The sequence below is a fragment of the Gastrolobium bilobum genome, unplaced genomic scaffold, assembly GCF_033153095.1.
Source record: "Gastrolobium bilobum isolate Gb01-03AN ecotype WA unplaced genomic scaffold, APGP_CSIRO_Gbil_v1 utg8088, whole genome shotgun sequence".
NCBI lineage: Eukaryota > Viridiplantae > Streptophyta > Magnoliopsida > Fabales > Fabaceae > Gastrolobium > Gastrolobium bilobum.
The window spans coordinates 504,327-573,313 of NW_026898843.1; the positions used below are offsets into that span (position 1 = coordinate 504,327).

The 68,987-nt window shown below is 36.1% G+C and overlaps 4 protein-coding genes and 1 non-coding gene across 5 annotated transcripts; 2 read left to right on the plus strand and 3 right to left on the minus strand.

The window, feature by feature from the left end:
- Window positions 1–13,533: 13,533 nt before the first annotated feature.
- On the plus strand, window positions 13,534–15,007 carry LOC133284669 (uncharacterized). Its single transcript, XM_061481736.1, has one exon. The coding sequence runs from the start codon at window positions 13,534–13,536 to the stop codon at window positions 14,944–14,946; it is 1,413 nt and encodes a 470-aa protein (XP_061337720.1). The 3' UTR covers window positions 14,947–15,007.
- Window positions 15,008–16,179: 1,172 nt separating this feature from the next.
- TRNAR-UCU (transfer RNA arginine (anticodon UCU)) lies at window positions 16,180–16,252 on the minus strand. Its single transcript has one exon. It is a non-coding gene; the product is annotated as a tRNA-Arg (tRNA).
- A 1,053-nt stretch (window positions 16,253–17,305) lies between these two features.
- On the minus strand, window positions 17,306–24,993 carry LOC133284635 (pyruvate kinase 1, cytosolic). Its single transcript, XM_061481698.1, has 16 exons — window positions 24,775–24,993; window positions 24,579–24,675; window positions 24,315–24,412; window positions 23,835–23,990; window positions 23,316–23,393; window positions 22,877–23,008; window positions 22,662–22,742; window positions 22,459–22,530; window positions 22,261–22,350; window positions 21,625–21,769; window positions 21,187–21,275; window positions 19,408–19,503; window positions 19,133–19,200; window positions 18,843–18,942; window positions 18,236–18,295; window positions 17,306–17,842 (listed from the first exon to the last, which is right to left on the minus strand). Exons 1-16 carry the CDS (start codon window positions 24,841–24,843, stop codon window positions 17,690–17,692), a joined length of 1,584 nt encoding a protein of 527 aa, XP_061337682.1. The 5' UTR covers window positions 24,844–24,993; the 3' UTR covers window positions 17,306–17,689.
- Window positions 24,994–33,606: 8,613 nt separating this feature from the next.
- LOC133284649 (uridylate kinase PUMPKIN, chloroplastic) lies at window positions 33,607–38,491 on the plus strand. The gene is made up of 7 exons (XM_061481716.1): window positions 33,607–34,422; window positions 35,035–35,179; window positions 35,368–35,421; window positions 35,514–35,605; window positions 37,210–37,445; window positions 37,605–37,775; window positions 38,043–38,491. Exons 1-7 carry the CDS (start codon window positions 33,731–33,733, stop codon window positions 38,138–38,140), a joined length of 1,488 nt encoding a protein of 495 aa, XP_061337700.1. The 5' UTR covers window positions 33,607–33,730; the 3' UTR covers window positions 38,141–38,491.
- Window positions 38,492–39,533: 1,042 nt separating this feature from the next.
- Window positions 39,534–42,212, minus strand: LOC133284664 (leucine-rich repeat receptor-like protein kinase PXC1). The gene is made up of 2 exons (XM_061481732.1): window positions 40,829–42,212; window positions 39,534–40,210 (listed from the first exon to the last, which is right to left on the minus strand). The coding sequence occupies exons 1-2, from the start codon at window positions 42,210–42,212 to the stop codon at window positions 39,534–39,536; spliced, it is 2,061 nt and encodes a 686-aa protein (XP_061337716.1).
- Window positions 42,213–68,987: the final 26,775 nt, after the last annotated feature.

Genomic DNA, 68,987 nt, shown 5'->3' on the forward strand with positions numbered 1-68,987 from the left:
TTCCTAACAGCAGTGTTAGACATTCTCTTGGCAATCTTCTCATTTAGGCCTCTCTGAAATTTAGCAGACAAGAATTCCGGGGTAGGCAGAACACCCCTATAATTTGCGAACTTGACCAATTCATTATATTTGGCCAGATAAGTATCAATAGACATGGTATCCTGTATCAATTTCTCAAATTCACCCTGTTTAGCTTCCCGGACATCCCTGAGAAAATACTCCTCATGAAATAATCTCTCAAATAAAGCCCATGTCAATTCCTCTCCCTGAGATGCGTTGTACCACCACTCGTGGGCATCTCCCTCAAGCATATAGACAGAGTACATCAGTCTATGGGGATCCTGGCACCTCATAACCTGAAATATTTTCTCCATCCCAATCAACCAGGTAGTCACTACCTTCGGGTCCCTTGACCCCTGAAATGCTGGCGGTTTGTGTTTTCTAAAAGATACGAGCCTCTGCTCATCAAAACCAGCAAATACTTGTCCAGCAGCCCCAGAGGACTGAGCAACAACAATATGATCCACAGAAGGCTATGGGATATAAGTAGGATCAGTAGTGTGGTGACTAGCCTTGCTAGAATGACGACTAGCTCCACTCCTCTCCTGATGAGGTGTAACAGATGGCGTACGAGTAGGAGTCACCGTAGCCGTATGTGGAGGAGAATCATCTCTCCTGTGTCGAGTTCTATCTTCCCTCATCTCATTCATGAAGGCATGCATCATATCCTGATTATTTTTCATCAAGTTCTCAGTCATGGTTCTATTGGCAGCAGTCTCTTCCTGCAGAGCATTCAGAACTGCAGTAATAGGATTTGGTGCTAAAGGACCTGCACCTCGAGCCCTACCCATGATATCTGTACATGTAACACAAAGGAATGAGCTGATCAGACCCACACTGAGGAATCACATATACATTAATCATAAATAGTTCACAGATAGCTATGCAACACAAGATACAATTATACATTATCAGAGTTCCCTAACAAAATTGCTCTGATACCATAAAATGTAAAAGCCCGTTGTACACCGGTATTGTTAACATTAATTATGATATTAAGCGCAGTTACAATCACAGCGATTCATTTATAAAAATGCGAGTAAACTTTTTCCGTTTTATTACGCGAGCATTTAAAACAATAATAACGCGTAATAAATAAAAGCTGTGACCGTAACTGTAAACTCTTTTCGGAATATTTATTTAAACTACTTCTCTATCATATCTTACATCTCTCAAGTCACTAAGGGGTTCCCATAAACCCACTTAGTCTAAGTCTCATTCTATCCATGTTTCATACCAAATGCCTTCACCTTTTTATTTACTGGAAGGATTTTATACCTCACCAATGTTCCTCACTTCTTAATATGTTATTGATTTATTCGTTAGCTTCACATGGTTTCAAACCGCACTCAATTTGGAGCATCGTAACCCAAGATATGAATTTTCTAAGAAAAAGGATGCTAATTCCACAGGACCCCCGCGCTGACAGCGCCACTATCGCGCCAGAGGCAGATAGGACGGCGCTCACAGCGTCAGATTGGCGCTCATAGCGCCATGGTCACTGCCTCCCATTGATGGGTGGCGCTAATAGCGCCAACTTGGCGCCAAGAGCGCCACAGTTCTGAAGGAAGGCACAAAACAGGGAAAATTCAACATATCTTGGTGTTTTATCCATAACTTGAGTTATACCAGTCCTATGGACACAAACTTGGTGTTGTTGGCAAGGTAAAAGAAAGATCTATAACTTCCATGAAGGCCAAGGGGTCCAATTCTATCATATAGGGGCGAAAATTGGGTATCACTCTATTTATGTTTTGGAAATTTCGCCAGAGTCTCCTTTGTTTTTCCAATAAATCCCAAACTTGCAAAAGTGTTCTTTAACCTCAATTTGTACCTAATAATCATTGGGTGGCACACAAGGACCAGCAATGCCTTGGTGCGCTTACAACCCTTCATAGTTTATGTCCAATTTAATCAATATGCTCAATTCATGCTTACTTTCTCAAGTTAATCAATTTCAATCACAATATTCATTTGCGTGCTTCTTGCAACATAAAACATAAATCAATCCTAGAATAGGCCTATTGTCCTTTCATCATATTACATACTTCCATACTACATCAATTCTTCATGTACAATTTACAAAACCTCCAAATGACATATTACAATTTACAAATCATAACCTTCAAGTAAAACATGATAATCAAGACTAAACTTAGACAAAATATATCATGAACAAAATGATAACAACAATCCTAATCATATGCATTGTTCGTGACCTAAGTCTAGCCTAAGCCCAATGGCCACCAAAATGTAAAATACATAAAAATCCTCCAGCTCTGCCCACGAGCTTCTTGCCCGCCGCTCCAACGCCACTGCTACCTCCTGAAATAAAGTCCCCAAAGCGGGGTGAGATATACGAATATATCTCAGTAACCCAGAGGTTCTGAAGAATACTCCGCCCAATGGCTCACTTCGATGCATATAAATAACATAACATAACATCTGAAAATGGGATAAAGCAAGAGATTTAGTGAAATAGTGGAGCATAGGGATACAAAATACGACGAAGCTGGAATGGTCAATGCCAAAACCACGCAACGTCCAGCCTATTGGCTCGGCATATAAGCCTACGGGTTTCAAACCAAGGCGTGTTCCCGGAACATCAACCAAGACACTCTCCATCCATATCCACCCGAGACTTCCTAGTGTGCTCCTATTTGGATCACACACCACGACCCCAGGTCAACTGGAACTCCCTCACGGAGACCTATCCAGTGGAAGTCCGTAACGCCTGAAGGAAAACAGTCTACTGGCCAGACACACGATACATCCTATGTACCACCACACATACAATATGCATGAACATGTTATCCTATATTATTTACATACATTTCCTACCATTACCCTCAACGGGCATAGTGGAACACACAAGGGGATCAAACCTCATTACCAAGGGATTACCTGTATAATCCTCTCCCACAGCTCCAACGTAATATATTTCCCGAGCTAGGTACATAAACAGAAATGCCTACACAGAGAACATTTCCAATTAATTTTCCATTCACCAACACATGCAAATAATTAAGTACATATGCATGGTTCCAAAAGACTTACCTCAATCCCTTTTAGTCCAGTACCAAGGGCAACCAACCGAGCTCACGGTTCAAGGTTCAAATTCGCGTAAGGTAACCTACAACGACCATATACGGATCGTCAGAACACGGTAAACCATCGATTTCACGAAACGTCAATTTTTCTGCCCCCCACAAGTGAAGTTCGGCCAATCATGTGTTAAAACACAATTTATTTTTCTAAATTTTCTTTTCATTTTTCTCAAGCATCCTAAGGCTATCCCAATGTCATTTTAGGTGCTAATTTGCATCCTACATCATCCAGACATCATTTTGCCAATTAATTCGCTCTAGGCACAATTTCCATTTCTACATAATTCCACCATTTTTCCTTTGATTTCCAAGGCATCCAACCACCACACAACCCTTCTAATTACCATTTAACAACTCAACATATCAACCATACAATTTAACAACATCAAATCCTCATTTTACTCATTATGGCCGAATTGTACTTAAGCATACACTAAGGGATTTTCAATCCAATTCAACTACTCCACACCTCATATAATCCTATTATTAACTCATACAACCATACAAAAACTAAATTATACAATCCTAAAACAATTCAAAATCACAAAGTGTTGGATTTCTCATCAAAATTTCCTAAGTTGTGATCACATTTCCTCAATAAATTTTATTGCAATTATCACTCCAACACATCATTCTAAGACATATTTATCTAATACACATTTTCCATTTGAGCTCTCTAACCACATCAATCACACAAAATGCCTCTAGGGCTCATGAATTAAATCAACCAATCCAACCATTAAAATGTGATGAAACTTACTCAATAGCTTGGCTTAGGACTCTTCCACATCATATTAAACCATTGGAGCATCCAACAACTCCATGAGTACAAATCTACACCAAAGGGCCGCGGGTTTGGGGGGTTTTTCTCTCTCAATTTCTAGTGGGTTTCATGGCTCAAGACTACTACCAATGTGTTTGGGAGGTGATTTCCAACAATTTTCAAGACAAACTTTGCTTGATTTGGTTGAGTTTTGTGTGAGTTAGAAAAGGATAAAATTTCAAAGAAATTTGGCCATGGAGGGGGGGGGGGTAGGGCTCGGGTTTGGAGAGAGGAAGGGAGAGGGAGGTGATGATGAATAGTCACATGCACATGTGTCTTAAGTGACTTAAGTGAGGTGGGCTCCACCGCCACCTCACGCGATTTCAAACTAATTCGAATTTCCCTCTGATTCCATTAAACGTCCATAATTTAATAACCTATTTAGAAACTCTAATTTTTAACGTTAACCATTGTCCTTTAGTTACCCTTGATCAGATGAATCCAGATTTTTTCTGTCGTTCAGAGAAAATGCAGTTTTAAGCCGTTACGCGAGCTGTAGGCACGCTTCCCCAAACTTACTAATTTCTGTTAAATTTCATTAGAAATCATATTTCCTAGTCCTATACACCATTTACAACTTGTACCCAAACCTATAGCTCAAAATTCAATCGACACGCTTTACAGTGCAATTGTACCGCGATATTTTTACCGGGTAAAAATACTATTCACCAAATTTTCTGAAACTTGTCTAACCACTCAATTTTTTGTTCTGAATCCATTTCCAGGGTTATTTTTATCATCTGAGACCTCCTACTCAATTTTACATTCCTAGGGTTGCGTGTTTGGCTAATTACCGTTTTACCCTTTCTTTGTATTTTAACATAATTTCCAGGATTTTCAGCAACCCTTCCCTTTAATCCTCATTTAATATATTAATATATAATTTAGAAATGCGAGGTATTATACTAAGTGTTCAAATCAAAATATTTTGGTCTCACTAAAGTGTTGAATACCTATCTAGTAAGTTCAGGTGTTACCTGATTTAAAAGGGGATAGTTTTCATAACTGTCAACTCTAGGAACAAGTTAGTTGAACGAAGTTGCAGTATGCATAAATCAAACATTTCTAGACTTGGTGAAGTCCATGTTCAGTTATTCATCCTTAACTATAATATTTTGGAAGATGCCTAGCGGGAGATATCGCTCTCATGCAGTACCTTGCTCCAGGGTGCAAGCCCTCAGCATATCCTCCAACGTCTGAATGATCCTCTCATTCTGACCATCCGTCTGTGGGTGATAAGCAGCGCTCAGTCTCGACTGAGTGCCAAGAGCCTCCTGCAATGCTCCCCAGAAGCGAGAAGTGAACTTCGGGTCCCGATCACTAACAATGCTCTCAGGCACCCCATGAAGCCTCACAATCTCCTTCACATAGAGCCTAGCCAATCTCTAAGCAGAGAAATCTACCCGAACTGGCAAAAAGTGTGCGGATTTTGTCAATCTATCCACAATCACCAATATAGAATCATAACTAGCCTGAGTTCGCGGCAATCCCACTACGAAATCCATGGAGATACTCTCCCATTTCCATTCAGGAACATCCAGAGGTTGCAACATACCAGAAGGCTTTTGATGCTCAATCTTGACCTTCTGACAAATGAGACACTTAGAGACAAATTCGGCAATGTCTTTCTTCATACCAGGCCACCAGAAATTAATCTTTAGGTCCTGATACATCTTTGTAGCTCCCGGATGAACTGTAAAATGACCCTTATGGGCCTCTGTCATTACTTCCTCCGCCAACTGCCTAGGTACAACAACACGACCCTGATAAGGCAATGTACCTTCTTAACTTGATTCCATTCAAATCTATTATAGCGACACCTAAAGAATTATGGAAAGGGTGCAAGACCCGTTCAAACTATATTCGAATTTAGGGTACTCCGGCACACGTCCTACAAAAGTGGTCAAATTAAATGGAATCTTGTACGAAAGTGTGCATATCTTTTGGCTACCCTAAGAAAACAAAGGATGGTATCTTATTTAGTCCAAAGGATAAGATGATCTAAGTGAGCACTCACTTGATTTTTTTAGAAGGGGACTAGATGAGAAATTATAAGTCTTTAAGTAAGGTTATTCTTGACGAGACTTATCTCATATCAAGAATTTCTAGGATCTCTAGAAGCTTCATCCTCTTTTCCCTTGATTTTTCAAAGAGGGGAAATATATACCTCTAGGTGAACAAATAAGGGAACCATAATTAGAAATTCAACATGATAATATATAAATAAAACTAGTAGAAATATTAGTATAACACGTGGAAGAACAATATCAAGGAGTTGTTAAACACATAATATGTGGATCCTCAAGAAATTAAAGATCCACCATTTGACCCAATCGGATCTACCTGTAGATACACAAGGACTAGTGCGATACATTCATAGTGCGAGAGAACTTTGTTAACTTTCAAGTTATCTCTTGTTGAGTGACATTGATCCCACTAGTTACAATAATGCACTAGAAGATGGTGTTGATCAAGTGTGCTCAAACTATAAACCATGAGATGGAATACTTGTATTTCAACTCTGTTCGGTACCTAGTAAAGGCATCAAGATGGGTAAAACCCACTAGGTGCATGTGGACCTAAATTGCAAAGAGAGGATGGACAGAAAGGTGAAAACCTTCAAAGCTAGCTTGAAGGCATAGTTGGATGTCAGGATTTTAAGCAAATGGGCAAAAACGCACGGTATGCAAGTTGTGAAAGTCTATTTCATAGATTTTAAGCAAGCATCCAGGTCTTGAAATATCAGTTTTGATCAGATTATCAAAATTTTGATTTTGAGAGAACCTTGATGAATGATGTGTATTTGTATGTAAAGGATCCAACGAAAGGCAGTAGCTTTTCTGGTACTTTATGTAGATGATATGCTCTTTATTAGAAAACATGTGGAAGTAATATCAAGGATAAAGAGTTGGCTAGTAATATCAAGCATAAAGAGTTGGCTAAGTTAGTGTTTTAGTATGAAAGTATTGGGAAAACCAATTATATTCTTGGTATAAAACTCTTATGAGACCGAAAGAATAAGTTGTTAGCATCATCTTAGGCTACTTACATTGCCAAAAATTTTACATGGTAATTTCAAGAGGGGAATTATGTCTCTCAGACTTGAAATTCATCTTCCTAATGAGTAACCTCTAAAGACTCCTAAGAAAGAAGAATGCATAAGTAGAATACCTTATACTTTGATAATAAGTAGTCTCATGCATATCATGTTGGACATTAAACCAGACATCTGCCATACAGTGGGAGTAGTGAGACGGTACCATTATGGACCTAGAGGAACACTATATTATTGTTAAGCATGTACTCAAGTATCTTTGGAGAATAAGAGGTTATATGCTGGTATATTCTAGTAGGAGTCTTGAAAAGCTGAGTTTTCACAGATTTAGTTTTTCAAGTAGATATTGACTCAAGAAATCAACCTCGAGCTATGAGTTTTTCACTAAAACTTAAATAACATTAAAGGTAGATCTTGCAGACTCAGTTACTAAGAGTTTGCTTGAACTTGTGCTCGAAAGACATGTTACTTCTTTGGGTCTTAAGAGGATCCCAGACTGTAGTTATGTGATTGCTCTTAATCTTGAGTTCATTATAAATAGGTAATCAAATGGTTTTCATTCTTTGATTTACCACGGGTGAGGTTCGATCTATTAACGGCCAATAACTCTGTATCTTGGAAGCGAGATTATTTGATTATCAGTATTTATGAGATAAACAACATGGAATTTGTAGGATATATCCCTTTGATATGTTTCAGTACTTGGATATTGAAGACACTGGCCAGTGCATGTAATTCATTAGAGAAACTATCATAGTCAAGGGAATAAATAATTGATTGAGTTAAAGAAAACTTGTTAATCAATTATAGACATTCTACAAAGGGGCAGTGCATATTCGTGTTATAAGTGTTATTAATCTTGGAGTTCAAGTTCGAGCTTTTAATGGAGTAGCACCGAATTAGATAATCATTTGTTGATTATCAAGAGCCTTGATTAATAACATATAGTAGATCCCCAGGCTAGCTCGAGATAAGGAATGAGAAATTTCAGTTGATAACGACTAGTGGGATACACGGACTTGGGCTTTGGGCTCAAGTTTGTACTTAAGAGCAAGTGGGAGATAGTTGGATTTTGCACTTTTACTAAAACTCAATAGGCCTAGTGTGTAAAAAGAGCACAAGAAACCTAAAGCCCATTCAACTTAGGGCTAGGGTTTCTTGGAACCCATATATATTCTACATTATAGTCATCAGCCTATCTAGTCTTCACTTGGTAGATGTAGAGGTTGAGATAAGGTCATCTCCCTGAAAGTGAGAGAGTGTCCACACACTTCCTATTTTCCCTTGAGACATAGTCTGAAAGATCTGCCACTGTCCAGCTTCAAGGAGGTTGTTCGTGTTGCAGCGCTGAAGTGAGCAGCAGTTGTGAAGAGGAATCATACATGAAAAGATTCTGCACGAGATCTGCGCACCAAAAGGTAAATCAGTAAAACGATGATGATTTGTTTGCATCCCAAACCGCAATGGTCTAAAACGCTTCCGTTGATCCAATAATTCCTTCAGTTTTTCTCTTAAATGTATTAGAGTCGGTTTTTGTTTGGTACACTTAAAAAGTTAAGAGTTAGTTTGGTAAAGTAGCTTTGGATTTTCTTTAGGTGTGGGCAGCTCCATTTTTTAATTAAAGAAAGAGGGTGCACACTCATAAAATAGATTTGGTTGCACGCAATTTGAACCTATAGCAAAATTGGTTTTCTTATTTTAACCAAAATTACCTAACTACCCATCGCTGAAAATTTGGTTTTTTTAACACATTCAATTTTAGAAAATTATATGCATAGGGTAAAACTATGCTAATGGAGCAAAGGATCAACATTTAATGACAAAAATTAGGTGTTGAATGACAGATGTCTAACCCATGATGTTATAATCCCATGACTTCAAGTCTTTAGTAGTTCTTCAATTTGAGATCATATAATCCTCATAAAGTTTGTGGTAAATTATTAAAATTCTTCAACACTTATGAGGTCCTTCAAAAGTTACTTATTGATGCTCTAGTTGTTTGTAATTGCTTTTGGATAATTTTATAATATCATTTTTATTGATAGCGGAGAATTTATGTGTCTCAAAACTAGTCCTATGATTTTAATTCCTTAGATTGAGGGAATTTCACGGTGAAAATTTGTTTGTGTTGCTTTGTTTTAATTTAATTTTTGTATAATTTATTTATACTTTGCATTTGATTCTTGTTGACCAAATGAAGAGAAAGTTAACACGGTCTTGCTCCTTGATGAGCGGGTGATAGTCTGGGAAAGTTGTCCCAATGAGGGGTAAGGGGAGCGCCCCTGGAACTGCGAAGGCCTGGTATTATTGTGGGCCTTGAGCTTAATTTATTTATTTATTTTTTAGTAGTTTTGACTTTGACCCATGAATAACTAATGTTACTTAATGTTTTTAAGCGTATTTATATTTTTCTTGTAAATAGAATACTTTGTAACGAATGTTGTAAAGATAATATGATGAAATATTGTTGAATATAGGCCACATAGGGTAAACCAAGATAAATCTGCTTCTCCATTCTTTCTTTTCTTTCTTTTGTTTTGTTTTGCGATTGTATGTGTCCTTGTTGAATCCCAAAAGAATTATTATTAGAATATTTGTTTAGCTTTGAATTCAATCATTTATGACATGTTAAATTAAAAAGGAAAATTTGATTTGTCTTTACCAACACTTCAAAGACCACCGATGTCAAGAAAAAGTGGAGAACTGTTTACAAAAGTAGAAAAAGAGGAAGTGAAAGAAATAAAAGTTTAATTTTAATCGACGTATAATAAAACTGTCCTGTTTGGTTATTGTATATTAAATCATAAAACATGCTATTCACGATTTTGTTTTTTGGACTAAAATACGCATAACTTCTCCGGTTATAAGTCAATTATAAAAAATAAAAATAATAAAAAACTCGGCTTTCTAAATTTATCAACTTGTGTAAAGTATTGTAAATTTAACTTCTACGTTCAGCAAAACTCTCATTTGACAAGTTGGTAAATCTTTAAGCATAAAAAATTACGTGATTGATCTATAATTGAAATCGGTTCCTTTCGTTTAAACCTTTTCATATCGTTCACATTAGTTAAAGCACTTTAATATTGATTCTACTATTTTGGCTTTCCAACTTTAGTATAGTCAATGATAAGTTTAACTAGGATTGTTTATTCAATCAAATTGACATAATGAACCCAAAAAATCAACATTTAAAAAAAATCACTCCCCATAATTATAAAGGGATTATTTCCCAGGTTAAAAAAAAATAATCCTAAGAAAATTCTAGGATAATTTTTATATGTGATCTTACCTTTATATAATTATAAAGAGAATATTTTTTAGATTAAAAAACATGATCTTTCAGTTACAAAAGAAATTTCACTGCATGACATTCGACCAAGAGTGATTTTGTTTGGTTTGATTTGATTTGAGTTTAATAAAAAAAGTTACAAAAACTGAACCAAAGAAAATTAATTATTTTTTATTTAATTAAAATTATTTATATTTATTTTTTTTGGTAAAAGTATATATGAATATTTATATCTTTTAATCTAAGCCAAAATGAGCCTTTACACTTTTAAGTTTAATCATTTGTTCATTTCATGTTATTTCTTTTGTATTCTTCATATTTAAAAGTGAATTTCTTTATATGGAATAAAAAATTAATTTTTTTTAAATATAATTATTAACACAATTTATTTTGTCTGCGTTAATTCCTTTGAAGTTAACTCTGTAACTCTGTTAATAGTTTCTATCTTAAAATTAACTCAACTCAAATCTAATATAAATTTTTGCAAGTACATTGAACTTAGTATTGGGGGCTCTGCTGATACAGGAGAGCCTTTCAAATTCTTGCAGAGAAAATAAATGGTGGGATCCATTATTTTTTAAAAAACCAAAAACAAACAAAAACACGGTTTTCGGTTTATATCCAAGAGAGAAAAAAGCATAAGAGTCTATTTTCTAAAAAAAAGCATGAGTAAAGTGTGTGTCGTTTTAAAAGATGTAAAGTTGTGTCATTTTAAGAGAGAAAAAGAGATAAATAAAGAATGAAAGAGAGTTGACAAAAAAAATAAAGCTGTGGATCTCACCTCTTTGTGAGAATAAAATGATATAAGTTGTGTGATTTAAAAGGATAAATATTTTTTCAAAAAATATTCATAAAAGCAAAAGAGGAGGAAAAGTATTTATCAATGTAGAAAAACAAGGAGGGAGATGTAATATCTTTTAAATAATCTCAATTAAATTTGCTAAATAATATATCAACTTGTTATTAAAAGATATTGTAATACTTACAGAAAAAAGATTTGTAATTAAAATAATTTTTTAAAAAAGGAAAAAATAAAAAAGAAGAAGAAGAAAGAAAGAAAGTTAGATAGGAAGACAGAAGAGAAGAGAATCAATCCTTTCTCATGTTAAAATTTCAGTTTATAAAATTTCACGAGAAATTTTGTATCAACTTTTTCTATTCATAAATATTAAATTAGTGATAAGGGAAGGATATTGTAACAACTAAGATGTGTTACTACCATGTTACTACCAATCAATCTCACCGTTAGATCGATTATGTTGATCCAACGGTTATATTTATTTCCATCTTTGTATGATTATGATTCCTCATATTTAAAGTAAAAGCAGTAAATATGGAAGATCATAACCATACAAAGGTGAAAATAAATATAAAGTATTAAATTTGAAAAATCATGACCCTACAAAGATGGAAATAAATATAACTGTTGGGTCAACATAATCGATCTAACGATGAGATTGATTGGTAGTAACTTGATAGTAACACAACTTGATTGTTACAATATCCTTTCCCTTAGTGATAATCTATCAAAATCTATAAACATATATAAAGAAAGAAAAGAAACCATTTTTTTAAAGAAATCATGTAAAATTTTAATAAACACAAAATATTTTTGAGAAGATCTTGTTAAATTTCAATACAAGATAATCTATTCTATAATGGGGACAATGAGCACATTGCATACCCTTCTAAGCTCAAGATTATAAAAGAGAACATTTTCACTGCTACAACAATACCTATTCTCTTCCCAAAAAAGAAATATAAATAAAAACAACCATAAAGGTAAAAATAATATAAATAAATTACTTTTTATCATATTTGATCATATTGCATACCCTTCTAAGCTCAAAGTATCAAGTTTTTAACATATTTAATTTAAAGAAAAATATTTGTTATTTTAAAAGAATATAATTTTATATAATTTTAGATAAAATGATATCATTTTAATGCATATTTAGTGATTTTTTACATTCTTTCTCCTTTATAAAATTAGGAAGATAGAGAAAATAAAAAACCATCAATTATGTACCAAAACGATAACGTTTCATAAAAAGGACACAAAATTATGGGAGCGGATATATTTATCACAAAAAAAATTATCACTCTTACAACCAATTTAATCATTGTTGAGTTCTTTCAATCTAACTGTTATAATTTATTGAGAATTAATAATTAATTAATAAATGTGACCCAATAAATATTATTAATTCTTAATAAATTATAACTGTTAATATTGACGAAAATCAACAATAATTAAATTAGTTGTAAGAATAGTAAATTAATTTAGTGGTAAATAAATCTGTTACCCAAAATTATATCTTTTAAAATAATAAATATTTTTCCAATTTATACTTATCACACTAACTCGAAATTTGAGAAAATTGAACAATAAGTTAAAGGGAAAATATTTTCTCCACACATAAGATAAGTCTCTCTTCTTTACACTAACAAAATGGTGGGTTCTTTAGATTTTTTTTCTTTTCTTCTTTTTTTTTTTTATAAAAAAAAAGTCTCACATCATTTGTCTCAAGTAACATAAAATAAGTTGTCTTGTGTTGCATAAAAGTAATAAACCCTAGGTTAAAACATATACCAATTGATACCTCGTGCTTATGGTAGAAATTTGAGTTACTTGATCATAATCACGTATACAGGATCAATTGTCTTTGTTGGCTTTATGAAACAGCACTTTTTTAAGTCACCATATCAACCCAGTTTCACATGAAACCTGTGGGTTATCCTTCCAAAGGCAGATTTATAAACCCAAAACCATGGGCAGTTTTCTGTCAGCACCGACAAAACCGGTTGCTTCAATCAAACACATTCACTCTCTTCTATCTCTTACTCTATTATATACCCTTGTCTCCCTCCAACAACCCAATCTAACACCAATTTCAATGCAACCCACACCAACTTTTGACATTTTGCTTTCTATTCTTCACTTTTGTTCCTCCATTTCAATCCCTCAAAGCCAAACCAAGCGAGTTGGTGAACACTGAATGGTGTGATGCTACACTTCTGATCTCCCTCAATCATTCACAACATTGGTCCTTCTGCCAAATTATGAACACCCTTTTTCCACTGTTCAACTATTCGATTAACGGGTAAGTTCCTTTCCTTGAAAGTTTATAGCTTTTTAAAATAGGTTGTTTGTTTGTTTAGGTAGTTGAGGTTTGAACTTGTTTTGAAGTGTTTGATGGAACCAAATGGACTTGGTGGTGGAATGTTTTCTAGCATCAGTTCTGGATTGATAGGGATAGAAAACCCTTTGCAACATCAACAGCAAAATCCTCACCATTTGCACCATCCCCAAATGGTTCCCTATGCTGCACACCATGAGATGGAAACACACAATCCACAACTCCATCAATCAATCAAACATGGGTACCCTCTTCCCTTTTCAGCAAAGAACAAGCAACAACAAAGCACCCTCAGTGATGAAGATGAGCCAGGGTTCCCAGCAGATGAAAGCTCTGGGGACCCCAAGAGGAAGATTTCACCATGGCAGAGAATGAAGTGGACAGATACCATGGTTAAGCTATTGATAATGGCGGTTTATTACATTGGTGATGAAGGTGGTTCTGAAGGGAATGATCCCATTGGGAAGAAGAAGTCCACAGGTTTGCTGCAGAAGAAAGGGAAGTGGAAATCTGTGTCAAGGGCTATGATGGAAAAGGGGTTCTATGTGTCTCCACAGCAATGCGAGGACAAATTCAATGACTTGAACAAGAGGTACAAGAGAGTGAATGATATTCTAGGCAAGGGAACAGCTTGCAAGGTGGTGGAAAATCAGAACTTGTTGGATACAATGGACTTGTCCCCAAAGAGGAAAGAGGAAGTTAGGAAGTTACTCAATTCCAAACACTTGTTCTTCAGAGAAATGTGTGCTTACCATAATAGTTGTGGTCATGGAGCTTCTACTGTTCCACAGCAAGTAGAGGCTGGAATAGAGGTAACTCAGGCTCAACCACAACACCAACAACAACAAAGTTGTTTTCATTCATCAGAGAACGGGGTGGGGAATTTTGGTGGGTCAGGGGGAGAGGGTATGAGGATGTTGAAAGTGGCAAACTTGGAAGAGGATAATGATAATGATGACGATGAGGATGAGGATGATGAGTCAGAGGACTATTCTGATGTGGATGAAGATGAATCAGTAGAAGGTGGTTCAAAGGGTCAAGTTGGACATGGACATGGACATGAAAATGATGATGAGAATGATGGAAAGTTATCTAGGAAGAGGTCAAGGAAAGAAGCAGGGTTATCTATGTCATCATCATCTCATTTAATGCAACAACTAAGCAATGAGGTGAATGGTGTGTTCCAAGATGGGGGTAGGAGTCCTTGGGAGAAAAAGCAGTGGATGAGGAACAGGATACTGCAGTTGGAGGAGAAGCAAATAAGCTATCAAACTCAAGCATTTGAGTTGGAAAAGCAAAGGTTGAAATGGACAAGGTTTAGTAGCAAGAAGGAGAGGGAAATGGAGAGAGCCAAACTTGAAAATGAACGCAGGAGGCTAGAAAATGAGAGAATGGTTTTGCTTATTCGCCAGAAGGAGCTTGAATTGCTCAATCTTCAGCACCAACAACAGCAACATTCTTCCACCTAGACTTAGAAAAGATGGTTTTACTGGGATAGATTGTATGATAGATGAAATTATAGTAAGACAGAATGTATATTAATTAGACTAAATAGATGAAAGTGTTCGTTCTCTTTCTAGGATTATTCTTCAAGTTGTTTCTTGTTGAAAAAAGAATAAAAATGTAATGTCTGTATCTACCATCTAGATACCCTTTTGTTTTTTAAACTAAGCTTTGTGTTTTATTTAAAAATAAAAAACAAATCTTTACTAAATATGTGTCCTTCAATTTCAATTTTTTTTTTCCATTTACTTAGATGTGATTAATACAGGGGCGAACTGGAACAGTAAAGTTGTTTCTTCCTGAAAAGTTATAAGTTTGAACATAGGAAACAACTTCTTTACAATTTATGTAAGAGTAAAATTACGTACAAGAATTGTTTTCACCTCTCACACTCATTAGTCGGGTTTGACCGGCAAGTGATTTTTATTTTTATTTTAGATGTGACTAATTCCTTTTATGGAGCGGAACAGTGACCATTGTGCCACTGTTCACCAACTTTTTTACCTAAATGCCACGCGAACAGTGTTATTTTCCAATCTGCCACGGGGGCAAGTTCGTTTCTGACACAAGCGACCTCGGTTTGCTGATGTGTCAGCTTCCTGGTGGTGTCAGAGTTCGCTTCTGACACAGGCGACCTCGGTTTCAATAATATTTTAATCAAGTTCGCCTACATGGTAGGCGAACTTCATTTTTTTTGAATTTTTTTTTTTTAAATTTAATACTTGTTATCTACTAAAAATGTGACACGTCAGCAAACCGAGGTCGCTTGTGTCAGAAGCGAACTTGCCCCCGTGGCAGATTGGGAAATAACACTGTTCGCGTGACATTTAGGTAAAAAAGTTGGTGAACAGTGACATTTTGATCGGTATCCCAAATTTTTTTAACCATAACAGTTCACTTTTTGAACACAACTCTCTTATCAACTGTGCCACCCCAATTTCAAGTTGAAATTTTAAAACTAAAGCCAATTGACCCGGCATATCACATCGCATTCCGTGCGCTGCGGTTGTAGAATAAAACCAAAATATAAACACAGCAGTAATTTGTCTTGACATTGCTTTATGCACATTGTTTTACAGAGCTTCAATTGTGTTTATTTAAAAAAATTGTACTCCTCAAAATTTTCAAAATCATTTCAACTTTGGAGTAGTTTATTACAAGTGCAATAAGATTAACTGAAGGCAAAATGGTTTAAAACACACGCCCGGCGGGACTCGAACCCGCAATCGCCTGATTAGAAGTCAGGCGCCTTATCCATTAGGCCACAGGCGCAATTCGTATCAGTTGAGCTATGCAGTTTTAATCAATATTTATATTAGAATGGCATGCGTACCTCTATCTATATTGAAAATGAAAGATAACTTCGTACTATTACTTGAAAATCTAAGGAAAACTTAGGGCACGTTTGAATTGTGTTTTCGAAGAAATCATTTTTTTAAAAAAAGACTTGTTTAATAAGATATGTTTTGTAAAATTAATTCTATAAATAATAATAATTTTTTAATTTTTAGAATCAAATTTAGAAAATATGTTTCAGTTGTTTATGTTTTATGTTTTGACTTTTAACTTTCAAAACACATACAATACAGAAAATATTTATTTCATTAATTATTCTACAAAACAGTTTTAAGAAAGAAAAAAAAAATCAAACATATCCTTATTTTTTGTTATAAGGAACTTGATTATCTCAAGTCATGTGGCCGCCAAGATAACATCGAGTGGCACTCTTGCACTCTGACAAAATCATTAACATTTGAAATTGTAATTATTGTTATGCCACTTTGATCATTTAAATTTTTCTTTTTTCTTTTTCTTTCTTCTTTTCTTTTCTTTTCTTTTTCAGTGTAATGTGAAATCACTTGACTGCATCCATGTTACATCACATCGTAAAAAGAATTACATGTACTTTAATTTAATTTGATATATATACATATCATAATCTTAATTTTTTTTTTAAAAAAAAAATACATTTTTATTTGTGCATTTAAAAGACATGTTCATTTTAAAATAACACACCACAACATAACAAATGTCCGTTTCTTTTACTAATGCAAACAGGAAAAGGAAATATTTGTAACTTGTTGACATTCAATCCAAAACAAACAGGTCATGGACCATTTAAAACAAAAGCTAAAGGAAATTTAAGTTATTTATACTATCAAGTTATTAACTAGCGACTTGCAAAAGGAGTGAGAAGAGTGAAAGGAAGATGTTACCAACCTAGTTTACTAAAATTTCCTCCAACTAGTTTAAGGCTATAAATCCCAAACCTGAATGAATTATGGCACTTTAAGCACTTTTAAAGTAAACCATTTTGATCCCCACAAGTTGTTCATCATTAAACATGTACTACTCGTTCATGACCACAAAGAACAAAGAATAAAATATGCCTGTGCACAATTGGCGTTAGAAACACAAGCTATTAGCATTGCTAGTTTGGCAATAGTAGCCAATAAACACATTTTTCGAACCCAGTCCTAGTAAGAATATTAAACCCAAAAAATTGGCATCAAGGGTTCATTCCCCCTTTGATTTTATGTTTGACAGCCACTAATAATTTGCATCAAGGGGAACAAAATAGCCATCAAAACCAAGTGGAGATAACCTCAACTTCTGGCAGAATAATCTGCAACTTTCAAAATCTTGGGAAAGATCAAATAAAAAAAAGAAGAAAGAAGTAAAACTAAACTGCGATTGGATAAATGCACTTTAATCTTCAAGCTCAATAATCTTAACCACGGATGCATCACCAAGTTTCTGGCAAACAACAACTCGATCATGTGACTTTATAATTCCCAATGCTTTTCCATGATCAAGGGCAACCTTAAGAATAGACTCGTTTGTTGCACTTGTTGACTCAGCCTGCAGGCACAGAGTATATATAGGATCATTATATGATGGAGTGCATGTAAAGCAGCATGCATAACAGTATTGGACATTTATATGGACAACTATAGCATAAAGCATCAGCAATATACGCCTCATGCAGAATGAAGATTATGTTCCAACAATGCAACCACAGATAGTATCATAAGAACTAGCCATGAGGGGCTACAAGGAACTCATCGAGCCCGAATATGCATTGAAGCTATCAGTTCAGTGAGTAAACAACCCCTAGTCCAGCTTCTCACCTTGCTCTCAATTCAGCAACTAATGTCTACCCTTAAAGAACAATCTCAACAAAACAATGCCTATAAACTTCAAAGAAAAAATTATAACTGAGTAGAATTCTGAATTCCCAAAAAAACCACTTACAGGATGTCGCGGATCAGCAAGCATGGGAAAGAGACCTCTTACAATAAGTGATTGCCTTGCCTGTGTCAGAAATTGAATTTCTTTGTAAGTTTGGTAAACAAAAACAAGGTGATCCAATGTAAACAGCACAATACATCGTGGTAAATAAAATTCTCTAATCATTAGATGCAATAAGTGTGTCCATATCCCAGAAAGCACAGCAGCATCTGCCAAAGATCAATATAATTCATGGCTGCACTTACTTCAAACAAGATATAATAATTACGATAAGCTGAGAATGTTTAACAGTAAAATTTTAACTATATTATAAATATTATTTATAAAATTATTTACTAGAGTATTATATTAATTACATCAGATGTAAATAAGCTTTCCCACAAATGAGTTAACATTTAGTCTGGAAAATTGAAAAATAAAACAACAGAATAAATTGTTCTTCTTTAGCAAATAAAAGCAAAAAAAAAAAAGGAAAAGAAAATTCATTTATAAAGTAAAATTTCATTAGCATTTCTTAGCACTCAAGTCTTTTCCATACTCATACAAACCATCAATAACAGCCATGGATAAAACAGAAAATAAGCACCAGAATCAAAAGTTTAGTTCCAACCTCAAAAGCTCCAGTAAAGCTCCACTTTAGCTGATTTGTCTTAAGTCGGGGGATCACAACAGAGAGAACTGGCATTGTTGGCCTATACTTTGCTATCAATCTGACAAATGCATTTAACATCTTCAGACAGAAAGTCTTACAGACAGAAAATTGATATGGATATTAATTGGAAGGATAATATTTGTTTCCAAAGTCGAACCCAACTTGAGAGTGACTGATTCATTTTTCCAAGATACCAAATATGATCATATGTACACATTTATATGTAATACTAATTATTCATAGAGTACCTTGCAGCCCTTCCAGATGAAGTGAAGCAAATTATAATAGAAGCCTTCACCTTAATAGCAGCTCGTACCTAACAAGTAAAGATTGGAATGTAAGAAGCCCACTTTCAAAGATGAAATAAAATCAACCATCAAGCCAATAAAGCAAACAATAGGCCAAAACTTCTCTCGAAAAAAATTAAAATAAAAAGAAAAAGAAAAGAAAAGAAAGAGAGAGAAAGGTATGCATGAGAAAATACTATTAGAAAAACTAATGAGAAAAATTTAAATGTAACTACCGCAGAGGATGCAATAGATTCCAAGTGGGTCATGGGTTCTCCAACATACTTCACTGTCTTCTTGAAATAAAGGTCTTGATTGAAAACTTTCTCAGCCTACAAGGACATGAAATGGAAGGCAGAGCTATCAGCCAACATTTTGTGTGACATTTTGAATAGAACATTTTATACGGAATTCTTAACAAATGATTCGCAGAACTAAGGCCACAATAAGATAAACCGCCATTAGATAGAAAGAAGCAAAATTGAGAAACAGAATAGGTGAGAAATGAGAGTAACATACTTTCCAGTTTTATATTCAGACATGACATGAATACATCGTAAAATTCATATTAGAATAAAAAATGAATGGATTTTAATGATATACCTAAGAATTCTTGTTGAAACATAATGTTTGATAGAAATTGTTTATTATGTACACAGAGTCCATCTTATTCATACTATGAATACACTAAGTACAGGAGCTAATCAATGACTGATTAAATCATTAACTACTGTGACCACTACAGTTGATATATATATATATATATATATATATATATATATATATATATATATTCAAACAGGTCTAAATATGTTAATGAATCAGACTAGTATTCTATAAGTTCTCATGAAGCAACTTATACATAGACTTCATCAAGTCTCATTTTGTTTGTTTATCATGGAAAACAAATAAATTTATTAATTGAAAGAAAATAAATTATCTGGTTGCATGAACTCAGATCATTCAGACCATAGTATCGTAATCTAGTAACATGGACTCTGGAAAATAACAATTTAAAGAATTGCATCTTCAAGCATAAAATATGCTTGTATTATATTGGAAAAAGTCAGTTCATGTGCATTGAAATTTAGATCCAGCAGTTGAACCCAGAGCCCAGTCCACAACATTTTCAACTGGTCCATTTATTGATTTCCCAAACCAATATATGAAGTAGTAGCTCCTGATCCAAATACTGACACCATGTCAGTTTTTCTCCATGTGGTAGTTCCATATCAAGTCCTCCGGCATAACGGATCAATAATCATGGAGTGGCAAGTTCACATAATATCTTAATTGAACAACAGAAAGATATTCAGTAAGTAATACCCATGACAGGCCTCAATAAACAGCTGAGTACATCTTTCATGAGTAAAACTATATTGTACATATTAAAAATTTCCCCAATTGAAAAATTGTAAAATTAAAAGTGCTTATGAGAGGAAACTGGACCAGAATTAAAAGAAAAGATGGAACAGATTACACTATATCTCCTCTAATGTACTGATATTAGAGAAATACCAGTGATAGTGGGGCTAAAATGTTTGAAGTTAGATGAACAAGAACAGAAAAATATAGATAGCTCATAGCTCGGACAATTTCGAGAGTGCCTGATTCTCTCCCTTCCTAATCCTTGCTCACATTTTCCATGCCCCTTACATTCTCCTCTCTTTTCTATATACCCCTCTAATCTAACCGAATTCCATTCCCCCAATCAGCACCCCCTGCCACGTACGCACTTAATTAGCTGAAGACACATGTCCCATGCTGCCCTGGGCTCATATCCCCTGCTTTTCCTAAACCTTTTCCCAAAATACATCTTCAACAGTGGCCGGAGTCTATATCAGTTTACAAGAGACAGCTATCAACCTTTTCCAAATTTATTTAGCCAACAGAGCTCATATCCAACATAAAAAGAAAATACTTTGATCAGAAACCGTTAAATCTGAATCAACATATAGAACAAATCCAATGTATTGAACAGAATTAATGAGCTATCAGCTATGAAATGAACTTACCTCTGAACAAATTCTGCCAACCGTAGAAATAGTCTCAATAGGGTACAACCCACGCAAGGTCTCAGCACCCAGAAGTATTGCATCACTTCCTGTATATTTATTAACAGTTCAAGAAACATATCCATTAAGTGGCTCTAACTGAAACACAGTGGGCAAGCACTGATAAAAGAAACAAAAAATCATTGAGAAGGGTTGAAATCGCCCCTTCCCCACTATTAAATCACCTACAGAACCAAAATTAACAGATAGCTTCAAACAGACTAGATTAGCAATAATGAAAGAAAAATGAGATCAATGTAGTTCGAAAACCACCTAAATCTAAGAAAGAGAGGAAATATTTTTCAACTGTCTTAGATGAATGATGATCAAGTATCAAATGCTGCAACCTATTATCAACCTGACAGTCTAACAAGTGGCATCATATAGCCAGTGAATTACCATCTAAAATAGCATTGGCAACATCAGTGGCTTCGGCACGAGTTGGTCTTAAGTTGTCAGTCATGCTATCCACAACACGTGTAAGCACAGCAGGTTTCCCAGCCATATTACACTTGTAAAGGGCAGATTTTTGAAATAAAAAGACCTACAAAAGCATATGGAAGTTGATTAATACCAACATCCATGTAACAGTCAGTCTTAAAACTATTCAGCATACACTAAATGGAGACAGTCACAAACATATAATTGTCACCAGGGGCAATGACATAATTAGCAATTTATTAAGTCGATTCAGCTCAAACAATTTAACATCTATTCCATTACAAAAGTATGCAGCATCCATCAAGAACAACCTACTATTTTTGTTCTTTTTTTGTGTGTGTTTTTAGGTCTATGGATAAACCTCCAGCCCTCCACTCATTGGATAACTGTTGGCATGTTAACTATAGATAAACTAATGGTTTTCTGAATCTTCACAGCAGACATCATATTAGATTTTATAGTTCCAACTTCCAAGCTAGACATGTGGAATATTTTTGAAAATATATAGAACTTATTAGACCCAAAATAAACTTATTATTGTTATGAGACTGCAAAACTTCAAACTACAAAATGAGTTTCAACAAGGAAACTGACCTTCTCTGGTGGAAGATCAATGCCCAAATTCCCACGGGAAAGGATAATACCATCAGCTTCTTGCAGAATCTCATCAAAATGGGTCAATCCCTAAGAAACAACATAGATACGTATTCCATTGAATCCACATAGCCAATAAGAATATAATTTACACAGAAATGAGAATTTCACAGTACATTATGAAGATATGCAACTCACCTCAACATTTTCAATCTTTGCAAAAATATGAGTCTGACTAAGATCGCCCAACTTTGAAAGGAATTCACGAGCCTGCATTACAAACATATAAAGGTCTGTTAATAGAAAACATGAAACATCAATAGAAAATTAATTTTAAATTACCAAGTATGATTTGAGTATGAGATGACAAACACAAGTAAAGGATTACGAACTCAAATTACCTGGCGAACATCCTCAGCATGCCGAGTATATGACAGTGACAGAAAATCAATTTTGTTTTTAACTCCCCAGGTGCTTATAACCTGAAATAAATAAAATAAAATAAAAATAACAACGAAACATTAAGAAAACCTCTTTCCTAGGCAGGCACAGAGAAACACTACGCGTGTGATGAAAGGTAAATCATTCAAACATGCAAGTCAAAAGCAGAACTTACCTCCTTATCTTTCTCAGTGAGGGTAGGCAAATCAATATGAATTTGAGAGGCATGCAAAGTAAACAATGACCCAGCCAACGTAGCCGAGTTCTTTATAATGCAAACAACATCTTGCCCTTTGACTTCAGATACCTGCACAGCTTCAGGTAGAACTCATCAGGCACGTAGAAAGTCAAATATTCTGTTTAATGCTTAGGCCCAACAAAGGTTTAGAGAACATCAATTCAACAAATTTTACTTTCAATTACAAGAAATCACAGTATGGACTCAAAACAAATGGTTGATGCACATTAAAAAAATGCAAACTCAAAACCCAAGTGAAAAGGACCAAGACAAATCATTTGAGAAAAATACTGAAGAACTCAAGAACACTAAAATAATAAAATAAAAAGCGACCTATTGGAAATAAACTTTGCACTCTGGGTTCAATTTATATTACCTCTAGCCATACAGAAGTGGTTTCACTTCCTGTGAACAAGTATTGACCAATAAAAATAGTGTCTCCCTTCTTTAATGCCTGTAAATAATAAGAATAAAGATAAACATTAAGGTTCAAAACCAACACAAATATCGCATTGGAAAGAATACAAACGAGCCTATGTATTATAGTAATTTTATAAATTATGCAGGGAACAAATTACAATTCCAGCAGAATGTATCTAAAGATATTTCGAGCCATGAAGAGAAAATTTTCATGTGGGAATCAACTACTCATTAGAGTTTGCTGTTTCTAACACCATAAGCAAGAGTTAAATTGCATACATAGATAAAATCTATGGCTAATTAAAGCCAAGCAACACAGAGGGGGGAGTGCAATTGACTCCAAGCATGCACTCCATAGGCAACAATGAGCGTAAAAAATTGACTAAAAGAAATCATCCAGGTTAATATTCCGTGCAAACAATGTACACGCAAGAAAGTCACATCATAAATGACAAGGTGGAAAATATCAATGAACCTTGGCGAGTCCATCAAAATTGATAGGCAATATCTCTGGTGTGGCTTCTTGTCCCTGGTCAGGAGTTAGAACAACCTGACCATCTGCCAGAAGCGAGATCGGTGTCTTGCTTTTGTTAACAACCTGCATCTCTGCACCCACTGTGTCCAGCATAACCTGTGAAAGGCAATAGAGTAACATAACAAACACTCAGCTCCTTTCCCATTATTTATCTTTAACATAAAATCCATGAGAAGTGGAAAAAAGCTAGAATACAAAAAATTGGAGATTCCTCAAGCAGTTACTAAAAAAAAAAGCCTAATCTTAACAAAATGGACAGCAAACATACAAAGACAGCAACTTTCATTTATTTCTTTTACTTTTAACCAAAGCAATCAACTTTTAAAAAGCAAAAATAGTTGCCCTTCTCTATGGACTAGTGTCTATTGTCTAGATAGCAAAAGATATCATGCAAAGCAACAGAGAATGAAGAAAACTCACAGCACAGAGCTTCTTAGTACTCTTAATAGCAGTCTTCAAATTCTCCAAAGTCTCCTGGTGAGACTCCGGGTCACCCCAGGAAAAGTCAAAACGAGCCACTGCATACAACAAAGCATCACAAAATCCATAATGCATCAGATAGCCCTTTACCAAACCTTCACTAAAACTCTTAGCTTTTGAGAAATGGGTCTCACACAACAGTGCACAATTTAAGAATTTGTGAAGAAACAACAAAAGAAAAGAAAAGGGAAAAGTGTGACATACCAGACATGCCAGCTTTGAGACAACCAGAAATAACCTCAACGGATCGAGATTTAGGTCCCAGGGTACCAACGATCTTTGTCATAGCAGGAAAGAAACTCTGCAAAAACCATAAATCATAAATCATAAAGCAAATCTGATACAAATGATGTTTCATTGAAAGGGGAAAAAAGAAAAAGAAGAAGCAAAAGAGACTAACAGCCTTGGATGGCTCTAATATAGAGGCCATCCTAATTGGTTCCTCGAGAAGCAAGTGACCGGAAGGCATGTTTGGTTATCGATGAATATGGCTTCCAATCACAAACAACACAGCACAGAAACAAAGCAGAGAGACAAAACAGTTCTACGATATTGAACTACAACTAGTGGCGTGCTGCGTCGTTCAAACGCTGTTGTTTTGAATGAAACCTTTGAAGAATATGCTTTTGCACTGTTGTGTTGTTTTTCGTAATATGTTTGGTTTTTTTTCTTTTGTGAAAAAGAAAAAAGAAAACATATAATTTCTAGAATAACACGTGGCAGAATACCAGCTGTTCGATAGACCCCCAACCCACCACGTTTGTGAATTGATATTTTCTTGTGATGGACCTTTGTAACAGAAACGTAGTACGGTGACTGCGGTCCGAGGCTTTTTATTTTTTATTTATTTTGGGTAAGTAGGATGTGAGAGGAGAATGAGATTTTGTTTCGTGGAGAAGGGGAAAGCAATGGTTAGGCACGTGACCGAGTGATGGGGTAGGTGACGCCAAGAAGAAAGGCACGGAACACATGGTGGTGTTTAGTGAGCATGTGAGGTGAAATTTTTGGATGTTTTCGCCTGGGACAATATAATTTGTGGATACTAGTATGTGTTAGTTAATATAATTATAACGTTTATCTAATCTTGCATGAGTGAAAGAATATGATGTTATAGACACATAGAGATAGGGCCAACCATCTAAAAAATAAAAAATAAAAAAATTGCACGATTATCGAAAGGTGTGTAGGAAGAAAATTTTACCTCATATAACATGAGAATAGTTTTCTCCATAATTACATCATTGAGAATTTTAGGAGATACTTGACACAGTAGAAAAAAAAATTTATCCGTGAATAACAATTTTCAGGAATACGGTGGAAAAATAATTTTTTTGCAAATGTTACTAAAAAATTGTTTGGTAGCCAAAATATTTACATGAATAATGAGTTAATTTTCTTGATACTATGTTTGGTTGTATTAAATTTTTCCTTGTCATAGAAATCTTAGAATAACACTCAATGGGTGGTATTCTTGAATGATATTTTCATAAAATTTTACACACAAAATAAAATATCGAAAAAATCAAATTCTCAGAAATTTTTTAGAAATTTGACACCAAACATGAGTAAATAAGATTAACACTTTCTACCAAACACCTTGTTAATCATTTTAGGAAAAATATTTTCTCATGTTAAAGGAGACAACTTTTCTCTCCTACACAAATAAAAAGGTGGGTCTCTTGAATTTTTTTCTTATTTTTTTTTATCAAACAGTGAGGCCCACATATTTGTCTCTATGACATGAGACTACTTGTCTCTATGACATGAGACTGCTTGTCTCCTTTAACGTGAGATTAACAACACTCACCATTTTATTAGTAAATCAACATTGATCATTTTTTCATTCTTTATTGGGAAATCATACTCTTATGTTGCATAAAATGAATCTCTCATGTCAGTCTCCTTTCGAAAAATGTGCCTCTTTTTTTTTTCTAAAAGTTGGTAGGGCCCACTTTATTTGTCTCTTAACATGAGACAACTTATCTCGTACTACATGAGATAAGTAATCCCCTTCTTTATTTTAATGTTTTTTTTCTTATTCTCCATTATTATTGATTTGTCGATAAATAATTATGATTCTCTCAGATTATATGGTCATATTAACTAACACAAGAGGATTTATTCCAATAATTTTATGTTAATTTGGAATATTAATTTATAATTTTATTTATTTATTGAAAAAAATATTTATGCTTTTGCTGCATAAAAAAAATTCTGTCACACTCACAAAATAAGTGAAATGGTTCATTTTTTCTGCAATTACTGCAGATAAGTTATCTGCAGTAAGCCCAATACGACGTCGTTTTGGGACGGAAATCATAGTATTTTTGTAATTTGAATTTATTTCAGGGTTATAATAGTCTTTATATTTATAATTTTTTAAGATTTTCATACCAAAACGACGTCGTTTTGGAAATAAATGTAGATAACTTATCTGCATTAACTGCAGAAACATTTTTCCCTAAGTGAATCCCACAAATATTTTTTTCTCTTCTCTTTATAATGTGATACAGTCACTTTTATATGAGTGTGGTAGAAAAAAATTTCTGCAGTAAAAGCAGAAAGGAGAGGTTATAGTTACTACATATTTTTCTTACTATCTTTTACTATCAAATCTTAACTTTTGATTTCCGTCAATCTAACTATTGTAATTTAATAAATTATAAGCGTTAGATTGACAGAAATCAACGGTTAAGATTTAGTAGTAAGAAAAAGAGGTAGTGACTATAACCTCCCCAAAGCAGAAACATTAAACTTTTATTTATTTATTTATTTTAAAAAAAATATTTATCGTTTTAAATGATACAACTTTACATCATTTCAAGTGAAATGGTGCATAATTATTGATTTTTTATATTCTCTCTCCTCAACAATACTATCTCTTTCTCTCTTCTTCTAATTTTATGGAGGAAAGAGAATGCAAAAAATCAATAAATATATAACAAAATATGAAATTGTGTCTTTCAAAATGACACAAAATTGTGTTATTTAAAATGACAAAAAAAATTCCTTATTTTAAATTATAATATTTATGATAGAGATTATATTTATCATCAATTAAGTTTATCACATCTCTTATATCGATCAAATAAAATTAAATCAAGAATTGTCATTTGATATATTTTTCTTCTCTCTCTTCGGTGACGTCCTCCACTCCCTTCACTCCCTTTCTCCATCATGTTCTACTTGCCACCAACTAACCGTTAAAAAAGGAAAAAATAATAAGGCGACAAACTTACTTAATGAAAGGTATAATATTTCCCATATTTTACAGGGCAAATATCATTGCATAATATTTCTCCACTTGTAAGAATTGAGATAAGAATTTATTGTGTGGAATAATGTTACCTTTATATTATTTATTATTTTTTCAAAAAGACTATTGCCTAGACTCCAACCTGTTATCTTTCGGTTATACTATTAACGCAGCTCCAAAACCTCGAAATTATAATATTATATATTCAAGTAAAAAAATTCGGATCATCCATTTATTTATATATAAAGTAGTGACTGCTGGTGGTGACTGGTCAGTGGTGACCGTCCTTTGTCAATTCCAATGAGCCGCAGCCGCTGTTTATATCGGTGGTCCCTTGAAAAGGAGTTGACCCAGATCCAACAAAATAAAAGTAATGGACAAGGGGCAGGTATGAAATGAAATTATATTAAATGTTATTATCTAAATCATTTAAAAAAAAAAGATAATATGTTTTTACGAATAAACAGTTTGTTAGACATGTACATAATACTTTTATTGTTAATTTCATTTTTAATAATTTTTTATTTTTTTCTCTAAAATAAAGAGTTACTTTATAATAACTGAGCTTTTTGTACAACTTATATTTTGAAATTTTTATTTAATTTCATACTATTAATTTGTCATCTAACGTTAACTATGGTTTGAAACTTTAAAGCTTAAGAAATCAAAAGAGATTAACTGATAAAAAACTTAAAAAATTAATTAAAAAAAAAAGATGAAAGCATCGGAGATAATCTATAATTTATTCTAAAGTGAATAATGATAAGATAAAATCGTAAAATACAGCATACCAAAAACAAATATCATAATTTACAAATAAAATAAAATAAAAATAAAATAAAATACAAGTAAATAAGTTTAGCCAAAATTTGATTTTGAAATCCAACAATTTTAATAGGAAATTAATATCTTTTTTATATATATACATTGAAACTAAAGACAGAAAGGAAAGGAAAAAAAAACAGAGAAAAGATCATACAGAGAAGCTCCTTGTGAGTTTGCACATACCTAGCAAAACCACACCCCTATTGTCAGCCTAAAGATGACACCATAGTCTTGTGGGGGTTCAGAGAAGTGAGCTTCATCAGGTAACTCCATGTGCACCAACAGATAGTTTGTCAACCAATTTGCGCACTGGTTGCCCTCCCGAAGAATATGCATAAACCGAATATTTCATTGACGACTAACAAATGCTTGTATTCGAGTCAGTAGGTGGGATTCATGAGCTTCATTGCCTTTCTTAGAAAACAATGCAATAATTATTTGACAGTGGTTTTCTACCAAAACATTTCTCCAACTTGCGTCCAAAGCTAACTGCAACCCTTTTAACACTCCTCAGAGTTCCTCTTGTAAAGTAGCAAATGTCCAATTCTTGCAGCAAAAGAAGCCCTTCACAAGTTGTTTCAGTCGTTTGACTCTTTGAGACCCCATCTGTATTTAATTTAACATATGGAGTGTAATAACCCAAAAAAATAAAAAAAGAATAAATAATAAAAATAATAATTATAGTGTATACCCTTACGTGTGTAACACCATCTATTTTAACTAATATAGAGAATATCACATTATGTATTATTAATAATAAATAAATATATAAAAATAAAGTAGTGTAAACTTTTAAAACATTGATTTAAATAGCAAACTTTACTCAGTTACTTTATACATGGTTCTTAGTCAAGCACATATATTTTAGTCAAGAACCCCTAACTCTTTTTGATCGAATTGGTATCCTTTTTTATCGAACCCCTCAAACTTGATTTTATGCTCTAATAATCAGGAATGGCAAAAAAGAGGTATCCTTTGGAACAGCTCTAATGCTCTAATGATCGAGAAGTTGTTTAATGATAAAAGCACCTTGGGGCTTCGGGAAGGGGCCATCGGCGATTCGATCAAAAAGAGCGAGGGGTTCGCAGAGGTGCCAAAGGATATCGCTTTTCTGCCATTCCTGATTATTAGAGCACTAGAGCTGTTCCTTGAAAACTCGATCAAATTTGGTTGGTACTTATATGCTTCAATGGCTTTTCCTTTTAGTTTCTTACTTTGCTTCAACCAATTGGGGTTTGGGAATGTGAGATTTAACACCATTATGAAAGTTTTAATAAGTATGTTGATTTGATACAATCACAAAGTACAGAGGGTTAATTGAAATAATTAAAAGCATAAGGTGAGTAATTTGAAACATGATCAAAAGTTCAAGGGAGTAAATTATATTTTAGCCTTTTTTATATGTAAAATTTAAAAAGTATATATCTTTTGTGCATCTTTTGAACCTATATACCGGGCTAGAATGTCTAGGATTTATTCATAATGGTTCAAGTCCAACACCAAATCTTTCTAGAGAAGCAACCGCAAACTGTCAAATTACCTCATCCAATTGCTACACAATTGGCTTTGCTCTGCAGACTCAATAATCATGTTACACTAATACCTCAGCTATTTGCTTGTTTACATATGTAGCGCAAAGTCACACTATTCTCACGAGAAGATTTTTTATGAGCCAGGACCATGGTGGTCCCTCCCCAAAAATAGAAAAAAAAGAGGGACGAAGGAGGAAAAAATAAAAAAGAAAAGAGTAAAAATGGAAGAAAATTTTCCATTTATAAAAAGGGACTACTGAATAAATGGTGAGCCTGGAATATATTAAATTTTTCCCTATTCTGACACCTTAGACAAGTTACATGTGCACAGCATCATAGCTAATAGTACTATTTATCTACATCAACATAACACTCCACCGCCACACCACACCTGCACCTACACATTGGCACCAGGCTACAACGGACACTTTGGTGTCGCATGGTTTTCTCGACCACTTCTCCTATATCAATGCAAATCCTATTATATACTGTTGAAATATATAAAATCATTAATGTAGTTTCACCTAACAACTTAAGTTTTTTGGTTGAATTGGTTCTTTACATGGTATCAGAGCCTCGTGTCTCGAGTTCGATCATCGCCCCCCACTTTCTCTTGTGGAATTTCTTAGCACAGATAAGCTGGACCTGTTGCATCATTCACCTTTCAAGCCCAATAGACTCTCTTGTGAGGGGGGGTGTTGAAGGCTCTCTTGTGAGGTTGTGTTGAAATATATAAAATCATTAATGTAGCCTCACCCAACAACTTAAGCTTTTGGGTTGAATTGGTTCTTTATAATAACATTGATATCCACTTGTTGGATCATATTACACAAGCCCCCAATCTTTCTCATGCTATAATTGTGAAAGCTCAAATTCTCAGTTACACATGCTCCTTCCATTCTACATACTTTAACTCAATTATACATATACTAAGTGTTGGATTCATTGCTAGTGTCCCACCACCATCTGCCACTAAAAATGCACAAAGGAACTGTAAGGAATTGATACACTGGAAGCGTAAGGATCATATGTGAATTAAATATGTGATTGAATCCTCATTGTCCATAATAAACACATAAGACATACCTCTTGATGAACTATAGGTGTGCAAGAGGCTCCTCCTTTGAGTTTTTATCCTTCTTCATAGATAGCTCCTCTTAGATGTATGAACCTTCCAAGCTATTCTCAAGTTAGTGGAACTAGTGTGTGAGCACTTATGTTTTTCTCTTTGACTCTCTTGATGATGTACCATCCACAACCACTCTCTCTTGAAGGCTATAAAGGTTGAATATGACTTATAAAAGAGACAAGAGAACCCTCATTCTCCTTTGGACTTTTTTCACACATTAATTAGACCCAACTTGAAATTTTACTACCAACAAAGTGTTAGTCGAGTGGTAGTAGCTGCTCAAAATCTCCGTAATGCAAGTTCAAGACCCGGGAAGCGCATATGTTAGGAAGGAGAGTCCTTAACTGCTTTCAACCCCCAATTGGATTAGTCCTAAAATATGAATCAATTAGTAGAAATACAAAAAAAAAAAAAAAAAAAAACCTTGAAATTTTACTCTAATTTAAGTTTAAGAGTACAATACGAGCATTATGTGTCATATGCCCAAGGATCAAAGTATAAATGAATGAGGAGAATGTTATACTTAGTACTTTTTTTTCTTATTATTTATTATTACCAATTTTGTTATCATGGATCAAAATCAAATCAACGGCTCTCACTTGATATTACTTTGTAACCGTTAATTTGATTTTAATCCAACGATAACAAAATTGATAATAAGAGGTAGTTAGAAAAAATGATAGTAAATATAATATATCCCAATGATAATATATAAAATTTCATTTATATAAGTTATATGTAGCAATATCAAAGTTAAAAGAAAATGTGGTTATAAAATCACAAATAAGAATACAGATGAAATCTTATAATTATGACAGTGAATGCGGCATATAATTTTTTAGAAGTTGAGATAGATATATTTCGTGTAACTATATTTATATACGAAATACGTTATTCTTTATTGTAATTTTTTTTTAAATGAATTGTTCTTTTTTTTTTAAGACAAGAGGAATTAAAAATGAATTGTTCTCTAGATACAAGGTTTGTGGTTTAAATCACATTTTTTCTCTTCTTTTTTATTTTATTTTACAATTTCAGTTACACATAATTCTTTAAAGCTATTTAAAAATTTACGTATTTAATTTATCCATCTAGGTATAATATAAAATTTTTTTTATTCTAATGTCAAGTAAGAATTTTTTTTAAGTTATCTACATTGACTGCAAAAAAAACAAATCTTTTTATTAAAGAACACTTGGCGCTAGAATCATTGATAAGTGATTGAAACACAAGGAGGTGGAAACACAAGGAGGTGGGAATGTGAGTTAATTAAGATAGGGATTACACAGATGAGGAAATATTGACTTAAGGGGGCGTTAGGTACAGGATAATTTTTTTTTTTTATCGGGAACAAATATTTTCTTGGAAAAAAGTGAGAATTTTTTTTTACCGGGTATGTTAAAAAAAAGTGTTGGTAGGCCAAAATTTTACCGAAAAAATTGAATGAATTTTACTGATGTTATGTTTCGATAATTGTAAAATATTGATGAAAAAGAAAACCAAAATTACCAAATAACCCCATTCTTATGGGTTTTATGACAGACAGGAGTGAATAAAAAGAACCCCATAAAAAAAATTGAGAGCACACGAAATGGAACAAGAAAGCAGTAGAGATGTAGAGAATCCATATACATCACAACAAAGACATGCTACCTGAAATTGGGTATCCTTTGAAGCTTGAATATGGTATCGCAAGCTTCTTCCTCAACACTGCAAGGTCACAAAAATAAAAGAAAAAGCTTTGTAAGACATAAAAAAATGTAGTTCATGAACACTGCACACTGCGCACCACACACCACAATTAAACTAAGGCACTGGATATTTTTGTCTTGCAAATTTTAGTTGTCGTTCCCATCGCCTGACAAATACTTTTTACCATACCTTTGAGGGAAACTTTGATAAGGAAATTATGTGTAAACATGGTTGACGGGAAAACATATCTCCCACTCAATTTTTAACTCTTCCATGTACCAAACATAGCCAACTTAATTTCCCCACCCAACTCTCCTGGCAAAATATTTTTTTTTCATCGTAACAAACGCCCCCTAATACTTAAATTTTTTCTTCTAAAAATTGTATAAAGTGAATCTCATTCGCAATATTTATAAAAAGAAAAACTTGGTTAAGTAATCACATCTTGAGCCAAAATGTCACATACTTAAAAATCAATTAAAACGAATGTTTTCATTGAGTTTTACTTGATGTGACTCGATTACTTAAAATTTTAAATTTATTGAGTTAATTCAAACTAAAAATTATTTTAAAAAATTAGGAAGAAAGTATAATTTTCTTAAAAATAAAATAAAATTGATCACTTTAATTTTATACAAAATTCGAACAATGTTGGCCCAATGTGGATGACCATGGCCCGTGATCGTCGAGGTCCATCTCCTCCAAGCTAAGAGAGCGAATGGCGCGTGGAATATACTTGCTCTCATCACTTAACGGGACCGTGACCACGCGTGACGGCAAATACCAGACCAACTCACGGAAGGCACGCTCCGTCAAACCCTCCCACACACACTTTCTCTCAACTCAACGCCCCACTCTCTTTCCCTAACGTCCCCGACGACGCCGTTCCCCAAACCTAACGTCCTTTCCCTTCTTACCCCTTATGGCCTCTTGCGACGATGACGACGATTTCTCACTCCTCCGTGACGACAACCACCACCACCACCTCCACCAACCCTACCCGCCGCACCACCACTTCTCCACCGCCATCGTCGCCGTCTCATCCGTCGAGCAGAAACCCGCCTCCGACGACGCCGAAGACTACGGAAATCCCTTCGACGACGACTGCGGGAGCGAGAAGAGAAAGGAGCGGGAGGAGATCGGCGACGGAACGACGCAGTACGGATTCAACAAGAGATCGAAGGCGGCGGCGGCTGCTTCAAGCTGCAGCGGCGGTGGCAGCGGCAGCGGAGGAGGAGGAGCGGAGTACCGGAAGGACAGGGAGGAGTGGAGCGACACAGCGATCGTGTGCCTCCTTGAGGCTTACACGGAGAAGTTCACGCAGCTGAATCGGGGGAACCTGAGAGGGAGGGATTGGGAGGAGGTTGCGACGGTGGTGAGTGAGCGATGCGAGAACCAATCGAAGAGCGTGGAGCAGTGCAAGAACAAGGTGGATAACCTGAAGAAGAGGTACAAGCTAGAGAGGCATAGGATGAGCAATGGCTGCATTTCGACCAGTCATTGGCCTTGGTTCAAACAAATGGAACAGATCGTTGGTAATTCTCTGCCTGCAAAGTTTGCAGATGAGGATAAAGCTGTTTCTTCTTCTGGGAATTCACCCAGGCAATCCAAGAGGTATTAAGCAGCGTAATCTTTATATTGATGTGTAGTATAAAGTATTAGTGGAAGTTGTAATTTCACTGTGCTTTATATTTACCTGAGGATTTGTTCATTTTGTTTTCTGATTTTTAGTACATTGTTTATCTTCCTAGTGCCTGAATCTGTTCATTTGCTGCATCATAAATACTTAATTTTACTCTTTGGTGTAGTTTTGAAGCATGTTATATTTTGTATAATCTTAGCATTACATGATATGGACTTTTGGTCATGTTATTTATGCACAAATTTAGACTTTAGACTGTAGAATAGGATTCTGGAATAAATAGGGGTGTATGGATTTGACTGATACTGAAAATTTGCTTTCTTCATTGGTATTGTTGCAAATAAGTGTCATGCTATCTTCACTGGTGCACTTCTGGTTCACAAATCACATTGGTAACTTAATATGGTAATTCCAATTTGTACTGCTAGGTGGTGTTACTAGGATGAAGTAGCATATTGACTTTATTGTAATTATTTGGACTATTTAATGTTGAATGTCATTCAATACAAATTATTTTACACTTTTCTTTTACTTGTTCTTGTAATATTGTGAACGTTGAGCCTTCCCCTGTTTTTTTTTTCTAGATATGGAGTGGCAACGCCCAGCAGTGGAGGTCAAGTAAATAGCATGAAGTCCAAAGCATTGTCAAACCTTAGATGGCGGAGGGTAGTCCTCAAAATTAGTGGAGCAGCTCTTACTGGTTCTGATACCTGCAATATTGACCCTAAGGTTTGTGGTTTGGTTGTAACTAAAAATGAAAAAACGGTTGTGGTATGGTTATAAATATGTGAAAAGTTTGACTGTATTATTTGACTCATGAGTCATGACCTCTTTGGTCTTTTTCAAGGAGAGGTGTAATTGTTATCTGGATGTTGGGAGAAAACTTACTCCGTTTGTTTGTTTAAATTAATCGCCAGGTGGCCATGTTAGTATCAAGAGAAGTTGCGATAGCTTCCCGCCTTGGTGTGGAGGTATCAGTTCTCTTGATTGTCCTTAGGAGTTTGGTATTCTGCTACCCTTTTCAGTTTAGCTGACGCATGCTTCTTTTTGTGTGATATTTCAGGTGGCGATTGTTGTTGGAGGTCGTAATTTCTTCTGTGGAGATGCATGGGTAACTGCAACAGGTTTAGAAAGATGTACTGCATACCAAGTTGGGTAAGGTTAATCACTAAAATTTCTTTGTATATTTTATTTACGCCATTATAATTTTACTATAAGTTAATCACAATAAATAAATAATTAAATAAATAAATGGAAAAATAGATTTAGAGGGCGTTTGTTTCAAGGTTTCTAATTACATTCCTTGGAATCACATTCCTAGTAATACTATGACCTAGAATGCTATTCTTGGGTATTTTAGAAATATCTGTTTGGTTAGCATTTAAAATTCTTGGAAATAGCTTAAAAGTTTGTTTGATTCACAATGCATTTCGTAGGAATATATGTGATATTTCTCAAAATGCCCTTACTATATAAAATATTATTTAATATTATTCTTTTAAATGTAATTGATGAAAAATTTGTCCCAGTAACTGACTCTCTGTTCCCTAGAGATGTAAGATTTGGAGGGGAATGCAGATAGGGAACCAAGAAGTAGAACCTTCCTGCCAAGCTGTTAGATAGCTATAGAGATAACTGCATGGAGTAAAATAGACAGGCTTAACAAAATGCAGATAGGGAACCAAGTAGTAGAACCTTACTGCCAGCTATAGATATAACTGCATGGAGTAAAATAGACAGGCTTAACAAAATGTTGAGTCTGAGTGTGAGAGAGAGAAAGCAGGGGAAGGAAGAGGGAGTGGCAAGTGGAACGTGGGAGTGGCAAGTGGAACGTGGGAGTTAGAGATTAATGGGTGAGTATTTTTGTACTTTTGCACAATATGATTGATGCCCACATTGTTGTGATAGCCAATGTCTCATGGGAATGAAAATGGACCAAAATGCGGGCTTACCAATTTCCTTGGAATAATTGATTCTTGGGAATATATATATATATATATATATATATATATAAACTTGAACCAAACGTGGGAATATTTCGTTCCCGCCTTTAGATTATAACAAAGCCTAAAACAAACGCCCCCTTAGGTTTCAATGCTACCATCCTATCCTGATTACAAATGGATGATCCAAGGTAAACAATGAAGATATAGCTAAAGTTGTGATGTGGGAGAGGTAGCACCTTGGTGATAGTGCCAGAGAAGGCCACTGCTGGGAAGTGAACTTTGATTTGTAAGGAAAATTGGTAGTGGCGTTTGCAGAGCTCTTACCTTGTCTGGGTCACTAGACTACAAAGAGGATAAAAGACTCACCTCAATTTAAATTTGGGCAGTTTTGATTTTAGGGTTTTATGATGAATAAATTTATATTAAAATTTTTAAAACAATTTGTTTCTTGTGTAACAGTTGAAGCTGTCAACTTATATTATTATTTTTATCTGGTTTATGTGTTTCTTTTCTCTCTGAAAGCATAAATGTGTTTTTGATGCTTTAACTTTGTAGGCAACGTTGTGCTCAGGCAAGTATCTTCCTGATGCCTTGCACATGGGAAATATTGGGGCTGGTGCATGCATGGCCTTTAGTCTATTGTTTACATACTTAGGATGCCATGAGATCTCCTTTTTAATCTTTCTGGTTAATGTATTATCTTCTAAAGTGATTTACTTTTGGTATTCAAAAAAAAAAAAAGTGATTTACTTTTGTATCTGCTTTACTTTAAAATATGGACCTAAATGATAAGTGGCTTCTTGAATATGCCAGGATGATGGCAACTGTGATGAATTCAATATTGCTCCAATCAACTCTAGAGAAGATGGGAGTTCAGACTCGTGTACAATCTTCAGTTGCCATGCAGGAGTTTGCTGAACCATACAATAGGCAGCGGGCCATCAGACATCTTGAGAAAGGAAGAGTTGTTATATTTGGTGGCATTGGTTTTGGCACTGGCAATCCACTCTTCTCAACTGACATTGCTGCAGCTCTACGTGCTTCAGAGCGTATACTGCTGTCCTATTCTTCTTATTTTTTTAAATGAATTTCTTATTACCTTTTTTTCCCAGCATAGTATACACATATGGGCAACACATATGTATGTTTTTCTTTTTTCTTTCTTTCTTTCTTGCAACCAATAGCATATACATCTTTCTACATTGCAGTTAATGCTGAGGCAGTCCTCAAGGGTACTAACGTAGATGGTGTATATGACTGCAACTCCCGCGACAACAATTTCACTTTCGAGCACATATCTTTCAGGGAGCTGGTGTCAAGAGGTGTCACCTCTATGGATATGGCAGCACTAACATTCTGTGAGGAAAATGCTATTCCTGGTTAGTATGTAGCATTTGGTCTTTCTATGGGTATGTTTCTGGCTTGGTGCTTTAGGTATTCTTGCATGAATAGGACCTTGCGTACTTAAATCGGTAGGCACTGCCTATGCAAGAAAAATAGTTGGTGCTTAGTCGTAGTTCTCCTAGAGTTAATATTTTACTTTTATGTTGAAGTTTATGAGTACCCCAACATAAAGTAACCGACAAAGTGGGCATTTTATTATATATTTTATGTGATGAATTTTATTCCCCCATTTGCTTGTACAGTTGTGGTTTTTAATATATTGGAGCCTGGGAACATCTCAAAAGCTTTGTGTGGAGAACAAGTTGGCACGCTAATTGACCAAACTGGAGCAATAAGCTAACAATTAATTCAACCGACTTAATTATTATTGCGCATACTGGAACCATTAAGTTGAGTGGGAGGGATACTTTCCACCACTGAGATGCTTGGAGAAGAAAATATCAAATCTGGACAGATTCACAGTGTATCTGGCGAAGTTAGTGGGAACTGCGTTTTGGAGCTGAAATCACAAATTCCCTATCCCTATGTTTTTTAGGCGGTGGTTGTACTTTTATTATGTGCTTCTGTAAAAAGAAAAAAAAAAATGCTTGTGTATATTATTCCAGGATGAGTTGTAGCATAGTAATGTATTAGCAGTAGCTTTTCTTTGTTAGTTAATGCAAACAAATACGGAGTAATTTAACTCAAAATTCAACTTTATTTATTATTGCATATGTATTAATCACTTCGATTAAGCCCATTTTTCCTCGGATTTTAGTAGAGGAAAAACAGAGCCGATATGCAAAATAAAGAGACTAAAGAGATTAGTTTAAATGGTACATATTTGATTTCGTTTAAGTAGATTTTGAGTTTAAGTCCTGTGAATATAAAAAATTCCTTTGGAAGAACTAGTTCTATTATAATATAGATGTTTTCATCTTAAATAGAATTGTTTTCTGGAGAATATGCAAGTGGTTTATCTAAAAAATAAATAAAGAAGAGATATAAAAGTAAAAAGGAATTTGTCCCTTTTTTATTGGTTTAAGTAAGTCCCACTACTGAAGAAAGGATTTCCACGGGGGAAGTCTATCGTAATATTTGAAGCCCCACATGCATATAACTTTACCAAATTAGTTATTTCTTCTTTTCTTAAATCTCATCTCGGCATGGAACGTGAAACCTTTTTGTCTTTTGAGGTTTGGAATTCCCATGTTCAATAATTCGAAGGTACTCACTTGTTGTAACTTACAAGCGATTTCTGGGATGCGTTTAATTCATAATGAACTTGCATGGAAATAATATATTGCACGCCTTGCTTTTGAAAGCAATTTTAAGGATTTGGCTTTCCTAACACGATTCCATGATTTTAGAGTTGCAAACGAGAGGGATTTAAGTTACTCTTGAACTACTTTCATCTTAAAAAATGGTAGAAATTTAATTAAGCGATTTCCAATTAAGAAGTGTTAAAGAAACAGCAGACACAATTCATGATTGCGGATTATGACCGTCCACTGATGCAAACTTCAAATGTATTATACAATTCAACTAGACAAAATTTATTCTAAGCTCAAGCTCAAGATCATGAGATTTTTTGCTACTTTCAACAATGGGATTCCACAAAGCTCACAAATCTTACAAATAAAACTCAACACAATTAATGCAACTAGCAGAGGAGCAAAGAAAGTTAACCGCACTGGAACTAGCTATATATAGAATGACACTATATACCATGCAATTAATTATACACTCCTAAGCTAGACCCCATCTTCAGTGGTGGGAAGGGAAGGTGAAAGTGAATTGCGTGATTCATCATAGTCCTCTCCAATAGGAGATTGCTCCACCCTTATATCCTCAATCATCTTGACAACTTGTACCATGGTTGGCCTCTTCTCTGGCTGTGGAACCACACAAGCCAACCCAACATGCAGCATTGAAACAAGTTCTTCCTCAATGTTTTTGTAACGCAAGAGTTCTTGATCAAACACCTCTCCTGTCCACTCTTCCTTCACAACTGAACGAACCCATTTTGGAAGATCCAATGCTTGTTGTTCCTCTTCATCCATACGAGGACGTGCTGGTGAAGGGTATTGTGATGAAGGTGCTTTCCCTGTAAGAACTTCCAACAACAACACCCCAAAACTGTACACGTCTGCTTGTTGAGATAGCCTCTTCTGTTCTGCTTGTTCAGGAGCCTTGTACCCTCCCAATCTTGCAACGGCGTGAACCGGGTTCAAAAGCAGTGACAACCCAAAATCAGAGATGCAAGCAACACCATTCTTGTCAAGAAGCACATTGGATGATTTCACGTTCCCATGAGGCACTTTTGCTGCACTATACTCTGCATGAATCCGAGCAAGCCCTCTTGCTGCCCCTAACACCAAGCTTATTCTTGTTGTCCAATCCAATGGAATTCTTCCCGGACCTCGATTCCCTATCAATATCCAATAAAACCCAAAATTACAAAAAAAATCATTTGAATAGACCATTAATTGACAAATGAACTTAACACAACATCTCCGCCCAAAATTTAAAAGATTAATATATGATTCCTTCCATTTGAGGGCGAGCTTCGAGCAGTGGTAAAATTGTTTCTCTGTGACTGAAAGGTCACAATTCTAATATGAAAAACAGCTTCTTTGCAAATATACAAGGATTGTCTTCACCCTGCCTACCCTCACTAATCGGGATTTAATGGGGAATGATTTTATAGAGTCCTTCCATTTATATTATTCTCACTTGGGTCAATCCTAAACAATGTGTGATTTTATCATATCCCTCACACTTGAATTTCCAAAAGAATTATTTGAATAAAAGATGTTTCATGCGAGCCATTTTGTGTACACCATTTCTATACCAGCAAATTTGGTTAAGAATTACTAGTTAACAAGGTCTATAAGATAGTCAATAGAGAAACAACTTGTTGTTAGCTCATATCGTATAAGAGTGATGTAGAGTAGAGTAGCCAAGTATCAATAAATTCTTGATAAATATAAAAGTGTAAGAAAAGTGTGAACAAAGTATAGGAAACAGATGATAGAATAAGACAAACCATGAAGAAGGGCATGCAAGCTTCCATTGGAGAGATAATCATAGACAAGAAGCTTTTCTTCCTTGGCATAGTAATAAGCTCTGAGTCTAACGATATTAGGGTGCTTAAGCTTCCCAATCACATCCATATACTGTTCAAACTCATTCCTAGCACAAGGGTTAGCATCCTTAAGCCTCTTAACAGCAACAGTGGATCCATCATCAAGCACTGCCCTATAAACAGTTCCCAAACTACCCTTCCCAAGCATCTCCGCAGAAGCACGAAGCAAATCCTCAAGCTCAAACTCACTCCTCCTATCAAAAAACACAAGCTTGCTCCTATCAGTACCATTTGTTCCATCACTATCACAACCACCACCACCACCACCATCATTGGCATAAACCTTCTTCTCACTCCCATAACTACTCCCACTTTTTCTCTTCCCACTCTCACCACTACCCACAAAGGAATTAGAGCTTCTACCTCTAGCACAACAATGAGCAACAACGAAAGATGTCACCACCAACAAAGCCACACAGTTTGCAACAACAATGGCAACAATGGCTCCAGGGCTTAACCCTTTATGTTGTTGTTGTTGTTGGTTTTCAGGTCTTGCTATAACGCTTGTTTGTGGCAACGAGCTTGGGTTTGAAGGAACGGTTTGAACCGGTTCAGAAAAAGAAGGTGGGGTTGTTTCAGTGGAAGAACAAACCGGTAATTGAGTTGAACCACCACCACATAGTCCTTCATTACCAGAGAAGCTTTCATAACCGAACTTTTTGAGCATTGGGTTTGGTAACTGTCCATAGAACTCGTTGTTGGTCATGTTAAGTTCCCTGAGGTTCACCATTGAAGATGAAAGATCAGGTATGTGACCTGAGAGCACGTTGTTTTGGAGCCTCAGTGTTAGAAGCTGAGTCAAATGGGAAAGTTCTTTTGGGAGATTTCCATGTATGTTGTTATCGGAGAGGTCAAGGCGGAGGAGGCCTTTTACCGAGGATATTTCCGGCGGAATCTCGCCGGAGAAGTCGTTTCCGGCGAGGTAGAGGAGCTTGAGGTTGGTGCAGTTTGAGAGGAGAGGCGAAACGGTGCCGTTTAAGCGATTTTCGTGGAGGTCGAGGAGGCGGAGGTGGGTGAGGGGTGTGAGTGGGTCAATGGTTCCTCGGAGGTTGAGGGAAGGGAGGGAGAGTGATGTGACTCGGCCGTTTGGGGAGCAGCGGACGCCACGCCATGCGGCGGGGCAGGCGTCGCCGCCGGTCCAGTTTTGGAGGAGGGAGCCGTGTAAGTCGGCTTGGCTGCGGAAGAGGGTGAGTGCATGGGTGTCGTTGTGGTGGTTGAGACTCAATGAAAGACATGGTAAGTGAAAGAAGAATAAGAAGAACAAGACATGGTTCTTCTTCTTCATCATAGGATGAAAATGAAAATGAAAATGAACCTTGTTCATGATGTTGGGAGCCTTGTCTTGTCTTAGGCGGGAAGTGGAAATAATGCTAGTGTTTTGAAAATTATAACAAGTGAAAATGATCATCCAAGACAAAGTTTTGAAGGATATTCATGTGGCATGATTAGAAAGAGAGTGAGAGAGAATGTGAATGTTTATGTGTTTGTGAGAGAGAGCATTGGTTGTGTTATTATTATATGTTGTGGTGATTAGGACAGATGGAATATATATGATGATTATGGTTTGTGGGATTTGGAAGAAGGGGGATGGTTGTTGTGTGAATGATTGCTGTTGTCCACTCCTCTAAAGAAGTTGAAGAATGATGAGCAACGAAATTTTGCTTTTTCTTTTTGCTTGGTGTGTTCTGCAAAAGTGTAAAAGAAGAAAATGTGTTATCCTTCTTGATCCTGATGATCTGAAATATGGTCCCTTTTCTTTATAGTAATGAAATTCCTCATTTCACCCCTATTCTATTTGTTTATGATTTACAATTACTAATTGTTGAAATTAAATCTTTCTTTCTTTCCCTAGTTGATTATTATAATAAGCTTCCGCGACAACACTTTATTACCTTTAATTAGTTATGCAGAATGATATATTTCAATGGCTAATTTATAGTCACTTCATATTTTATTGTCTATTGCATCTCTTGTATTGGAGTAAACTAAATCAGAAGTCATAACCAAAGACTAAGTGAAGCTAATAGTTCTCTAATGACTTGCTTAACCTTTCATGTCTTGAATAGTCCTTAGTTCTTGTCATGAGTTTACAATGTGCGTGCAATGATGCTTTTGATGATAAGGTTTTAATAAATATGAACATAACAATTCTTAGTCCCTACCCCTTTAAAGGTCAATTTTTTGGTTATTATGGAAGTGTAAAGGAGTTTAACTGTTGAAAATCACCTAGAAAATAATCCATCCTAAATAATTGTAGGTGATAGTTTTCCTCCTCTTGTATTGTTTTATCTTCCTTTTTTCTTTTTTTTTCTACTCAGTTCATAATATTGCTGCATGCCTCTTCTTGAAACATCATGATTAACCAGTTATTTCCTTTAAGGGGCGTTTGGTTGAGGATAAATTTTTTGAATACTAGGGAAATAGTTGGAAAGTGAGTTTGATAGGAAAATGTAAAGAAAGTTGTTTGGTTGACCGAAATATTACCAGGAAAATTTATTTAAATTTGCAAAATCTATGTTCGGAAGAAACTTCGCACCTGTTTTTTCACTTCCCCAGTTAACTCAAAATACCACATCTCAAGTGACATTCTATAACAGTGAATTTCATCTAAAAATCAACACAAAAGTCATTTCCCCATCTATCCTATTTGTCTAGTATTTTTTTAAAAAACCTGAACCAAACGTGATATTTTCCAATACCCACTTACAGGCTTTTTTACCCTTATAACCCTTTATTATTAATTAATTACCGATTTGACCTTGATTATAAACTATTTCAAAAATTTAACCCTCTCAAAAAACATAACACCAATCTGCCCCTGTTTGACCGTTGACCACCAAGCCTACCCGGGTACACCCCTCTGTACCCGGGTATTTTTTGAAAATTTTTGTCTACCCGGGTAGGGAGGCGTGTACCCGGGTATTGTTCTTCGCACCTGAGAAATTGCTTGAATTATTTACCCGGGTAGCGAGGGGTGTACCCGGGTAAATCTTCAACCACCCGGTATGATTACTCTTTGGATCTCCCATGCACTCTTCTTCTCCAAGCTTTGAATATGGAGGCACCGACTATCACGTGCTCTGCCTCTGCAACTTTTTTGGGTCTGTAAAGCACACAAATATTTTTCAATGATTATTTCAGAAAGAGAATTCTCAGTTAACAGTATAAATCCACAACCACAAACCTTGTCCCATGCATGTCTTCCCTGAACGTGATAATTCGTCATTTACCAGTAAAATGAAAAGCTGCATGCTCACACTAAATTTCTGTACCATGAACCCTGTCTTTATTTTCTTTCCGTCTCACTCTCCCCAATAGACCCGGTACCACATTTATATATAGGAGCGCGATTTTGACGTACATAAAAGTAGACCCCATCATAATCAATACGAACAGGGACCGCTTTGATGAGCAGTAAAGTGTTGATGTATGGAAATTCCAAATCCATTCTCAAAGCTAAAAGCTCTTCAAATTGGTTAGGCATGCTTAACTTGATAATACTGATCTATCTCATTAGCTGTAAAAAAGAGAGAAAAAATACCAAATGGGTGGTCGAAGATTTACCCGGGTACACCCCTCTCTACCCGGGTAAATAATTCAAGCAATTTTTCAGGTACGAAGAACAATACCCGGGTACACGCCTCCCTACCCGGGTAGACAAAAATTTTCAAAAAATACCCGGGTACAGAGGGGTGTACCCGGGTAGGCTTGGTGGTCAACGGTCAAACAAGGGCAGATTGGTGTTATGTTTTCTGAGGGGGTTAAATTTTTGAAATAGTTTATAATCAAGGTCAAATCGGTAATTAATTAATAATAAAGAGTTATAAGGGTCAAAAAGCCCCCACTTACACTTTCCCATCAATCTCAAAATAAATCTTCAACCAAACACTGTAGGGTGTATGCAACATCATAGTGGGTAGAATTTTTGTCAACATTTTTATTGAAGGCTGTGAATTTAATTTTTGAAATCTTTTGGCAGAAAAAAAGAAGCATTATTTGAAATTCAATGGTCCACAATTGTAACATCAGTCCTTTATGTTGAGCTGTGGACCATGAGGCATTGCCTGTGTCAATGCAATTCATTTGTGCAACTTTTACTGCTCATATATTTAACTCAAATGAAAATGATTTATTTTAGGGAAGAAATTTTCACCTTTTAAATGATAACTTTTTTCTCCTATTAATCACTTATGACATAAGTGAGATTTACAAAATAGCGAAAAAAAAAATTCAAAATGAGATCCACTTATGCTATAAGTCACTAAAAATATATTTTTTCCTCTAAAAAAGAAAATGATTGCCCTTTATTTTATTCGGAAAACTTTAATTCTTTCAACAAAAGAGAATGGTTCATTATTTGATTAGCCTGCTGCTCCACTTTTTCTATGTCATGGAAGAAAAAAGAGGTCTCTCCTTTAAGTCATGAGCAAGCAAGGTTTTTCTCACACCTGCCCTGAAGTGATCCAATTCAATAATAAACTTAAAAATACAAGGAACATGAATTTCTTTAATATTTATTTAAGTCAAATGCATCAAGTATAGTCAAATTAATATTTGAACCCAAAAGAATTGATTTTTCAGTTCGGAGTGGTACAGTACAGCCAAATACGGAAAAGTACTTTTTTTTTTTTTATGGGTTTTACTTTTATCTTTTAACATAATACAATAAATTTTTCTACTCTCACAACATTTTGTGGGGCCCACACTTTTTAAAACAAAAAAATAAATAAAAAATTAAGGCACGCAAAACGAATCTCTATAACATTACACAACCATTTTTCTTACAACATAACTCTTATAAAACCCTTTTTTTATACATAAGTCCTTTTCTTTTTTCTTTTATACTTTGTTTTTTTCAAGGGAAATAATCTGGTTACTTTAAGAGCTTGATTCTTTTTGCAGAAAATAGGCACATAATGGCCACGGCCTATATAATTAAAAAATATAAAATATATCACCGATTTGATTTTTCTGACAAATTATTTACCCAATAAATATTAGTGAAACACGCATAAAAAATATGGTTTAAGTTGCGTATCAGTACATCATCTCCATGAGTAACTTATGCAAAAGTCTTCATGACCAACTAATGCAAAAGTTAGTGTAATGGAAGATGCTTATTTTGACACTGCGCATTCAAGTCATATATGCCCCAATGCTGTTTTGTAGGAATAAATTTTTGGTACAAGATTCAGTGCATCACACCAATGAAAGTATTACACATCATAGGAGAGAGAAAAAATTTGACAGAAAAAAAAAAAAAACTTTAGCTGACATGAAATATTTCTATTAGTGGCATATACTGAATCTTTAGTATAACAGTAATACCAACAATTTATCCGTTTTGTAAAATGCAATACATGATAGATAGATGTATTTTGATTTTTGCACAAGTGCCGCAAAAATCATATATGAATAACAATTTGTTCTGTCATTTTCCCCCTTCCTCCATAAATCATTTGAATGTGCTACAATTCTAATATAAAATGATATGATAGTTAATGACACATGGGTGGGGGCAATGGGTGTTGCATGCTTTCACAAAAAGTCAAGGAATTGTTTCAGCTTCTGTTTTTTTTCTCTCTCTTTATTATTAGTTGTTGCATTAAATGACACTATGCTTTGGACCAAGAAACTTGCAAAAGCAAAAGAAAAATAAAGCAGCAGAAATTGAAGGCGAGATTGGCGTTTCAAATGTAAAACTTTTCGAGCCACTCACTGAGTCAGAGGAAGACTTGAAAAAGCACATTAGTACTGCATGCAGTTGCTATAGGGAATCAAAATCAGTGTTTCTTTCTTTCAATTGCTTTTATTATATTGGAAAACGTGGCATAGAAAAAAAATGGTTTTAGTTTAAGAACATTCTACTTAGAGAAAAGCTAAAGCTGAAGATTTTAGTCTCCAAACTGTCTATTTGGCTACACATATTGTGGCATCAAGCAAAAAATCATCAAATAGAGGCAAAAAAACAGTGTCAGATCACAAAGAATCCAAATCTCTTTTATTTTCACTTGCATCTGCTATAAGCACTACTAAGTGCAGAGTATGGTTTGGGAAAGGAACAAAAATGGAAAATCAGGAGACAAGAAGCATTGTAATTTGTGACAGTCTGCAACTAATGTTTAGATTGGATAACAATAAAGAAATCTACAGATTTTGAAAGATCTATTCTCGTTAATGTAACATGAGAAATGCTTGACACTCTCTTTTCGATATTTTTGTTATTAAGTGAAATTTCATACTAGTCTAATTATATAGTTTAAGTGCATTTTCTAATAGTGGGTCCAGTATTTATTTCATTCAATAATAAAAATGCTAAAAGATGTTTAAGAAATATTTTATCAACATTTCTAATGACATAATTATATTTTATTGGAAGGCTTATAGAAATTTTTTAGGGAAATATTGGTGCATTCGTCTATCCTCTCATGCTAAACTAAACTAAACCATCATAAATTAGTAACTAATGAATCATGGATTCACAATGATTTTACATTAAATCTTAATTTAAACAAGGGTTTGCTTTTTCTGCAGTTACTGCAAATAAGTTATCTGCAGTAAGTCCAATATGACGTCGTTTTGGGATAAAAATTATGGTGTTTTTGTAATTTTAATTTATTTCAGGGTTATTATAGTCTTTATATTTATAATTTTTTAATTTTTCAATTCCAAAACGACGTCATTTTTGAGAGTAAATACAGATAACTTATCTGCAGTAACTGCATAAATATTTTTTCCTTTAAACAATGGTTAAGGATATTATGTGTTCTAAATCGGTCATATTGGCCCAATCCGATGGGCCAGCTATTAAGGTCTAATTAAGAGATCACTTTTCTACTTTCTTAAATGAGATTTTTACATCCTTATAACAGAGAATCTCACATCTATACACCAGCACACCTCATATACAGTAAGTGTGTTTGTCTCACATACAGTTAGGTCCACTGGGACATAAATAATTATAACTCTCTCTCATGATTGAAGAATTTTTCTCACTTATAAATATCCCCTTTTTAGCCATAGAAAAGAACCTTGATTATGTACCCAAAAAAAAAAAAAAAAATTGATTACACTGATTTGTAAACTGTTATTTTACCAAAATACCTACCGAGTCATCTTGCCCTTAGCACCGTCCCTCTTTCTCCCAGCTTTTGCCCAATATATTCATGATGAGTTTTGAAGGGCCGGCTTGGCTCAGCGGTAAGCTTGCTTGTCGTAGTGTGTCAGGTCGCGGGTTCGAATCAGCCTCTCTGCAAAAAGCAGGGAAAAGACTGCCTAGAGTATTCCCTTCCCCAAACACTCACGAAGTGAGTATTTGAACTGAGTCGGCCCTTTATTCATGATGAGTTTTGGTCTATATCAATGTTTCTTTGAGCAATATTACATTGAAATACCTTCTCCTATTAAGGAAAACAAATCTAATCTCACCATCAAACAGTACACTATAGAAAAAAAAGATTTTTTTTTTAATTCCTACATAAAATGGGTTTTTTAATGACCAAAATATGACTACAAAAGAAAAGGAAAAATTTAAAGATAAGGGATGAATGGATGAGGGGTCATGGTCAATCCCATGGCCCATGGCGCCCTTTTCTGCACCTGAATATGAGATGTGTCTGATTGAACTTTTTTAAAGAGGCCAGGGTGCTTTTCTTTTCCTTTCTCTTTCTTTTAATGGATAATTAAAGTGCAGCATTATAATGTTGTGTGAATTTCTTCATTGGCTAAATCTTGGTTTTTTAATTATAAGGATGATCACAGTTTGGTTTTAAGAGAAATTAAAGTTTAAACTGATTATCTTATCAATTTTAGAAATAATTTTGGTTAATTCATACCAAATTAATGAAATTAAATTTATGTCAGTTCACGTCAAGTCACTTAGTTGTACATACATTTACATTATTAAAAATAATCATAAAAAGTAAAATAAAATAAAATAATAAAAAATAGGAATGAATAAGAAAGAGAGAAAAAAAAGGATGATTGAAGACCCAAATTAAGAATCATTGTGTTTCACTTTATTTAACTCGAATACCAGTAAAATTGAATTTTTTTTTTATTGAGTCGGGTTTGCACAGTGAATCAGTGATCATCCGAGTTAACTATATGTGTATGATCAAGGCCATAAAAACAAAAACTTTCATAAATAATTATTGATTTATGTGGGAAGAAGTTTATTTTCGAAATTTTGAGCACAAGATAAAATAATTTTGGGAGAGTTATCTCATGTATAGATCCGATAGAATTGGATTAGTCTAATAATGATTGAATAAACGAAGAGAAGGATTTCGCCTACTTGATAGAATCGTATCTAACCAAGAAGTAGCAGACAGAAACTGGCGAAGGGTTTGTGAGTTGTTAATATAGCATTCATCTGAATCTGGCTGTTCAGCTATAGTGGACTAAGAATTAAGATGTGGTTATAAATCTTGCAAGTTAGATTAGTGTGATCTGGTAGAGCAGTCAATATGTATTTACAAAAAAGAAAGAAAAAAGAGAGGAGATATATAAAAAAAAAGAATATTTTGAGATATTCAAATTTGATGTAGTTTTATATTAGTTGGTATGGATTAAGTGAAGTTCATGTAAGTGGGATAATCTATGAGCCCAATACTTTAAAATTTTCGATAAAGACATGATATCGAACTCACTAAATGTGATTGATCTTAGGTGGCAAAATGGATCAACTTGTCGGGTTGACCCATTTAACCTGTCACAAATTGTGGGTTGGGTTTGTTGGGGTGGTTCCTCATTAATGCTGGCATGCACCTCATTAATTGGTATAGGGCTCAAGGCAGCCCAACCACCTCAATCATTATGGAAGATTCTAGAAGGAAGGTGGAGGATTTTTTTTCCTCTCCTATATATACACACATGAAGACCTTTGTATAGGTTAGAAAGAGATTTTGAATAGAGATTTTAAAGCTTAGGCTTTTGAGATTACCTCTAGCGATAAGTTTGTGTGTGACCTCTTTAGAGATGTTTGAATACCACCATTGATGGTGAAGCTTGATTGTACCTTTAGTGAAAGACTAGGGAAGCTTGACTCTAATCTTTCTTTTGACATAGTGAAAGATTTTATTGACTAGTGTCCCATAATTTTTACATCTTCACATTGAAGAAGGTTTTCCACGTTAAAAGTTGACTGTGTTCTTCTTTATCTCTCTCCTCTGCATTTTCTTCATTTTCGCTACATAAGGCCAACCTGGTGACTCCAGGATGACTTCTGATTGCTGAGCTTTGAGCTCGATGCGCTGACTCGTGAATCCGCCTCCGGGCTGAGTTGATGGACCAACGTCCCAGCAGTGGTATCAGAATCCGAGTTCAAAGGGTGACGAGATAAAGACCAGTGGCGTTTCCCATGACGGAGACATGTACAGGCTGATCGCGGATAATTTCACTTACTGGAGACCTACGATGGAAGACCATATGTACTGCAAGGACATGTATGAACCCATCGCCCATGAAGAGATGCTTAAAGGTAAAATCGAGAAGGAGTGGGAAATCATGAATTGTAAGGCTGTGGCCTGATCAGGAAGTACATTGACAAAAACCTCTTTGAGCACGTGACCGAGTTCCCGAATGCATACGAGTTATGGACGAAGTTGGAGTCCATAATTCAGGAGAAGAGTCACAAGAACAAGGCACACTTGGTTAGCCGATTTGTGAAGCTCAAATACAAGGACGACATGAGTATGATTAAGCACCTCAACACCTACAAAGGTATCGTGAATCAACTTTCCAAAGATGAGATGAAGGTTGATGACGAGATGTAGGCTCTGCTGTTGTTGAGCTCACTGCCAAAAAGATATGATACTCTGGTAGTTACTTTAAATAACTCGACTCGTGATGAAAAATTAACAATGGACGCTGTGACTAACAACCTCCTGAATGAAGAATCCAGGTGTAACAAGCACGTCTGAGGCAAACGTGGCTGAGAATAGAGAAAGGTCTGATGCCCGGGGTCATAGCAAGAGCTGGGGTCGTGACAAACGTGATAAGTCCAGAGTCCGGTCTAGGCCGAAATATGAATTGAATTTCTTCTACTATGGAAAGCCCGACAACAAGAAGCCTGACTACCAGACTCTGCGAAAAGATGAAAAGAACGACACTTTGATGCCGAATTAGATTATACCGAAGAAGAAAGAAGACAAGAGCACCACTGCGGTGGTTGCCAATGCTGATGCCGAGATCTTTCTCCTTGGTGAGGATAATTTTTTTAATGTTGCTTATGATGATCGCGCCTGAATTGTCGACTCTGGTGCCTCCTTCTATGTCACCCCACACAAAGACTTATTTTCTTCTTACAGAAGCGATGACTTTAAAATCACAAAGATGGGAAACCAAGTAACAAGCAAGATAGTTGGTGTCGGTGATGTAACCCTGACCACGAATGTCGGGTGCCGACTTGTGCTGAAGGATGTAAGGCATATGTCTGACATGCATCTGAACCTAATCTCGGTAGAAAAGCTTGATGATGTCGGGTTAGTGAATTACTTTGGAGGAAGTAAAGGGAAATTGGTCGAGGGAAAATTGGTGGTTGCCCGATGCAAGAAGGAAGGCTCCTTGAACGTGATGCAAGGAAAGATAAATAGTGGAGAAGCCAACTCTTTTCGAGATGAACCTGGCATAGAGTTGTGGCACAAGCGCCTCAGCTACATGAGCAAGAAATGACTCCAAATCCTGAACAAGAAAAGACTGCTAACCGGATTGAAAGACCAAGTACTGGAGAGTTGCACACACTGCTTAGCTGAAAAGCAGCACCAGGTTTCTTTTGTGAGACCAGATCAACCCAGACAATGCAGGTATGTTCTTGACCTCGTCCACACTAATGTTTGCTCCATGTCGGAGAGATATCTTAGAGAAGATGAATATTTTGTTTCTTTTATTGATGATCATTCTCGCAAAATGTGAGTGTATTTGTTGAAATCTAAAGATCAGGTACTCCAAGCCTTTAAAGAATTTCATGCTATGGTGGAAAGGGAGACTGACAAGAGGCTGATGGTGGACCGATCCAGTAATGGTCGTGAGTACTGTGACCCATTCTTTTATTGATGAATAACCGAGACGAAAGGACAATTCACACGGTAACCAAATAGGTATAACAGGTTGATCATTCGATGAACTCAACTAGCTCTGGGACAACAAAGCATTGCCAGTGCTCTGTGTTGTCATTAGATGGATTGGGCCTAATGGGCCCAAGCCCATTTATGTCAGTGCTATGTTGGGCCTGATGGGCCGCACACAAACACCTTAAGTTGTCTTGAATTCTAGCATATGTGGTTTGGGCCTAATAAGACATAATGGGCCTAAGTTGAAAAAGCTCACATATTGGGCCAAGAGAGAGTAGGTGGCATATGGGGTCAAGTTGGACTTGATCCATGATGTAACCTAATTAATTTAAACGTTAAATTAATAAAATTAATTTGAATTCTAATTTTAAATTTTGAATTTGAAATTTGAATTTAAATAATTTGAATTCTAATTTCGAATTTCGAATTTAAATAATATTAATTTAAATTCTAATTTTGAATTTCGAATTTGAAATTTGAATTTAAATATAGTCATTAAATTAGATTTATTGAAGATGGAGAAAATAAAGGAAACCAATCAATTAGATTGATTGGAAACAAATCAATTGGATTGATTGACCAAAATTAAGGAAACCAATTTAATTAAATTATTTCTGAAATTGGGTAAACAAATCAATTGGATTGATTGATCAAAATTAAGGAAACTAATTAATTAAATTAATTGGCTGAAATTTAAAAACAAATCAATTAGATTGATTGACCAAAATTAAGAAAACCAATTAATTCAATTAATTGACTGAAATTTGGGAAACCAATCAATTGGATTGATTGGATTAAAGGAAGAAAATCAATCAATTAAATTAATTGGCTAAAATTGGGGAAACCAATCCATTGGATTGATTGGATAAAAATAAGGAAATTACCCAATAAGATTGAGATTTGACGAGGGCGCTGATTTGACCTAGTCTTAGGTTAATGAGGCGCCACATATATATATAGCCTCTCTTCTTCCTTAGTTTTGCATCTCTCATTCTCTAATTTTTTCCACTAAAACCTTAGTCAACACACATATCAGTGTGGCGGCTATCTTTCTCTTGGAATAACCAAAGGCACCACCCAATCTCTATTCTTCTCTTGAGTCTAGCAACCTCAATTGAAGGATATTTGGCATTCAAAGACGTGTTCTTTTCTTAAGAGACAACAAGGTGGTGTGGATTTCCATCGGAGGACTTGTGTTCTTCAAGTCTGAAGAATTGATCAAGAACGCATCTGATCAGAAATAGTTATCCGAATAAAGGTATCAACTTTAAACCCCTAATGTGTCTATTGCATGATTCATAAGTTGAACATAATTGAGGGTGAGTGTAACACCCCGTGTATACCCGGTTTGTTAACATGTCATCGTATTAAGCCACGCTTGATTAAAAATGCGAAATATCTTTTTCTTTTCAATTATGACGTCATTATCATTACCAAGTTGAATTACTTAATTCATTTCCAAAACATTGCTTGTATGTAAATTTCAAATAGACAGCTAACTGAATTACCTCAATACATAAATATCTGTGAGTTTCTAAGTCACGGACACGTAGGCCAGACATAATCCTGATACAATTATACAACTCGAATCTAAAAACATAAAGTCAAGTCAATGTGGCATGGACAATCCCCATGATCACCAAATAAAGCAACAAAGCCAACAGAGTCTCCACACAATAATCCATAAGATGAAGCTAAACATATAATAGCAACAAACATAATCCAGCATCCAAGCATAATCAGCATAAGCAGATAAACATCATCCAACTAAGCTCCAGCATCCTGCCGCCCGAGGTCTCAACCCCCGAGTTACGTGAACCTGAAAAATGGTGCCCCAAACGTGGGATGAGATCTCTAAACAGAAATCTCAGTAAGACAAGGGGTCCTCAAGGATCTTCCACCCCAAGCTCACTTACATGTGCAATATAAGTTCCAAAAGCAGTTTAACAATATAAGTTCCAAAACCAGTGCAATGCAGCAGATAATCATGCCATGTGTGTTATAACTATTCTATTGATCAGAGAAGTGCAGGAATACGTCTATTACCCACACAGTACGCGCTCATGCCAAGTGCATTAGCATTTAACAGCTCAATAGCATTTCAATAAAACAATACATGAAAACACATCATGCATATAACCATCCCCCATGGGACATGGTGGAACCAACAATGGCTAAACTGAGGACACGAAATCTTACCTTGCAAGCTAACTATCCAAGCCAATAGTCCAACCAAGCTCAAAGTCCACACACAGCAGAATCACAATCTGTTTTGGACCAGCAATCATATCAATATTCAAACACTACAAGCAAATGTCATAAAGACAACGCTTTTCCTTTACGTTTCATGTCTTTAGTCTTCTTACAATGCCACAAGACATAAATCACATAGATTCTGACTTAGATTTTCATTACAGAAGTTCAACTCCATCAATCTAGGGTCCACAAATCCCAAAATAGCATTCTGTATGAACAGTATCGTTACTGTTCTCGAAAACCCAGAATATCTGGATATATGTCGGGGCCATCCGGATATGCATATACGGATATCACAAGACCCAATATCCGGATATCATATCCGGATATTTCGCGACAGAATGCAGTTTCTGCATTTCGCGAGATATCACTTCCAAAGTTGGGTTTTTAACCCATTATTACGTCCAAGCATGCATTTTTACAGGCATTTAGGTTCATGTTCATGTTAGTAACTTCCTTTTAACATATTACATGCCAAGACTCAAGCTTCAATCATAAACCTCATGATCAAGGTTGGTGAACTTACACAAGGCTTAAAACAGAGCAACAATGGCTCATGGAGCTCACCAATCAGCCCTATGACAAGCAAGCAAGGTTCTTTCTTCATAAAGATTGCTCCTTGAAGTCTCAAAAACGCAAGAAAAGCTCTCAGTCCACCCAAATTGTGAACTCAGACCTTCCTCCCCACACACAAGGGTCACAAACTCAGAAAGTTAGCTCTTTCCCACTCATAATGCTAGCTCACACAAGGCCAAGCTAGTTTGATGAAGATTGCAAGAAGAAAAGATGGCAACTTGGTGGATTTTCAAGAGGAGAAGAGGGTGGCAAGGTGGCTGATGAAGTTTCAGCAAAGGAGGCACGTAGGGAGTATGAAAAATGCCCTAGAAATCTGTGCCATTAAGTATATATAGGCGGTTTAAGTTAAAACATATTGTATTAGCGCTAATTTCTACGCTTAGCATTTTAATCCCAAACTTAGGATTATGAACCTACTCATTTTTCTAAGATTTATCATATTTTTATTTTATTTTTCCCAGCACCTTTCTGGTACGCGCTTTTACATAGCCAGTATCAGTTCTGGCACCAGTTCTCATTATTTTGACCTGAAACTTGTTATGTCAGTCCTATATATTATTTTAGTGACATATACATACTTTTTATAATTTTTCGGGATACTTCATCGGTACACATTTATACCGTGGAGCAGAACCGGTATCTGCACTTTTCGTCAGAAAAACGACTTTCAGCATTCTTAAACACTAAATATAATTAATTAAGCCTTCTCATAAATATTAGGGTCAATTATGTAATTATTTCCTAATCCTCATATTTATTTATTTAATTTCTAAAATTAACGGTGTGGGTTCTTACATTCACCCCACCTTTTTAAGGATTTTATCCTCAAAATCAGAAACATACTTGTTTCAGAAGTCGGGGTATTGCCGGAGAAGCTCGTCCTCTCGCTCCTAGGTACACTCCTCAGGAGTTCTTCCTGTCCACTGTACTTTGACCATCGGAATGATCTTGCTCCTCAGCTGCTTCTCGCCCCGATCGAGATTCTTGAGTGGTCCGACGGGAGTCTTTAGGTTCTCCCGAACCTCCACATCATCCTGTCGCACCACAAGCGAAGGATCTGCTATATACTTCCGAAGCTGAGACACGTGAAACACGTCGTGGATGTTGGCCAAGTTCGGAGGCAAGACAAGCCGGTAGGAAACAAGTATTACTCTACCAAGGATCTGGTATGGCCCAATGAATCTCGGGCTTAGCTTCCTCACTCTGAGGGCCCGACCAACATCGGTGACAGGTGAAAGTCTCACAAACACGTGCTCACCCTCACTGAACTCCAGTGGACGATGCTTGACATCGTAATAGCTCTTCTGGCGATCCTGCGTCTGCTTCAGCTTCTCTCTGATCAACTGGATCTGCTGGGTGGTATCTTGGACAAAGTCCAAGCCAAACAACTCCTTATCTCCAACCTCAGACCAGCAGGTAGGAGTCCGAAACCTCCTACCATACAACGCCTCGTAGGGTGCCATGCCCAGGATAGCATGGAAACTATTGTTGTAAGAAAACTCCACCAATGGCAGGTACCTATCCCATGCTGAACCTTGCTCCAATGTGCAAGCCCTCATCATGTACTCCAATGTCTGGATGGTCCGCTCAGTCTGTTCGTCAGTCTGAGGGTGATAGGCGGTACTTAATCTCAACTGCGTACCAAAAGCTTCCTGCAGCGCCTCCCAGAAACCGAGATGTGAACTTAGGGTCCCTATCATTGATGATACTCTCGGGCACCCCGTGAAGTCTCACAATCTCGCGAACATAAAGTCGGGCCAACTGCTCAGTAGTGAAGCTCACCTTCACCGGAAGAAAGTGGGCAGACTTCGTCAATCTTTCCACAATGACCCAGATAGAGTCACAACCAGCCTGAATCTTCGACAATCCCACCACGAAGTCCATAGAAATGCTCTCTCATTTCCATTTTGGAATCTCAAGAGGTTGAAGTTTACCAGACGGATTCTGTGTTCTATCTTCACCTTCTGACAAATCAGGCACTTGAACACATACACAGTTATGTTCTTCTTCATGCCTGGCCACCAGTAATTCCTCTTCAAGTCTTGGTACATCTTTGTAGCACCAGGGTGGACAGTAAACTGGCCCTTATGAGCCTCTGTCATCACCTCTACAGTCAAAGGACCTCGAGGAACCACAATCCTCTTCTAGAAGGTCAACAATCCATCCTCATTCCAAGACACACCGTCCTGGTTCTTCACATAATCTAGGCACTCTCTCTGCACTTGCGCCTCTTTGATCTTCACTATGAGCTCATTCTCCACTTGCACGGTTTCCATTTCGCGAAATGCACCACCAAACAAAGAGGTCACCATCAGATCTCGAAATTGCTCGATAATATCATAGTCACCCATGGTCAAACTGGATAGGCTCACGGATTTCCAACTCAAAGCATCAGCTACCACATTGACCTTGCCAGGATTGTACTTCAACTCAAAGTCGTAGTCCTTCAGATACTCCATCCATCTCCTCTGTCTCATGTTCAGCTCTTTCTGATCAAACAAATACTTCAAGCTTTTGTGATCACTGAACATGGCAAACTTCATGCCAAAAAGATGATGCCTCCAAATCTTGAAAGCAAACACAATAGCAGCCAACTCCAAATCATGAGTCAGGTAGTTCTCCTCATGAGGCTTCAACTGCCTCGAAGCATAGGCAATTACTTTGCCCAATTGCATCAACACACAACCCAACCCCTTTTCGGAGGCGTCGGTGTACAGCTCAACTTCCTCAGCAGGATCAGCAAGGACCAACACAGGTACAGTCGTCAGTCTCTCCTTCAACTCCTGAAAACATTTCTCACACTCATGAGTCCACACAAATGGAGTCTCCTTCCGGGTAAGGCGAGTCATTGGAAGAACCAACATAGAGAATCCCTTGATGAACCTCCTGTAGTAACCTGTCAAACCCAGAAAACTCCTCACTTCGGTAACCGTCTTGGGCCTCTCCCAATCAAGCACGGTCTCAATCTTGTTCGGGTTTACTGCAATTCCATCTGCAGAAATCACATGCCCAAGAAACTTCACAGACTTGAGCCAAAACTCTCATCTAGAAGGCTTAGCATAAAGCTTTTTCTCCTTCAGCACTTGTAACACAATCCTCAAGTGCTCAGCATGCTCTTCCTCCGTCTTGGAGTAAATCAAGATATCGTCAATGAAGACGATCACAAACTGATCCAGGTACGGTTGGAAAATCCTGTTCATGTAATCCATGAACACTGCGGGTGCATTTGTGAGTAAGGAATCACCAAATACTAATTGTGATCGTATCTCGAACGAAATGTAGTCTTAGGGACATCCTCTAGCATCACCCGAATCTGATGGTATCCGGATCGGAGATCAATCTTCGAATACACACAAGCGCCCTTCATCTGATCCAACAGATCATCAATTCGAGGAAGGGGATACTTGTTCTTGATTGTCACCTTGTTCAACTGCCTGTAATTGGTGCACAATCGCATAGTCCCATCTTTCTTTTTCACAAATATGATTGGTGCTCCCCATGGAGACACACTCGGTCGAATGAAGTCTTTCGACGAAAGATCTTCAATATACTTCTTCAGCTCAACAACTCTGGTGGCGACATCCGGTATGGAGCTAATGAAATAGGCCCCACACCAGGCAACAAGTCTATGAAGAACTCTATCTCCCGCTGTGGCAGAAACTCAGGAATCTCCTCGAGAAACACTTCGAGGAATTCCCTCACCACAGGAATGCCAGCGATATCCTCCTGTGACCCACTCACCAAACCTCCCAACATGACATAACCAAATACCCCTGCTCTCAAGGCTCTCCTAGCCTGCAACAATGAAATAAAAGGCAAGGAACTGGCTGTGGAATCACCCGGAGACATCATAACTCGCTTGACGCAACAGTCAATCATCACACAATTTCTGGACAACCAATCCATGCCCAAAATAATCTCCAGATTAGCCATCGGCAATCCTATCAGATCTACCAAAAAATCACGGCCATCCCACTGAAACACAACATCTCGATGAACAATGGAGGTAATACACTTTTCTCCGGTGGAGGTGGTCACCTGCAACGGTGGAGAAAGCACAGACATGGGCAACTCAAGCCCCACATCAATCGGGGTAGCAATGAAGGAATGCGTAGCCCCGAAGTCAAACAATACTTCAACAGAAGATCCATCAATGGAAATAGTACCTCTGACAAGGTTCGGAGCTCGGTCCGACTGCTGCCGATCAAAAGTGTAAACTCGACCAGTGGCAGGTGGCACGACAGGTGCCGCTGTAGGTGGAAGGGGAACCATCTGAAGTGGAACTGCCTGAACTGCTGCAGCTCTCGCCGTCGACGACGGACAATCTCTAGAGTAGTGGCCCTCCTTTCCACACTGGAAACATATCAATTGGCCTGTAGCACAAGGCCCCACATGCACCTTCCCGCATCCCGAGCATCTGGGAGCAAGAGGTCTAGTTGTACTCCCCTGAGTCGCAGTCCTCTTAAACCGATTTGGCGCTTGCCTAGCCGCCAACTGCTTCCCTTTGCCCTTCCTTACCAGCAAACTTCCTGTCTCTCCAGGAAGTGGAACTACCAGTTCCCTTGGTCTCAGCAACCTTGGTCTTCTTGGCCTTACTCACTATGCAGACATGCTCAATGTCCTTACACTGTTGTACCAGTGTACCAAAATCTCTCGATGCTGCTCCAGCAATATGCTCTGTAATCTCCTCATTAAGTCCCCTGCGGAACTTAGATGCCAAAAAGGTCAGAGTAGGCATAGCCATCCGAAAGTGAGCGAACTTAACCATCTCATTGAACTTCGCCAGGTACTCGTCGACAGACATCAAGCCCTGCACCAATCTGTCAAAATCCCCCTGCTTCCTCTCCTGCGCATCATAAGGGAAGTATCTGCCCAAAAAGCAGTCCTCCAAGAATGGCCATGTCATAACATGACCCTGCGTCTCATACGCATGAGAGGTGTTCATCCACCACTCGTGTGCATCTCCTTCCAGTATATAAGTTGCAAACATCAGCTTATGTGGGTCAGTACACTGCATAACTCGGAAGATCTTGTCCAACGCCTGAAGCCATCTCGCAGCAGCAATGGGGTCATAAGACCCATCAAAGAAAGGTGGCTTATGCTTGCAAAAAGCATTAAGCCGGCGATCAATCACATCACGGTCCTCCGCAAGCTCCACGTAGGGTTCCATCACCCCAGTAAGGTGACCAGTGCCCTCAACGTGACTATGACTCTCGTCCTGCAGACTAGGTGGAGGTGGTGGTGGCGGTGGAGGTGGTGGCGGAGGAAACTGACCAACAGCAAGACCAGCCCTCATCTCCTCCAACATGACCCTCATCATGGTCATGTTCGCCAAGTGGTTCGCCTCCAATACATCCTCAGTGGCTTTCCTGTTCACCTCTCTAACGGCGTCCAGCATAGCCTGGTTTGCCATTCTCATGGCCTCCTGGTCAGCTAGTCGAGCCGCCTGCATCTCAGCCAATGCAGCCAGGACAGGATCAGGTTGATCCCCGCTAGTGTCTCGGTTCCTCCGAGGTAGTACCATGACTCTGCATAAGTTACACAAAGAATGAGTTGATCAGGCCCACGCAATGTGGACACATATGCATCATCATAGCAAAACCCAATAGAGAGAACACACAGACATGACTCACAACAAAACATCCTAAGTTATTGCAATACATACAGGCTTTTCCCTAGAAAGTGCTCTGATACCATAAAATGTAACATCACGTGTATACCCGGTTCGTTAACATGTCATCGTATTAAGCAACGCTTAATTAAAAGTGCGAAATGTCTTTTTCTTTTCAATTATGACGTCATTATCATTACCAAGTTGAATTACTTAATTCATTTCCAAAACATTGCCTGTATGTAAATTGCAAATAGATAGCTAACTGAATTACCTCAATACATAAATATCTGCGAGTATCTAAGTCACAGAACTACAACACGTAGACTGGACATAATCCTGATACAATTATACAACTCGAATCTAAAAGCATAAAGTCAAGTCAATGTGGCATGGACAATCCCCATGCTCACCAAATAAGGCAACAAAGCCAACAGAGTCTCCACACAATAATCCATAAGATGAAGCTAAACACATAATAGCAACAAACATAATCCAGCATCCAAGCATAATTAGCATAAGCAGATAAACATCAATCAACTAAGCTTCGACCTCCTGCCGCCCGAGGACTCAACCCCCGAGTTACCTGAACCTGAAAATGGTGCCCCAAACGTGGGATGAGATCTCTAAACAGAAATCTCAGTAAGACAAGGGGTCCTCAAGGATCTTCCACCCCAAGCTCACTTACATGTGCAATATAAGTTCCAAAAGCAGTTTAGCAGTATAAGTTCCAAAACCAGTGCAATGCAACAGATAATAATGTCATGTGTGTTATAATTATTCTACTGATAAGAGATGTGCAGGAATACGTCTATTACCCACACAGTACGCGCCCATGCCGTACCTGCCCACAGGATCAAATCCCGTCTAGGCGAACACCATATACATATCATAAGGCATTAACACTTAACAACTCAATAGCATTTCAATAAAATAATACATGAAAACACATCATGCATATAACCATCCCCCCATGGGACATGGTGGAACCAACAATGGCTAAACCAATGACACGAAAGCTTACCTTGCAAGCTAACTATCCAAGCCTAGAGTCCAACCAAGCTCAAAGTTCACACACAACAGAATCACAACCTGTTTTGGACCAGCAATCATATCAATATTCAAACACTACAAGCAAATGTCATAAAGACAACGCCTTTCCTTTACGTTTCACGTCTTTAGGCTTCTCACAAAGGCTCATGGAGCTCACCAATCATCCCTCAAGGTTCTGTTTCCACAAGGACACGAAAATGACAAGCAAGCAAGGTTCTTTCTTCACAAAGATTGCTCCTTGAAGCCTCAACAACGCAAGAAAAGCTCTCACTCCACCCAAATTGTGAACTCAGACCTTCCTCCCCACACACAAGGGTCACAAACTCAGAAATGTAGCTTTTTCCCACTCACAATGCTAGCTCACACAAGGCAAAGCTAGTTTGATGAAGATTGCAAGAAGAAAAGATGGAAACTTGGTGGAGTTTCAAAAGGAGAAGAGGGTGGCAAGGTGGCTGATGAAGTTTCAGCAAAGGAGGCACGTAGGGAGTATGAAAAATGCCCTAGAAATCTGTGCCATTAAGTATATATAGGCGGTTTAAGTTAAAACACATTGTATTAGCGCTAATTGCTATGCTTAGCATTTTAATCCCAAACTTAGGATTATGAACCTACTCATTTTTCTAATATTTATCATATTTTTATTTTATTTTTCCCAGTACCTTTCTGATACGCGCTTTTACATAGCCAATATCAGTTCTGGCACCAGTTCTCATTATTTTGACCTGAAAATTGTTATGCCAGTCCTATATATTATTCTAGTGACATATACATACTTTTTGTAATTTTTCGGGATACTTCATCGGTACGCATTTATACCGTGGAGCAGAACCGGTATCTGCACTTTTCGTCATAAAAGCGACTTTCAGCATTCTTAAACACTTAATATAATTAATTAAGCCATCTCATAATTATTAGGGTCAATTATGGAATTATTTCCTAATCTTCATATTTATTTAATTAATTTCCTAAATTAACGGTGCAAGTTCTTACATTGGGCAAATGTTGCTTATTCAGCACAAATTTTTTAATTTTCCCTCTTTTATGTTAATGGCCTACAAAAAGCTACTTTCATTCCTAACAATGGTATCGGAGTCGGGTTTTGCTCGAGCTAGCCTAGTGTTTGAAAATAGGTGAGTTAGGCTTCTATTGAGGGAAAGGACACTAATATAGGATTTCACACTTAAGAGGGAATTATTCAAATATAAGTATAATGAAATCTCACATTAGTTGATAATTGACTAATGTGCTCAGTGGAAGACCCATGAACTCAATATTAATGTAGTTGGTATAATTTAACCTATTGATAATAGTTTCCCACTATGGACGTATAATAACCCTAACTTGCAAAATATTTGTGTGCATTGGATTAATTATTTAATCTTGCATAATAAAGAATAATTAAGTAAAAGGCTTAATTAAATTAAAGTAAATGATAATTAATCACATTGTAGATAAAATAAGTGGGAGAACTTAGTTTAATCAATGTGAAGTGAATGTAAGTATAAAACACCATTCTAGTGTGAAAGTGGGCTAAAGTGAGGAAAGTGGGCTTTTATGCATAAAGGCCCTATCGGCCACTCCTCGTTGGGGAACTCGCTAGAGCGAGCTGTCCAACGAGCGTGAAAAGAGCTCACTGCTCGTGTAAATTTGAATACCCACTTAAGTAACTTCATTTCACTCCTCAAACACCTATTCTTCTCCACCAACTGAGCCACCTGCACTGAAGACTCTCTTAAAACCCTTAAAAAAATAACTTCCTCTATGCTTGATAACCACTTGGTGTTTTGTAGAACATAACCCTAGACCTAGAATCCACTTTGGAGCCTTGTGTGGTGAGAAATCCATAGAGAAAGTGGCGGTTTTGTGATCTTCCAAGGAGCTTGAGGTTGTGCGTTGACCGATTGTGGGTTGGAGATCATCCCTAGGACCACTGTGGTTGGACTTGTGGTAAGCATTTCAACCCATGATGTATTTATGAAAATATGCATATTTAGGATTTTGAATGGAAATGCTAGTTGATTGGCTATATTAGAGCATGAATTTTGCTTGTTGTAGTTGAAAAGATTGCTTAGGATATTATTTAAATGGTAGAAATGTATTTAGATCACCATTTTGGCATGCCATGTCATTTTCAAAAATTGGTGCCTATGTTGTGTGATTTCTTGCATTCCGAGTAATGGAAATTGGAGTGATTAAAGTTGGTATTCATTGTGTCCATGCTGTGGATAGGATTGAAGCAAGTGAATCTCTATTGATTGATCAAGAACTAGTGAAACCTACGGAGATTGGCTTGGATACTTGATTTATTCAAGTATAGGTGAGTTCAGACAAAGTGGTTGTTTGAATTGCCTGTGATTGATGAATATAAATGTATTCATTGATGCATTTGATTGATTGCATTGCACCTTTGTGCAGGTGTTTATTTTGTGAGTTTGTGGTTGAGATAAAGTTTGATTGTTTGCATCATTGGTGGTGAAACAAAGGTTGAGTTGGAAGCCATTGAGGTAAGCCTTCGGACCTTGAGATTTATCCCTTTATTATTCCACCAAACCCTGATGAGGTAGTGGTTATTGTTGGTGTATGTAATTGGAAGGGAGTAGTTTAATGCATTGATATATGTATGTGTGTGCACTAGGTGTGGCATAGGATGGTGTTTCCCTATGTTTGTATGTTGCATGACGATGCGTAATTCATACTTGGTATATTCCTTGGCAAGTACGACTATTGTTATATCTGAGTATCCTGTGGATGGCAAGAGTGTCGAAGGGATGTCTCATGGAGATACTTTACACACTGCATGGATATGTATATGTTGTATTATTTACTGTTATTGCTTTTACACTTAAAGTGAGGGATGGAGGAATCATCCAAAGGCTCCTGGTTTACTGAGATGTTTGTCTCACCCCGTGTTATGGGGACCCTCTTTCAAGTACTGACAGTGCAGAAGCATATACTGGCAGGAAGCCACATTAGGCAAAAATTTATGCATATTACTGTTGTTGGTATTTTGAGATGCATGCAATTTTGCATCATCATATATATATATATATATATGTGTGTATATTTTGAGAACATGTTATGTATCTTATGCTTATTGATAGAAAGATATGTATAGGATGCACATTTGTTAGTATGTTGTATTGGACTGGACATTATGTATTTTCGGGGGCTTAGACCATGATCATAGTCATTTTGCATCCTTTAAGGATGAATGGGGCAAAATAACCTTGATCATGTATTTTGTTAAGTCTAATCCCTACGACTTTGATTATGAGGTAATCTCATTGGCATATATGTGATGGAAGGGCCATGGTTCCTATTTGCATGTTTTAATACCTATGGAATAGGCAAGGAAGCATAATTGGACTAGTTGAGTAATTGGTTTTATGCATAAAGAGTTAAGATTAAATAACTTGATGTTGAAGTAATCAATAATGAATTAACTCGTGTTATAAGAGAGAGGCACAATTATATGATATGGATTGAGATGTAATTGCACCCTAGTTTGTTGGGCTAGAGGTTGTCATTCCATGCTTTTATTAGGTACAAAGTGGGAGAGAATATCCCCAAAGGCTTGGTCTCTAAACAAACAGAACCACTCAAGTTCTGGAGTTGCAAACTGGAGGCCTCGCTTGAGCGAGTGGTCTAGCAAGCCAGTTAAATGTTTGGCAGTAGCCAAACTCCAAGCAAGGGAGCCTTCCTTGGCGTGCTCGCTTTAGCGAGCTGGCCAGCGAGCAGTTGAGCGAGAACAGAGCATTGCTCGCTCTTGGGCTTGCTTGAGTGAGCTAAAGAGCGAGAGACAGAGCCCTTGGGCAGTGGCTTTTGTCTCAAATTTAATTGTCTCGCTATCATGCTCGCTTGAGCGAGCAAGACAGCGAGCAAATACCTTAAGCTCATTGAGATGCTCGCTCCAGCGAGGGACTCAACGAGCAGCATAAAACCTGCAGAAATGAAAATAAGGTTGTGAGGGGTATGGGTCCCTCACAGTAGTGTCTAAAGGAAGTAGTATGGTATGTTTAAGTAAGGTGTAATTAATCTGCAATGTCATATTGTTATAATTACAATTTGAGGTTTAATTTAAATACAAGATGGATTTCAATCAGAAATGGAATTTGTTTAAAAAGAAAAAGTTAGCCGTGCTTTTAATTTAACTGTTGTGATTGTAATTACGCTTAATATTATACGTAATGTTGACAAACCGAGTGTACAACAAGACTCCTCCTATCCTACCTGACAGAATATACCTTCTTTGTTAGGGTAGAGCTAACGTCTTTCAGATCAAAATGAGTTTCAATTCCATGTGAAATCTTCATGTAATGCCTAGATCAAGGAGGAGAACAAGAAAGAGTTATTGCTGTCCCTAAGTTGTCACTAATATGCTGCACATGTCATTTGCTTTTTGCATGTTAAGAACTTTTGGAAGACATGAAATCTTGTTCAGCCCCAAGTTCCAAAGTTGTGTTTAGTATAATTTCCATTAATTGGTTCATTTGTAGACCTTAATAAAAACTTTGGAGAAACACCAGTGAAACAAAACAAAAATTAGGAGAAGAAAAGGAAAACACATATGTGGCAAGTGCTTCTGTTACCCATGTACCCGAGTGTCTTTTAACGTCCCTCCTTACTTGTGCTCATTATTGATCAGAAAAATGGAAAAGGCAATGTTTGCCGACGAAGGATCTCTCATATAACAAGGAAGCTAATAATAATCAATTACGTATTGTGATTGCCACTCACACTTTCTGGTATATATCTAATCTGTATACATTATGTTTATAATAATTAATATTTCCTATGTTGTATGAGATAAATATTATCTTCTAAATATATATAAAAGTGTGTGTGACTCATGTGTGAGGAAAAGAAAAATTATGAATCTCACACACTTTTATATGTTTGTAGGAGATATTTTTATCTCCTACAACATGAGAAATAATAAATCGTATTTCTATTTAAAACGCTTTCTTTTATATCAAAATATAACCTGCAAATAGATTCGATGTAAAATTTTCAGCAATCTTTCTATGCTTCAAAATGATGTAAAAGTGATTGATACATTATTATCCCATTTCATATTGCCTTAACCACATCAATTAGAATTGTAAAGTTTGATACATCACGAAAGGTTTCTATGGTACCTCCAAAGTTGAGTACTTTTTGTATAGTATTTAGATTTACCTAATAATCAATCACTCCATAGTTAATAATACTCACACTCAGGCCCAAGAAAAAAAAAAATGTTTACTGATTTTTTATTTTTCTTTGAGGTTGCTGTATAAAGGACAAAGGCATATTCATTGTCATGTTTGGCTACTCAAGTTACCCAAAAGGTAAAGTTGCCACTTGCCCCTACAAATGAATTTTCATAATAAAAGAAAATGTGATGAAATACATTGGAAGGGCCCTCAAAAAACTCATAAGCAAATTGGTCATTAGTGATTCTTACTGAACATAGGGCGGTGTTAGATTGTCGGTCTTATTTTAGGTGGCGTTACATTAACATGTGAAGACACATGAGAAACAGAGAAAAAGCCACACCAACTCTGAACTAACACACATTTAAGATTACGTTTTCCTGGAATTGTGCTATTTCCGTATAACTTCTATCACATTTTGGGCTAATCTTTGTGACCTAAAATAGTGTTTTAAGGATTATTGTATGCTGATTTGTGAAAAAGATTGTCATTAATGTTCAAAATGTAATAGTTCCCTAACAATTCAACGTTTACATGGTTTCTATTAGTCGGCAGAACCAAGCACTATTATCTAAGAAAATTCATGTTACCTATGGGAGATAGCCAAGGCATTAACAATTTAACATAATTTCCCTTGATATTTTTGGCTTGTAGATAAAGCATCAAAGTAATTCATGAATTTTTTTAACTTAGTAAGTCTGTAGACACTTAAGTACATATTAGGTTTCATTTTAAATTCAATTTAATTCATACAATTTAAAAATGTTCGAAAAGGTTTTAGGTCGAATTATCTTTATATTTTTCAAACAACACAAAATAGCTCACATATTTAGGAACATTTTGCATTGTTTGAAAATTGTAGAAACTTTTTAAAATAGTATTAAAAAATAGGAACTAGATTGAAGGTGAAATAAAATTATAGGTAAATAATGAATAACTTAACATAAATATTATTATTCTAATGTGTGAAAACTAACAAAATAAAAATCTCAATAATAATAAATTTAGACAGATAAATAATGATTAAAAACAAAAATATAAATCACAAGAAATAAAAATAAAATAATAGAATCCATGATATTTAATTATGTTGTCATCTCCTTATGCTAAAAAGGAACATACTAATTTCTGTCACACACTTTTTTTTTTCTGTCTAGCATATTATTACTCACAAAGTAGTTATATTTTTTGGTATTTTTATTCTACCTTATGCAATCACACCTGCATATAAGCAAGTTTAATTTCCAATACCTTTTAAAAACAAATCCAATTTCTCATCCATTAATCACACGGACACCACATGAAAATTATTAAACTTATTTTATCAGAGTCAAGTAACAATATAACAAATAGTTGTTTGGCTATATAAAAACGCCGATTTTGTCGTTGGGCTATTTAAATCCTTTAAAACTCTACATAAAGTTTGATACAAATTCCTATTTTTATAAAAATAAAAACTCCAACAAGCACATACAACAAATTGAATTCATGTGGTAAATGGCTTACCGAGGAGGTGAGGAAAGTAAATTTGCCGGCATCAACAATCATTGATTGAAATAATAAGTTTGTTTGAGTTCAAGCATTGGGAAGCCAAGTGTTAGTATGGTGAGATTAGGTTTATTTTTCTCCATAGGTTATAGTATTTCAATGTAACAAATAACAACGATAGTGAGGTAATGATATAGATCAAAGCTCAGTAAAGAGTCAACGCGTGTATAGTCTCATGCAGTGTTTTAAAACTCGGACCGGTCATCGAACCGGTCGAGGTACTGGGTCACTGGTTCAACCGGGTTGAACCGGATTTATTGTTCACATATTAAAAGTATAAAAAATATTACTTATATTAATAAAAATTCACATAAGAAAACTATCAATGAGCTTCGAAAAATAAATTGATTTTCAATGATAGCAAATATTATATACTTCTAAGCTTCTAGCTCTAGACCATATCCTAATATTGGATTAAAATTGTAATATAAGTTAAATGCACCTTTTGTGCTTGACATGATACAGATAAATTAAATCGATAACAAATAATATGCATGAAATATACACTAAGAAAAAAGTGTCACCGTTATCATGATAACAAATAGTATGCATGAAATATACACTAAAAAAAAAGTGTCCACCGTTGAGATGAGATCATGAGACCATCAGTGTTTATCACCACTTAACTTCATGAGATCATTATAAGATGCAACTAAATTACATAAACGAACTGCACTAATCTAAATTTTCACTTTATTTTTAATCATATTCCTCATAAAATATGAATATGATTTAATTCAAGAGTTCTT

What these genes read in the sequence shown, in the direction of transcription:
- LOC133284635 (XM_061481698.1), bottom strand. Translation starts at nt 24,843, where the DNA reads ATGCCTTCCGGTCACTTGCTTCTCGAGGAACCAATTAGGATGGCCTCT. An exon ending in TTGGCAGAATTTGTTCAGAG is followed by an intron (nt 19,504 to 21,186) that starts GTAAGTTCATTT and finishes ATGTCCTTGTAG; the next exon opens with GCTGAGAAAGTTTTCAATCA. An exon ending in GCTTTACTGGAGCTTTTGAG is followed by an intron (nt 18,296 to 18,842) that starts GTTGGAACTAAA and finishes TTTCTGACACAG; the next exon opens with GCAAGGCAATCACTTATTGT.
- LOC133284649 (XM_061481716.1), top strand. Translation starts at nt 33,731, where the DNA reads ATGGCCTCTTGCGACGATGACGACGATTTCTCACTCCTCCGTGACGAC. An exon ending in TCACCCAGGCAATCCAAGAG is followed by an intron (nt 34,423 to 35,034) that starts GTATTAAGCAGC and finishes TTTTTTTTCTAG; the next exon opens with ATATGGAGTGGCAACGCCCA. An exon ending in TGAGGAAAATGCTATTCCTG is followed by an intron (nt 37,776 to 38,042) that starts GTTAGTATGTAG and finishes TTGCTTGTACAG; the next exon opens with TTGTGGTTTTTAATATATTG.
- LOC133284664 (XM_061481732.1), bottom strand. Translation starts at nt 42,212, where the DNA reads ATGAAGAAGAAGAACCATGTCTTGTTCTTCTTATTCTTCTTTCACTTA. An exon ending in CTTGCATGCCCTTCTTCATG is followed by an intron (nt 40,211 to 40,828) that starts GTTTGTCTTATT and finishes GGATATTGATAG; the next exon opens with GGAATCGAGGTCCGGGAAGA.
- LOC133284669 (XM_061481736.1), top strand. Translation starts at nt 13,534, where the DNA reads ATGGAACCAAATGGACTTGGTGGTGGAATGTTTTCTAGCATCAGTTCT.